The sequence below is a fragment of the Magnolia sinica genome, chromosome 5 (genome assembly GCF_029962835.1).
Source record: "Magnolia sinica isolate HGM2019 chromosome 5, MsV1, whole genome shotgun sequence".
Taxonomy (NCBI): Eukaryota; Viridiplantae; Streptophyta; class Magnoliopsida; order Magnoliales; family Magnoliaceae; genus Magnolia; species Magnolia sinica.
Window position 1 is genome coordinate 4,329,585 of NC_080577.1, and position 72,089 is coordinate 4,401,673.

The following is a 72,089-nucleotide window of genomic DNA, read 5'->3' on the forward strand; positions in this document are numbered from 1 at the left end:
CGTCTGGATACTCTCTCATTACCTTTATTATAACAGGACGCGCATATGATTATGTACCACTCTAAAAATCTTTCAGTCAAGAAGGATGTGATAGACATTTTGCCTTGTATGGGTACTCTCTTATTACCTTTATTATAACACGGACGTGCATATAATTCTCTACCACTCTACTGTTTGCCGCATCATTTTTCTATATGAACTAAGCCAAAAGATATCTGACATAAGTGGCCGGTGTGTGTATGCACCAAAAAGAGTATAAACAGTCCCTTTAGCGTGATTTTATGCTGTTGGACCTTCTGGAATAAGATACACAACTTGGACAGTTCAGATCTGGAAACGATAAGCATGTGGGCCTATCTGGGCAGCGACATACGCTGCATTCTTAGTTGCGACGGAGGATAAACGGAGTCCTTTTCCCGTGCTAGATCGAGAAAAGAACCCGTCGCGTACAAAAAGCAAGCCAGAAGACGTGGCCTTAGGTCGGTCGACTTTATACAGATCTTATCCTGCACGTGGATTTCCTGCGAAAGCCAGGTGGGGCCACCGTGATGGTTGTGAGAAATCCAAACCTAGTAAGGAACCAAAATTGAGTAGTATCCCGGACTCAAGAGGGCCATATTAAAGATATGGTTATGGAAATTCCTACCGCTGAAACTTCCTACTAGCATCATTCAAAACGTCCGTGCACCTATCTGATTTGGACTAATCGACGGTGACATTGGCTATCTGGACCGTCTATTAAGTCTATCTCACCCACTCTCGGTCTACTGTCCAAAAATCACAGCAATCGAATGGTCTAGAACACCCATTACCAAACCTACCTTGTAAGAACGATCCCAATCTTTTATACCATTCCAATTAGTTTTACTTTCTCCAAAGGACCCTTTGAACAGTGTGTCATCCAAATGGACGTTTGAGATTTGATTATATGGATTGTCGGCATATCAAAACGAAAAGGTGCAGTAGCATGTTTCTATACACCTCGCTAGTATAATCTTTCAGCTTCCTTTGATATTTTGCGAGCAGGTGATGCTCCATGCACGTGCAAATAGGGATTACACGCACATGAACGTGCAGCGTGCGGTTCAAAATCTGTTGATCATACGGTCCTGGCTTCATAGACTTTCAGCCGTTGAGGAATTTTGGTTAAAACGGCAAGGTGAGAGTCAACCAATTCAATTACTATCTTCGTTTGAGGCACATATACAGTGGGGACACGTGATTTTGACGGTTCTCGATGACGGTGTATGCCACGCGTTCATTTATTTCTGCATGCACAGGGAACATCATGCTCTCACAGAGCATCAGTGTATTTTTTTCTCGAGTCAGCGACTTGGCGATAAAGAAAATTAAAAAAAGGACAGAACAGCGAAACGTTGCAGTCTATCGGCTGCATGGCCGCATGGGTGTCGGAAGTACGGCGTAGATCGCCAAAATGGACTGCGATTCAGTGGACGGTCCCGCATGCGAACTGACAGAATACTTGTTAGTGATCCGCTAGTACGGAAAACGTATGTATGGAACGGGAGCGGATTGGATACTGAACGCTTCAGTAGCCTTTTGGCTACTGAAGTGACGTGGCAAAATGGCAGTGGTGGATATCAATAGGCGGTTTCCTTCCAATAAATGTTCTTCAAAAGGAGATCCGTTAACGGAAGTTTTTCCGTTTAGGCTGTTAACGCACTCGGCCACGCACAGTAATGTTTATCTGGAAACGGATTGGCTACTCCTCTGGCACCGACCAATGGCTGGTGCTCAGTATTATATGGGCTCCACCTTGATATATATTTTTCATCCATTCTGTCCATATGTTTTTACAGATCATTTTACAGTATGAGACCAAAAATGAGGTATATCCCAATCCCGATTGGAACACATTACAGGAAACAGTTTTGAATGAGCGTCGACCATTAAAAACATTTTGGGGGCGATAAAAGTTTTGGATCAAGCTGATTTTTGTTTTTTTCCCTTCATCTGGGACTTTATGACCTAATCAACAGATTAGATGTCAAATAAACAGTACAGTGGGCCTTAGGATGATGTTAATCGTGGATATCCAATCACTATTGTTTTCATGTGGTGTAGTCAACCTGAGATTTATGTACTCTAGTTTTTTGGATCAAGCCTAAAATGATCTTTAAAGTTGTATGAACGGAATGGATGAAACACATACATCATGGTGGGGCCCACAAAGCACTGACCACAGAAGAAATGTACGTGGAGTTTACCAATACGTGGCAAGGGAAGCCGATTGCGTACTTAGTAAACTATGTGGGGTCCACCGTAATTTATGTATTTTATCCAGTCTATCCATCCATTTTATAAGATAATTTCAGGGCCTTAGATCAAAACCTAAGCATATAGAAGGCTAAAATCGACCACACCAACGGAAACAGTTTGAATTGAATTTATACCGTTGAAAAATTCTTGAGGGCCACAGAAGTTTTGGATCAAGATTATATTTTTTTATTGTACCTTCATCCATGTTTTTTGATCCTTTGAACAGTTTGGATGAAAAATAAACGTCACTGTGGGGCTTGGAAAGGTTTCAATGGTGGAAATCATTATTTCCACTGTTTCCTGTGGTATGGTCCACTTGAGATTTTTATAAGCTTCAATTTTGAGTTCAACGCCTAAAAGTAGATGAAAAAACAGATGGAAGGTGTGGATAGATCACATAAATTCACAGTGGGCCCAACTGAATTTTCTGAGTATGACCGTCCGATGTCATGGCCGAGTGGGTGCACGGCGGAAACGGAGAAAGATCCGTTAAGGGAACTAACGGAGTAGCATTTATAACCAGGGAACATGCCATTGGTATCTAACCAATGGGGTTTTGCCGCATCACTTCAGTAGCGTTTTTGGCTACTGAAGCGTTCAGTATCCAATCGGCTCCCGTATGGAACCGGTATATAGCTGCTATATTGGTGTCAGCAAGTTCGGTGGGTCTGATCATAAGATCTGTGTTATATCCGAACCATCTATCCATTTGGAGAGCTCGTTTTAAGGCTTGAGATGAAAAATAAGACAGATCTAAAAGTAGATCAGACTGCGAAAACCAGTGGGAGATTGAACGGCTACCATTGAAACCCTTTTTGGGGTCATAGAAGTTTTGGATCTCATGAACTAGATGTAAAATAATATGATGTTCACAGAAGCTTTTGGATCTTATGAACTGGATGTGTTTTGGATCTCATGAACTAGATGTAAAATAAACATTATGATATTCACAAAAGTTTTTGGATCTTATGAACTAGATGTGAAATAAACGTCACGGTGGGTCCTACAAATTGTAGGGTGAAAATCATTATCTCCCTTCGTATGATTTTCACCGTTCGTATGTAACCAAGACCTTCGCTAGCTATTGTCACCAAGACCTCAGTGTCGAAACGAAGTATCTTTCACAAAGTCTGCCACTAGAGCTATGGATGAGGGTGTACTAAGCAACTAGCAAAAAAAAACAAAAAAAAACTTCATTAGTGCACACCTAAGAATAGGAATTTCAAGAGAGCTACTTAGATACTTCAAGAGAGCTATTTTGAAGCTTTATAATTTAATTTCGTACTAAAAATTATGTAAATAGTTGAAGTAGATAGTATCTCATTAAATATAAATTAAATATAAATATGTACAGGGGACTTTAAAGCCTATATATACATATAGGGATCTTTATTGTAATAAAACAAGTGGAGAATAACCTCTTGTTCCTCTTCTAATTTGTTTAGAAATTTAAAAGTGTTAAAGGCCTTTCTAGCGCTGCCTCATTTTTGTTGATTGGCATTACGATGAATGGCCAGGATGAATGACATGTGTGCCCTACACACGGATTCACCTCACATGAGGGGCCACAATCACCGCCTGCGAAATAGGACACACACCGTCTATGTGCTAGTCAAGCTAGAGTAGAGTAGTGATTGCAGGGACGCAGATTGAGTACAACCGCCGTCCGTCCCTAACTTCTAACGGTCAGGGCTCTATAGGGCTATCATGATGTATGGGTTCTATCCAATCCATCCATCCAAATTTACCTATTATTTTAGGCTAGAACCCAAAATTGGCGCAGATCGAAGGCTCAAGTTGTTGGGCTTAAACATTTACCGTTGAAAAAAATTTGGAGGCTACAGAAGTTTTGGATCAATCTGGTATTTGTTTTTTTCCTTCATCCAAATTCATGGACCTTACTCTTGCTCCGGTGGTAGACTCCTGGGGGTGTTTGGAGCATGGGATTAAATGGGTTTACGAATGTTTTAACCTTGATGATTATTATCCTCACTGCCATATGTGGTGTAGGCCACTTGAACTTTGTATATGAGTCATTTTTGAGTTCATGTTCCGAAATGATCGTGCCAAATGTATAAACGTTGTGAATATAATAAATATATTATGGTAGGGCCCATGAAACTTTGATAACCTCTTAGGAAGCGGATTTGTTGGTGTGCCTCACACCAACTATATATAGCTGCTGTATTGATATCAGCAAGTTCTGTGAGTGTAATCATGATGTATATATCATATCCAAACAGTTTATTCATTTAGCGAGCTTGTCCTAAAGCTTGATAAGAAAAATAAGACAGATGTAGCTATCAAGTGGACCACACTGCAAAAAGCAGTGGGGGATTAGGAACCATGGGCTCAATCGGTCAGATATCAAAACCCATTGCAAAAATGTGAGGCCACCCATTATAAGATTATTATTTAAGTACATGCCAACACGCTTGGATATTGCAAGAAGGAAGGCATGAAAGTCAATATAAACATACAAATATTTAATTTTTAAAGTTATTTTAAAGAAATGATGATACATGCGCGGAGACATTTGAAAGTGATGGAAAAGGAAGACAGATGGTATCTTTCTTGGAATGCGGATTGGAAAATGTGTCATTTATACCAGACATGCCATGTTTGTCTTTGCAAAACCTACACAAATTTTAATTTCGAAGAAGTTAGGCCCATGGTTTAAGTAATCCAAACCACCGTTGCACTGATATTTTCAGTCATCCGTAGGCCATGGCCCTAGTGAGTACTGTTACCGGCAAAATCTGACTGAACTAGACAAGTAGTTCAGGAACAAAGATCTAGTAAAGATCTGACACCCAGATCCATAGCTCAACTAGCGGACTGAGTGGAGAGATACCTTGTTTCAACACTCGAGGTCTTAGTATGGATCTCTAGCGGAGGTGGCTAACATTGAGTGTGTGTACTAGCATAGGTGCGTACTAACAAGCTAACCCAAAAATTAAAAAAAAAAGAGTAAAGATTTGGATATAGAAAGCCAAGCAAGACATCTACACATCTACCATGATTAAGAACTACAAGCCAGGACTTTGGCTCGGGGCTTACACCTTGTTACCACAACAAACAAATGATTATGAGTACCGACTCAGCTTTGAGGATGGACAACGACTATAACCAATAGTTCGGTTCAATATGTAAGACCTCGGCCAAATTGACTTAGATGTCAACATCAATTGTCGACCACAAACTCTTTGGAGTTGACCGCGAGAGATCTCATTCGTGTACGAAAATGATTAATTTCATGATATCTTCGTCAAGAATCGCTCCAAGGATAATACCGTGTATCCTGAGGATGATTCTCTCTACAATATGCACTTATCAATAAGGAAACTTACCCAAAACACAACTGGTGCCATGCAACTATAAATAAGAACCATCCACATACTAGAATGTGAGGTATGCACAAACTCCCTAACTCAACTAGACCTAAATTTTCTATTGTAACTTAGGCATTAGAGAATCTCCTATGCAAGTATCTGAGAGTCTAAGAGGGGCGATCAGAAAACTACATCAATAAGTGTGAATTGTTAATGCATTCTAGAATAATCCCAACCATTCAATCTTGAATGGAAAATGAATGGTGCATATTGATTATAGTAAAGGTCCTCTCATTGATTTGGAATATATATGATACGGCCTACCTTTGATTGCTATTTTTAAGGTGAAGAAGAGAGAGAGAGAGAGAGAGAGAGAGAGAGAGAGAGAGGTGTTGGAATTAGGGAGAGCTATTGGTACGACAACTTAAGATTATAACTATAAATAGGATCTCCCAATTTAAGAAAATAATGCATTAAGTAAATATAACATGTTAAAACTATAATCAAAACAAGTGTTCCAAAATCCAAGCTCCTTTCATTAGCCTAATGAATTATGCTATAATACATTATTTTATAAATAGGTTTGTAATAAGTTTTTAATTGTGGAAGTTAAATTAGCTTGATCCTAAACTTCTCCAGCTCCCAAAAAGTTTTTAATTGTGGAAGTTAAATTCCTACTTTGTGGTCCACTTAAGCCTTATTCCTACTTCATTTTTTGTATTATACATTTAAATGATATGCAAAAAATTATGAACGCCGTGGATAAAATATTTACATCACTTTGAGCCCCATATAGCCGAGCCTGCGCAAAAACCATTACCCCGGCGCTGATTCCAAGAAAGGGCTTCACAACCCATTCCGCATGTGACTCCCAAAACATGATATTATCTTAAAAACCACTCCCATCTAATCTCATTTAAACTCAGGCGCCAAACGCCCACCTGGTCAAGGGTTCGAGTAGCCATAGGTGGTGAAATTCCATAAGGTCCATGGGCCCTATGAACAGTTTGATGTGAATTAACCTTCACGGTGGGACCAATTTGTGGCACCAAAATAAAGGTTAAACTGAAAACGTCAACGGTGCAGATTAACTAAGCAGATTCCTCCTAATTTTAGGTTTGGTTTGCCCACCCAATAAAATTAAACATAAAAACCTCTAAATTCATGTCTTATGGTCCACCTGAGATTTCGAACACTTATTGGGGGGGTGGCCTACCTGAATTCTGGGTGGTCGCGATTGTATGGTGAACATGATGCAACGTACGAGACGGACGGGTGAAATGCTCTTGCTGCAGCGTAGGCGATGGACGGTGTGAATTTCTCGTGGATCCGTTTGGTTGATCTAAAAAGAAGAGAAAATAAAAATAATAACAATAAAGCAGCCATCATTACTTTTCTTCTCCTTTCATACTCCAAATCAGAAGCGGATTGGCTGGTGTATCATACACACCTACCCGGCTGATTTGCTGACGTCACCAAGTTATTTAGGTCCCATTACGAGGCATGTGTTATATCTAAACCGTCCATCTGGCTATCTCTTCGCAAGGCTTGAGCCAAAAAATAATATAGATTTAATGATCAATTGGACAGCACAGCAAAAAAAAGAAAAAAAGAAAAAAGAGGAATTGATCATCTACCATTGAAACCCTTTCGGGAGTCAATGTAAACATAAAAATATTTAACTTTTTAAGTTATTTTAAAGAAATGATGATACATGCACGGAGACATCTGAAAGTGATGGCAAAGGAAGAGCGGATTGAAAAATGTGTCATATATAGTAGACATGCCATGTTTGTCTTTTCAAAGCCTACACAAGTTTTAATTTGGAAGAATTTAGGCCCATGGTTTAAGTAATCCAAACCACCGTTGCACTGATATTTTCAGTCATCCGTAGGCCATGGCCCTCTTACTGGCAAAATCTGACTGAACTAGACAAGTAGCGCAGGAACAAAGATCCAGTAAAGATTGACACCCAGATCCATAGCTCAACTGGCATACTGAGTGATCCCTAGCAGGGGTGGCTAACATGGAGTGTGTGTACTGACATGGGTGTGTACTAACAAGCTAACCCAATACAAAAAGAGAATAAAGATCCGGATCTAGAAAGCCAAGCAAGACATCTAGACATCTACCATGATTAAGAACTACAAGCCGGGACTTTGGCTCGGGCTTACACCTTGTTATCACAACCAACAAACGATTATGAGTACCGACTCGGCTTTGAGGATGGACCACGACTATAACCAATAGTTCGGTTCAATATGTTGGATCTCGGCCAAACTGACTTAGATGTCAACATCAATTGTCGACCACGAATTCTTTGGAGCTGACCATGAGAGATCTCATTTGCGTACCAAGAGGATTAATTCTATGATATCTTCGTCGAGAATCGCTCCAAGGATAACGCTGTGTATCCCGAGGACGATTCTCTCTACAATACGCACTTATCAATAAGGAAACTTACCCTAAACACAACTGGTGCCATGCAACTATAAATAAGAACTCTCCACATATTAGAATGTAAGGTATGCACAAACTCCCTAGCTCGACTAGACCTAAATTCTCTGTTCTAACTTAGGCATTAGAGAATCTCTCATGGTCTCCATTGTCATTGTTCTTTCCATAGCCATGGTCTCCATTGTCATTGTTCTCTTGCAAGTATCTGGGAGTCTAAGAGGGGCGATTAGAAAACTGCATCAATGAGTGTGAATTGTTGATGCATTTCTAGAATAATCCCAACCATTCAATCTTGAACGGAAAATGAATGGTGCATATTGATTATAGTAAAGGTCCTCTCATTGATTTGGAATATATATGACACGGGCCTACCTTTGATTGCTATTTTTAAGGTGAAGAAGAGAGAGAGAGAGAGAGAGAGAGAGAGAGAGAGAGAGAGGTTGGAATTAGGGAGAGCTATTGGTATGACAACTTAAGATTATAACTATAAATAGGATGTCCCAATTTAAGAAAATAATGCATTAAGTAAATATAACATGTTAAAACTACAATCAAAACAAGTGTTCCAAAATGCAAGCTCCATTCATTAGCTTAATGAATTATGCTATAATACATTATTTTATAAATAGGTTTGTAATAAGCTATCTCCAATATGGACAAGCACCCTAATGAAAGAACACAAGTATTTGCGGAGACCATGATGTTTATGTGAAATCTACTCCATCCATCAGTTACTTTCAGGCTATGGCCATGTATTAGATAATCAATGGACCGTTTAATCAATTACTTTCAGGCCATAGTCCATCCAAATGGACCACATAATTTCAATGAACATTTTATATCTAGCTCGTCTCAGCCGGGAAAACCAATTAAAAATTTCGAATAGGCCTATCATGAAAAATTCAAAATTGTGCGTGGGCCGTTTACACCAACGATGGAGGATGGCCACTGTATTATTGGGAGTAACTCAACAGGTTCAATGAATGTGCCGAGATGGTCCCCCTGGATTGCAACAATTTGGGGCCCAGTTCTCTGTGACTATCGCCATCCATGTCTATCACTATCCTTTTCCCCAGCTGACTTTGCTGCGAGTGGCCCACCTAGCTGATTTTGACTGATGGGGATCTGCTTTAAATTGATTCGGATCCCGGCCTGAAGACATGTCTTTTTAAAAAGGGCGAATTATTTATAGGTGGGCCCCACAAAGCTTGGAAAGTTATCAAAGATCTATCTTCATTTGTCATGTTACAGTGGTCTGAATTTGGACCGTTGAAGGATGGATATTCAAACAGAGAAGCTTGTATCTAATACGTGGATCGCTTGAGTTATAAGGACGAATGTGTACCCGTCCATCTCGGTGGACAACAACGTTACCATGCATACACGAACATTAAGGGAGGATTTGATTCAGACCATCGCTTGGCCAGTAAATTCAACAATGTAGACTGCCTATTTACTAAATGGTCCCAATGTTCGCACCATGTGAATTTTAAGTTGTGGCCTACATTTTGAACGGCTGTGATGTTATCCTCAAAAGAGGCATGAACTACTTTAGGGCCAACGGTACGAGCTTGATTTCAGGCATGGGCGAAGCGTCTGTAGCTCCTCCCGACATGTCACATGTATACGGCACAGTTCAAGAACCCGACAACTCGACCCGAGCCCATGTTCGGCCGGGTCGGGTCGACCCAAAGACCAGACTCTTAATTAATAATTTCATTACGAAGGTTTTTTTTTTAAAAATAAAAATTAAAATTAAAATTAATAATAGAACTTTGCTAAGCTCACACGCAGGTGCAATAAAAGTGGTGTACATGCCACATGTACTGGCATGGCATGATAGGTCCGAGATCCAATCCATCCATTAGAATGATACTACCGTTGATGCCCTATCCCAAGAATCAGATTGATCCACTCATCAGGTGGGCCACAGTTTGCGAAACAAATGTAGGGATCTGAAAAACTTTGCTGAAGTTTCCTAACCCATCACCAGTTTCCAATATTAGGGTCAACTTGATGCTTGGACCAGATTTAATTACTGAGAAAACATGAAGAAAATCCTACCAACTTGATGGATGGATTAGATCTTTATACCCTGATGCATAGCTCAAGTGGTAGACTGAGTGAAAGATACCTCCTTTTAACACACTGAGGTATTGGTATCGATTCCCTAATGGGGGTGGCTAATAGTGAAGTGTGAACTGACAGTGGGTGCACTAACAAGTAACCAAAAAAAAAAAAGATCAATGGATTAGATCTCGCTCGTATGTGCCATGTTGGCACTTGTGGCGTATATAGGGATCATCGGATCAATGGTTTGTGTTGATGCAAAAATATGGTTCACCCTTGCCGAGCTCCGAACACTTGCTCCAAGCCTTGTAAGTTTGCACAAGAGAAGGACAAAGGGGACCCTGGCTAGTGCTGAGGCTCCCTCCGATGCCAAAGTCAGGCTAGGAATCTGAGTCAAAGTAGTGTAATTGGAGCTTAGGGTGTGAAATATTGCATACCTTCTACTGTATATAAAACTCTTATTTATAGTGAAGATAGGACAGTGTGGACCATAATTCTAGGCATAATTTTAGCCATTACATGAGATGTCAGGGAGTGATGGATGCCGGCAGTTATGCAAGAATCATGTCGTGGGCGGTTGCTCCTGTCATGTGTTACTGGAAGAGAATTTTGTACCTAATTGATCTAGTTGAGCAAATACGTCCAGAGCTGAGCTTATCTCAGCCGAGCTCTATCAAACAATCGAGGACTACTTAGACTGGGTTTACCATAACTGAGTTCTATTACTCGGTCATGGATTGACCCAAGCACAACTAAATCGCTCTGAGCTATGGCATATTGAGGCCGAGCTGACCTACTGAGGCCGAGCTAACCTGCCGAGGGCGGGTAGACCTGTTGAAGCCGAGCTGAGTTGCCGAGGCTGACATCTCTATCTTGGCCATTGAGGAGCTCATTGGTCATGACCGGTGCTGGCTAACCTCATGTCTCGCTGAGATGTCCGAGCCGACCCCTTCTCTTTAGTCAGTCCATTTTTACCCATAACAGTTTGTATAGACCAACCATGAGCCCCGCATCTAAAATCCAAGTGCCCGAACAAATACGGAACTCGGCCTCTTGTAATATCATGTTTGACTATTTTTTATTTTTTTTATAAAAAAAAAAGAAGAAGAAAAAAGAACCATTTACCTCGTCGAAAAACAACAAATGGCAAACTGGTATTGACCCAAGTATCTGACTCATGAGTTAAAATTAGGATGCAGATTAGGCACTGGCCTCACCTGTTCCTAGCTCCCTCGACCCCTGATGTGGTGGGGTTTGTTTGGAACTGGCTGTTACAAAAGCATGTTTAAAAAGTTATTGGTTGAGTATATATTTAACCAAGCTCATCTTTAACAATAGTCTGCCATCCAATTAAATCCAACCACATCAGAGATAGAGGGCACATGGTCCAGATGGGAGCGGTATCCAATCAACATCCATCAATTGTGACCAATTCAGATTGCATGGTGACTCCAACACCACATAGCTACATGTAACTATGAGGTGTTGGGACATGGTGGCATTTGATCAGGCCATGTCCGCTATCAAAGACAAGGCCGGTTAAGTATATATTCGACCTAACAACTTACAAACATGTTTTGCATGAGCTTCACTTCTAACAGCAGCATGTAGCCCAATCAAATATTGCACGGCCCAACACCACCACCACCAAGCCATTTGGTGTTGAGTCACCATGCAATCGCTGTCCAGGTTAGAATAAGAACCGAGCCTTGCTTGACAGCCAGTATTTATGGGATATGGCAGCCTCTGAGATGGGAGGCTGCACTTCCAACTTAAACGGAACACATCCATTCATTTCAAGGGGGACCACAACAATAGAAAACCATGGATAGAATGAATGAAATGGTTGGATGATGGATTTAATCAAATGTAATGTGTGGCCGTCATGATGAAAGTATCCAGTTTTTGCACTCAAGTTCTCAAGGTGGGACCTACATTTTAAGCAACTTGGATGTTGTATACATGTGACACATTGGCCGTACCTGTTCAATGGAAATGCTCCTCAAAAAGGAATTATACCATAGGATTGGGGCTGGGGCGCATCTTGGGTTTCATCAAAAACCACATTTGCAAATCAGATTTGGTATTTGGGTCTAGTTTGGTGGTGTTATAGGCTTAAAGTCGTCAACCTAACCTCAAGTTAGATTAAGGCCTTGAGCTGCTCAAACCTAATATGCATGAGTTATGACTAACATACATGATATAAATATAAAATTTCATCAAATCGCCAAACAGTAGTATCGATTTCATCCGCATTGGACAAATTTCATCAATCACCTGCCAAAAGGCTATGGTCGATTTGATCATGCATCATGCTTAGTAAGTTTAACTCTTATCTTCGTAGGCCCTGGATATTGTTCCAGTTATGTCAAATTCCCCACAACCGTGCATGTTTCACGGATGACTTGCTGGTACAAATGGTGGTGTGGTCACAGTGCCAATGCCTAGTTGTTTAAGCTTCCTACTATGGGCACAGTTGGCCTGCAAATCAGGTTGGTCTCATGTACATTGGATGTGGATGAACTGAGTGGGCTGACTTGAATATTTAAGGGGGGGCAAATGGTAGGACCCAATCTGATGGATGGTGGTTGATGATGGTGGGTGTTCAATGGGTAGTCAGGCCTTATTTGGGGGTAAGTTGAGCTTGGTAGTTTACTGTTGGATTCATTGGTTAAGGCATCTGAGAATCTCATCGTTGGCACATGGGTGGTGGTTGAAGTTTCTAGACCATCGTGATTGCTGTTAGATTCAAGATTTAAAGAGTATTGTAAGAAACCAGTACATATCACCTGATACGTACTGGCATGGCATATCAGCCCCCTATTGGGCTCAAATTGGTAGTGAATGATATGATACCCAAATCAATGATTTAAACCTAGGTTGAATTGCAAAAGTATATTCTACCGTTCTTTGATTCACTGAACAAATGGATAATAAAGTGAGGGAAATGTAGACTGATGGTTTGGATACTAGGAGGTTGCATTAGTTAGTCAGGGGGTCAAGCTGAAGGCTCTAAAAGGGCAAGGCCTAAAAAGACAATGGGGATAATAAGAAAAGACTGTAGAACCCATGGTATAATTGACCATATGGTCCATGATAGAGTGGAGTTGCGGAACAGGATTCATGTAGCTGGCCCAATTAGCTAGGATAAGGCTAAGATGATGATTCTGCATCAGTTTCACTACCGGAGCTCTAATATGCATTGGTATACATTACCAAAACAACTTTCTAGTTACAATATCACATGATTGGGATTTGAATCAGCTTCAAAAGGAAAAGACTTTTGAGGAAGAAATAAAGCAATGAAGCATGGGTGGTAGATATCTTACAGAAGACCTAAGAGCCATGAGCCCTGGAAATACAATGTGCCATGTCCTATTTCATATGGGAAAATCATGAAAGAAAAGGGAAGAGATTATAAAAAAAACTTGTAAGCCACAGAAGAGAGAAGCTACCACTATATGAAACTATTGACAATCTCATCAAGAGATTATAAAAACATGTGTTTTTTTTTTTTTTTTTTTTTTTGAACTTATGAGAGAATAATTGAATATGCATTAAGATGAGAAAGAGGGAAGAAAATTCCCAAATTACAACCATTTCATGGACCCAAGTTCCGCTAATGCCACGGCAGGATCGTTAGAGTCACAATCCCCCAGGATAAACAACATGTTTAACCCTTGGAAGGAGTATAATTTCCTTGACAACATTTACAAGAATCCCCAGGACAATGCCCTCCCCTTCAGCACAACGCAGGACAGCCAGACTGAGCCTTGAACATCAACATCGATCTGGGGGACACATGAGGAGAGAGTTCTTATGGTCTCCCTCCTCAACGCCATCAATGAAGCAAAAGTGGAGCAGATTGCTAGTGTGGACCCTGAAAAAACGCTGCATTAATTGAGCTCAGCTGACCTGTTAAGATCCCCCCTGCATCAATGGAATACACACAAATATAGATTTCTGTATTTCAGACATAAAAATGAAGGATAGTAGACAGATCCCACACCCATGTTGTCTCATATGGCTGACAAGGGTACATGAAGGATTTCAGGGATACAGATATCAAAGTTCAAAATGATGTCTGTCTGAAAACCACAAAATCTAGAGGCCACTGGCTCACAAGTTCTACATTTCAGTTGTCTTTGCACTATAACAAAGGGGAATCATGTCTGCACCATAGAACAGAACAGTGGCAATAAACAAAGGAGAATGATATTTTTAACTTGTGCATGCACCAAATAGTGGAATTGTAAATTGAAGCTTCCTATACAGATGAAGTGGGGTCAAGCAAATGGGTCAATTACTGTTTTTAAACATGGGTATGTTGAAACTGGTGTATGACAAGAAGAGGAATTATCTTTTAAGTACCTGAAGAAGCCATTTAGGCTGCAACTAAGCAACCTTGACAGCAGAAGCAGGCAACCAAGATGCCAAGAAGGGCCCCAGCAATGACCTGAGATGGAGTGTGGCCAAGGAGTTCCTTAAGCTTCCTTTGGCTGATAGGATGCCATTGAAACAAATCTTCAATGATCAAATTAAGGACCTACATAAATCAACATTTCCTAAAAGCATGGTGAGCAGGAATAGTTAATTACAACTAAAGGAGCAAAATCCATCAGAAATCGAGAAACCTTAAACTAGTTCTAAACAGGCACAACATGTGGAGGGAAAATACAACTCCCATTTCTTCTACTCCCCAGCTATCCCAAACGCTCATTTTGCTGGGGTTAATTAAGATTATAAATAGCTAAGGTTGGCCAAGTAATAACCAGAAATCAACCAAAAACATTAGATTTTTATTTGAAAAATAATAAAAGCTTATTTGTAGAAACAAACAATCAAATTTACATCGAAATCACAGGCATCGATGTCAAAGTATGTAAAGAAACTAAAAGGGAGCCTAAAACATTCATAATGACAAACAATTTGATGACTACGGTGAGATGTGCCAATACAATACACATGCATTTTTTGCCATGCCTGCTTATGTTCTATCATTCTTTATTATTACTTTTGTATATGCACGACCATGAAAGTGTGGTTGTCCAGTCCTTGCCTTGGTTTGATGTATGTTGCTCAAGAATCAAGGAATGGATTAAAATTGCAGATTCCAAGAGGTTCTTTTAAAACACACTAGTGCAGCTAATATCAACATAGGGTTCGAGATTTTGATGAGAGGGTTTGTAAAACAGAAATCCCTACAATCTTTACTGTGCACTCCCCAATGATGTCCTCTGAATGATTGAATGATCATGCATCACATGACGCCTGACCTCTCCATATCTATGACCTTCTTCTCATTTTGATCATTCTCCTCTGTAATTGCAACAACTTTTCTTTTTAAACTTCTTTGCGGATCCTTGACGGTTTATTTTTCAGTTTTTATCTTCATATGGTACGTGATAGAGCAGGAATGACATAACGGAATTTGTGAAGCTGACCCCAATTATTTGGGATAAGGCTTTGATGATGATGGTGATGATTTTTTGAGTGGTGGTGATGATTTTTTGAGTGGTAATTATAAATTTATTAAAAGGCCAAGTCAAAATTACCATAAGGGGCCAAGGGTTGTTTGGATTCGTTGAAATATAAAGTGCCCCCACACGGTAGTCACATGTGCCATCGTCCATCATCTACATACCCCATGTGTGCAACTGTCCATCTTTAGGTGCCCTACACGTGCCAATGTGCCATGTGTACAAGCATGTGCCACCATCTAGCTGAAAACACTGCACATGTAACATTGCGCCATATTTGCAACATGTGCCATCACTCATCTTTTAGTGACCCAAGTTCATATCCTAATGTGTCATGTGCAACATGTGCCACCCTCATCTTCAAACTCCCTGCATGTGCCACAGATTATTGAGCTATATGAGCCACCGTCCATCCTAAAGCACCATACACATGCCAAGCTTAGTACATGTGCCATCGATCACCTTCAAGTGCACCACGTGCAAACGTCCATTCAAGTGCCCCATCTGTGCCAATGTGCCACATGTACCATCTTAAAGCACTATATATGTGCCAATGTGCCACATGTATAACCACCATCTTCAAGTGCATCAACATGCGCACACCCCAACATGCCACATGTGTGATGTGGGATAATTAACCACTTGCTCTAAAAGCTCGAACTGTTAGAGTATGGCGAATTAATCCCTTTATCTCATAGCCCAAGCCCCATATCTCATAGGTTAGGACCTCGGCTGAACCCCCTTTGTGGGCCCCAAATCACATGGGTACCGCCTCACACGGGCCGCCCACCCCAAGTGTGTCCCCGCATCCCACAGGCTACCCCACTTGAATATGAGACCTCCCTCGTGGGCCCCGCTCACCCCGAGTGTTCCCACAAGCGACTCCATTTGAGCCCGGTGTGAAAATGCCCCTGCATTAATGTGCAATATGTGTCACCCTCATCTTTAAGCAACCCACATGTGTTATTGTGCCACATATGCCACCATCCATCTTTAAGAGCTGCACATGCGCCACATGTGTTAACATGCAACATATGTCACCATCCATCTTCAAGCATTCCACACGTGCCAATGTCCAACATGTGCCACCATCCATCTTCAAGCATCCCGTGCAATGTCCAACATGTGCCAATGTGTCATGTGTCCCAACATGGCACATGTGCCACAGTCCATCTTCAAGTAATTTTTTATTATTTTTTTTAATTTTAAATCTTTTGTTTTTCCAAACAACAGAATGGAAATGAAGAAATTATATTTGAAGAAAAACATCTTGAAAAACAATCATGGGAAACAACTTTTCGTTTATCACTATTTCCTAGAAATGGCATTTCCCAAGAAACACCATTTTCCTCAAATTTGTTGGCATTAATCCAAACAGGCCCTCAAAGGGAAATATTGTTGCCACTAAAAAAGAATTATCATCAAGGGAAGGAAGCCCATACATGGGAAAGAGAACCAAACACCTTTAGCAAGAACGTCAACCTCAAAATAAGTTTCATTGCCAATGACAGTATTTTATTTTATTTTTTCATATTTATTTATTTGAGAAGATGATGAATTCATTAGAAAAGGCAAAAATAAAAGAAATATACAAGCCTCAGTGCCTCACAAAAGGTCAGCCAACCGACACTCAATGACACGATAGCCGGAGTAAAACAAGCGGATAAAAGAAGCAGACCCCATTCCTACCCAAAAGAAGGCAACACACATACAACCAACTTGATCAACCAGAAATAGCATCCTCCCACCTGTTGCGAAGAATATCGTTACTCTAAAATTCTAAATTCTGGAAGAAAGCCTCGAAAGAGCTCAATGTCCCCTTAAAATTATAGCATTCCTCTCTAGCAAAGGCCCCACAGAATAGCAAATGGCAATAGATTCCTCGTTAAACTTCCCCTAGTCAGAAGGCCCATCAATCCACTCTCATAGCGTTCTCTGACCTTAACATCAAGGTTTCGCAATGGAAAATAAAGAAGGAAAAGATCTAGCCAAAGGAGCCTCCCCAAGCCAAGCATCCTACCAAAACCAAACCCTATTGTCTTGGCCCACAACAACAAAGCACCACGCAAGATTATGCTGCCCACCATGTCACAGATAGCTTTCCTATTCTAATGGGGCCTTCCATGGATGAGATTTATAGCCTTCCAAACTTTAGAGCCCATATTCCGATAAGGGACCCCAAGGAACCAATCCCCACAACTGGAAACTCCATACTTCCGAAGACTATCCTCCCTCCAGAAAGCCTCTAGCATTTCTCCAAATCTCCACCATCACTTACTTTGTAGAGCCCCATTTTTCTTCATCATCCTCCCACACTTAGACCTCCTTCCCCTTTCTTTTGGCCTTTACACAATATCCCACTTGATAAGATGAAACTTATGCCCCTCCTTCCTCACACAAGAAATCTCTCTGAATCTTCTAAACTCTCCTTGCTGCAAGCCTGCAACAACCATCATACAAGGATACGTAGTCCACTTATGAGAATATCCTAACACCTAGGGATGGGTAGGATTTATTAAACCCAGCCAGCCTCCTATCAATTCTTTCAATGATTGGGTCCTAAAAGGAGGCAATGTTCACATTACCCCTGATAAAAAGGCCAACACATTTCATTGGAAGACTCAAAGTCTTACACCCCAAGAGCATCTCTTTGTTTATGACAACAACCACTAATAAGATCTTCCACAGGTTAACCCGAACAACCATTTGAAGCGTTGAAATACACCTTTGACTAGCGTCAAGTGATTCCTCAAAGCCTCACATAAGATAGGGATGTAATCAGCAAACTAAAGGTGAGAGACGATCACCCCTACCAATGCTAAATCCTCTGTAGGAAAATCCCTAATCTCATCCAACACAAAGGCAACCCTCCAAGACCAACAGTATCATTATTAACCCACAGAGCAGTGTTTTTGGAAATTCCTTGCACAAAAGAGCCAGGAACAAGTTCCTCATGAAGGAAAAGTTGAGCATGCCCTTAAAGGACTTTGAGAAGAATACAAATTTTTACACGATTTTTTATTACCCACATAATTCTTCCAACCTTCATAAAACTGAGGTAAAGCCATGTTCCAAAAGGTGCAATTGACTTGGACCAAGAAAACAATATCTGCCAAGGTGTTAACCTCTCAAACTCAGACTAGAATGGCTGCTGTTGTGGTTGAACGTCTTGAGGAAGTACGCATGATAGAATCTCAAATGAGGTTATAATTAGAAGATTCAGAATGGCTAAGGATTAAAAATCGATGAGACCAGTCGCATAGGAACACTCCAGAATTGTCGTGGTTAACAGAATGGTTGTATGAGAGTGGGGGCATCATTACCGCTTCTGGCAGTCAAATCACCAGAGGTGCTAGTCCAATAGCAAACAGAAATTTATATTAGCAAAACTTTCTAGTAGATACAATGGAAAGTCAGAAACAGATCATTTTTCTTACAATTCAAGTAAATTTCTTACCATTATTCCTCGTATAGATGAGGAAATGTGGTAGCAATTTCTAATATATGATTGGTGCTTATTGTGATCATCATCATCATCATCTACGCCTTATCCCAACTAAATGGTCAGCTAGTTGAATACTGTTCCACCATTCCACTCTATCAAGGGCCATTCAAGTAGACCATAGGTCATCAAATCTACTCTTACTACCTCCACCCAGATGCTTTTGGGCCTTCCCCTTGCCATTTTAGAGCCTTCTAATTGTACCAATTCGCTCCTTCTAACCAGCACAGTTCTTGGTCTATATTGCACATGACCCATCATCTAAGTCTACTTTCCTTCATCTTAAACTTATTGGTGCTACTCTTAAGTTCCCTTGAATGCATGCATTTCTAATTCTATCCTTGTCTTGCCACTCATCCATCTCAACATCCTCATTTCAGCTATGCTCATCCTATGAGCATGTTCCTTTGTTAGTACATGAAAAATGTCTTTTTCTAAGATTGCTGAAAAGTGGACAGTGAACGTGGCCTGAGTTTGAGACAGTGAATGGTAGGGCAAACGGTGTCTGATCAGAGTTATTCAAGCTTATTGAAAGAGCTTTCAACCAAAATTTGTTTCACCTCAACCCGACTTGTATCGAAGGAGATCCGCCCCAATTACCGAGCATGTGTGCTACTGATCAGCGGTCTACAGTTGAGGATGCCTCAGCCATCTTGCAGGCCCTGTTTGATGGGCCAAACAGTGTTTGATCAACCTGATTCCAGGCCTGGCTTGTAGATCGTCGAATTATCTTTCCAATGAGTACAAGTTTCGCCCGATTCAACCATTAACGAGAAATTTATGGTCGATCTCTTGAGATTGGTCCGTGCAGAAAATAGAAGACAGTGATTAAGTAAAGCATATGACTTGAACCAATGGCGCTGTGCCACATGGTACTTTTTTTTAGTGGACGATAGCTATCCACTGAGTTCTTGTGGGCCAGTTAGGACATGACACGGGTAGGACCCCACCCCCCCTCGGATCTTCATTTCATCATTTGCTGAATCCTCTTCTCATCAGCTGGATCTGTTCATTATCAACTGCTGCACCTGTTCATCAGATTGCTGGATCTATCTCAGCTCCATTGAAGATCTGCTCCAACTGATCGCAGGACCTTCGTTAGATCAGATCGCAAAGCATCCAGAGATCAATATCTTCTTCTTCTTCATTTCAATTTCCACGTCTTCTTTTACATATCTTCTTCTTCTTCTCCATTTTTATCTTTTTCTTCTGTTTTTTCTCTTAGTCAGATATAATCAGATTTAAACAGTGAAATCTGATTGAACCAGTTACATTACAGTAATATCGCGTCTGATCGAATCAATTCAACTGCAATTAGATGATCTGATTGCTAGATCATATCACCACTGATCTCTAGATCAGATCACAGTCTATCACAGCCTCAGTTCATTCTCAGATTTCTGCTATATTTCTGTTCTGATTGTGGGTTAGTTTATTCCCTGTTTTAATCCCTCATTATAGCTTAATTTCCCCTTTGACTCTCTGTCCGGATCACCCAGAAGTTGCTCAAGATCAACAGCCAACGGAGCCATCCATCAGATGGGCCATGTTCGAAAACCCATCGTCACTGCAGTGTTCTCATGGCAGTCACCATCGCAGCAGCATCACCTCCTTATATTTCTCCATCAATTATCTAAGTAGGAAATTGGTACTTTCTCTTTTTTTTTTTGGGAAAGATATCAGTATTGTATTAAGACACAAAAAAGATTACAGAAATTGGAGAGAGAGTCCGCTGAAAAAGCAAACTCAACTAGGCTCCAATAAAAAGAAGATCAAAACCCTTCAAAAATTCTACATGAATAGCTCATTCTATTATTAACCGCTTTGCCTTTGAAGTAACAACCTCTATGGAATTTGAAACATCCATAAAACATCTCTCATTTCTTTCTTCCCAAACCGACCACCAAACAGCGAGAATGGTAATCCTCCATAACCTAGTCCTTTTCTTACCTATATTGACCCCATGCCAAGCATGAAGGAAATGATCCACTGCTCCAGGAACGCACCAACTGATGTTGAACCAGGAACAAAAATCAGACCAAATTCTAGTGATGAAAGGGCAATGCACTAGGAGATGACCGACTGTTTCTTCATCCCGCATACAGCATAGACAGATGTTAGCAAGAACCATCCCCCTTTTCCTCAAGTTATCTACTGTAAGGATTTTCTTCTTGCCAACTAGCCAACCGAAGACCACAAGAAGGAAATTGGTACTTATTGCAATATGCATGGGAAAGGTTCAATGCTCAATGAGAAATAGTGTGCTTTCTTTGACCAAGTGTGGCCCATGCTTCCATGATCTAAGCTGCTCATCCAGCAAGCCCCATTATCTCCACAATCAAACAATCCTAGCATCTGACTAATAGCTTGCAAATGACACTTATAGCCAACGGTCCATATTTAACAAGGAACTTATCTGATAGTTAGGATCATCCAGCCGGTGAGAATCCTAATGCATCTCCAATCCGCCAAGCCACCCACCCATATGAACAGATTGAATCACCAAAAAGCAGCCCCAGTTGTACAAGTCATCGGACCAAACAAACAGCTCAATACATCACCATGCATTCCTCAACAACACTTCTTGGTCCCAAAATCACGACTTCTCACACACTGCTAATTCCAAACGTGGCTAAAACAGTTAAGGGAACAACAAGAAGAAGACATCGAGGACGACCAAAGAGAGTCCACCACCATCAAGCCTTAGTCCGGACTAAAAAGAACAAATGCTTCGATCGGACCCGCTGGATGTGTATGGTCATGAATGTAAACCACCGACAGCAATCAGATCACTCTTGGCCAGATCTAACAGTTCAAGGTTTGCAAATCTCAAGGTTTTCTTCTCACTTTTTGCATATTTACCTGGTTCACAGAACCAGATTAGATAAACAATGATGGGTTCCTTGCAATGGCCGAGAGATCCACATTCGAACCATTCCTAGTATCAGATCCAGCCAAGGAATTAATGCACTATCCGTTTTGAGCGTTGAGATTCAATCTTAGCCCTCCATTCGGCCCACTATAGTTGAGAGTCTTGCAAACAGAAGTCACCATTAATGGCTTTTTAATACCGTCATCCTAACAGGGAACATCTAATTCAAGGCTGCACCTTTCTGCAACTACCTCTTACATCATAGGCCGCAACAGGACAATTCAAAACAGAACTTGATAATAACAGGCTCGAAACAATCAATGCCAATAGCAACCAAAGTCAAAAGTCCAAAACAATAAAAGCTACGCATTCCAATCCAAGCAAGGCCCAAAAAAAAAAAGAAAAAAGAAGAAGATAAAAAGCAGATCAGAACAATTCGTCTTACTGGAAAAGAATCCCATAAAGGAAGAACAAGCAACCATACCTCCGCTTGCATCCCGGCATGCCGGCGGACCCCGGTGGCGTCATACATCACTATGAGGCTGAACCCCAGGCAGACAGGGAAGAGCGAATCCCCCACCCCGTGGCAGAGCGCGACGGACGTCGTCAACGCCATGCACAGCGCCGAGTGCGACGATGGCATTCCTCCAGAGCTAAACAGGATCCTCAAGTCCCACTTCCTATCCACGAAGAAGTTCAAGAGCACTTTCATCGTCTGTGCGAGGGCCCACGCCAGCAGCCCCGAGACGAACGTCGGGTTCGCCGCTAACGTGGCGAGGAATGGACTGATGTGGACCCTCGCAGCTGCTGTCGTTGTGCTCAGGAGCGTCATGCCGATGCCGCCGCTCTGCAGGAACTCTCCGTCCTTCGGAAACTCCGATTTGACGGAATCCCTCACACGCGAAACCCATTTCCGTGACAGAACGAAATCTCTGATGGTGTGGAGCAGACTCTCTGTGGGTGGATTGTAATCACATCGGGTTTTGAGGGTATTTGGGTTTGGAGTGTTCCTTGGTTTCTTGGAATTGAATTTGAAAAGGGAAGAGGGAAACTGAATTCTAGGGTTTGGAAGGTTGGAAATGGAAGAGATGGAAAGGGGTCTGACGCTAAGGGTTTCCATCAGAGACTCTGACGGTAAGGAGCTAAAGCTACATTTCAGTGAGAGAGATTTTGTAGATAACCGCTGAAAATGCTTGAAGAATCCCAGCAGCGTCTCATACAAAGGATACGATCCGATAACAAAGGCTCTGGTTTGTGGGGAAAATAACGGAAATGCCACTTGAATTTTGCAGGAAAGGGATTCCACGATCGAGAATATCGCACTTCCACTGGAATATGCTAGAGACTGGAGAGAGCTGAGAGGGACCGTATGGAGGAGGAGAACTCGTGAGTCGAATTTCGTACATCATCTGTCGTAGAGAGCCAGTGCAAACAAAAATCTATGTGGGGCCAGCGTGATGTATGTGTGAAATCTGCTCCGTCCATCGTTTTCGTTGGCTCATGTTCAGGTGTTAGCCCATAAATCAGGCCAATCCAAAACTCAAGTGGGCCGGGACACTGTGGATGAAGACGGCCACCATTGAAATCTTCCTGGGTTCCCCGTTATGTTTATACTCCATCCAACCGTTCAATAGGTGATTACCATCAAGATGAAAGTAACAACCAAATATCCGTCTGATCTGAAACTTCGGTGGGCCCGGAGGAGGTTTCAGTGGTAAGCATCCGCATCCCCACTTGTCGCTGTGGCATGGCCCACTTGAGTTTTTTACTGGCCTTATTTTTCTTGTCATTATCCCGACATAAGCTGACACAAATGATGGACGTATCGGATGTTACGTACACATGACGGTGGGCGGCACGCATCTTTTTGTTTCATGGCCTACAGTAGGAAATTTGCGTCCGACGGTGCGAGAGTTCGATTTACAGGGCTGGCTAACAATGGGCCGACGCCGAGCCCAGCAAAATAGATAAAAGCTTTGATGCTCTGGCGGTGTTATGTATGATACGCAGGCACTTATATCATCGAAATTTTTATTATTTTTATTTTATTATATGACTATGGCCCGTAGTCATATAATATTGGACGGTTAAAAATGATAATATCCAACGGTTATGATTGTTCAGCCACCTTGGGATTTGGGATTGGCAACAGTGGGATGCACAATCCAGACCGTTTCATTTGAGTTAATATGTTGCCACGTGTACAACTTCCAAGTACCTGCGTATCAAGTGGCATACCAGTCAATCATAAAACCGCTTATTTTGAACGCCACTTTCCTGAAGGCCCGGCCGGGGCCGTTGCCAGGGCTAGTTCGAAAGGGAGGAGTGTTTCCGTAGGCTGCAACCGCACATCAGCAACGCAAAAACACAACTTGAATGTCGAGATCCGAGACGTTGATCATGTGGGCCCATATCATGTGACCGATTTCAAATGTAGGTAGATCCACTTGATCGGTTTCACGACTGCGCAGAAAGTAGAAGGTCAGAAACTGATAACCATTGGCTCAATCCCACGCATATAGAACTAGTGATCCGTGCGCCAGCGTAATTTCTGGGCTAGTGGCTTAAGACAGTTCACCGTCAACTCCATCTGATGAACGGCCCGGATCTAGTACAGCTATTTCGCTTTTGGTGGACTTAGTACGCTTTCAACTCGAGCCAGTAGGCTTTTTCTTTGGGAGTGGATCCGCTCCTCTTTTCTTGCACTTTCCCGTCAGCACCGTGCTCATGGGTCCCATTGGTGGATGTTTGTTTTGTTTAAAAGGATACGATTGGCCTTCGGACTAATATTGGGCTGTTTGGACGGTAGCGGATTGCGTCCAACCCATTGTCGTACAATAAGCCGTCTGACCAGGGCTCACGTGGGGCCTACTGCGATGCATCTTTTTATCTATACCGTTTGTCAATTTTCTCAGATCATTTTAAGGTATGAGCCCACAAATAAGCCAGATCTAACATTCAAATGAACCATACTAAGTGACTTGATTGTATCAAATGTACAAATGACTAAATGCAATTTGCATGAAATGCAAATGTTCCGATGAATAGGTAACCGTCTTATTGTGATGTGTTTTATTAATATTCAGAATCTTTTATACAACAATGTAGCATCTGCCGATCACATGTGGTAAGAATGACAACCGCTTTTTAAGATTATGGCTGTATGTATGTTTTTGAGTGTCTAACTTTTTTTTTGGGCAGGATACATGCTTCCTTTGAATAGGTATTCGTAATTCTCACAGTTTTTTTTTTCCTTTCTCGAGAGTAGCTTTTGTATAAATGTGCTGACACACGGTGGCATCTTTTCTGTTTGTTCTAGCCATATAAAGTTGGGGGTGATGTCATCTGTTTGTTCTAGCCACATAAAGTTGAGGGTAAGCACTTGTATATCTGTGATTTTTTTAACACCATCCATATTTAAGAAGCTCTATCATATGAATAGTCTTGATTGATCTCTCACCTTACCAAATATTATTGATAGGGATGAATGTACACCTTTCTCAGCCTAGAAGCTTCTACTTTAAGGCATGTTTAGTTTTCCGCACATCATAAATAAGATTTACTACTCATGAACCAGGAGTTAAATATACTCATAAAGAAAATTATAATCATTATATTTATACATTATAAACTATCATATTTTTATAGTGAAATGATAGAAAACTCATCAATGTAATCAAACCTAAGTGATATGGTGAAGAAGTAATCATTATTCATTTTCAGTTACTTTATGTTTGGGAAAAAAACAAACACCTTGACATGAAATTCCTCGAGAATTCTAATTTAACAATCAATGCCTTGCCTTTTTTTAAGGATCTAAAATCAGCTTCTTAAAGAGTTAAAAGATCAAAATACCCTTATTTATTTTCTTCTAAAGTCTAAGTCGGGCATTGTTGGTGTCATGACAATGGGCTTGTTGGGATTTGGTCTGTGGAATTACACAGATATAAATCTAGGATAACAATCTAAGAGTATCAAGCAATCATAAGAGAACATAAAAATTTAACATGAAAAACTCTTGCAGGAAAAAACCACGGCAAAAAGCGACAAATCTTCACTATGAAAATAAAAATTATAAAGTGAGAGGACTTACCCGATTCAAACAACCTCGAATCTTACCCTTGTTACACTCTTTGATAACCCTAAAACCCTTTTAAAAACCCTTGAAATGCCTTTAAGAAGCCTTATAATACCTTAAAATGACCCTAGAAATTCCTATTTATAAATAGGGAACTCCTACTTATGCACATCCCTAGAAACCGTTTCAAATTTACACAGTCCACGCAGAATTTACGCAACATCTGCATAACCCTTGACTAGTCAAAAGAAAGTTTCAACCAGTGGAAGGAACCTTCGACTAGTTGAGCCAGTCCTTCGATTAGTCGAGCGCTTCGGAACTCAAAAATACATCACTGCTGGACGAACGGACTTCGACCAGTCGAAGGGAGCTTCGTTAGTCGAGTAGGCCTCTTGACTGGTCGAGCAGCGTGGGCAGACAGAAGATTTAAGACATCTTCTGACAACTATCTTCACCATGTCTTTAATCTTCAATCGTGTAGCTATTTGACCTCTTCTCTTATCCCTGCATCGCATCATAACTTTAATTAACGCTTCTCGTGTACACTCCGTCTTCTTTTTATGTCATCGCCAAGCCTAGAGAAGTTACACAGAACTTGAATTTTCTTGTAAGAATGACCTTGGTGAGCATGTCTGCCAGATCTAAATTCAATTGCCTAACCACCTTTGCTCCTATCTTCCTAAAAGTAAAGACGTAGTCGTCTTATCATCTCACCGCCATCTAATGTAGCTTGCCGAGGTATTTACTCATAATATCAATTGCCTGTAAAATAACCAGTCTAATACAGACCATGTCATGCACTGCCAACCGCATTTGAATAAGACTCATGAGATATATCTTGTTTTTCCTCATATTTTTTGGGACATGTCTTGAGAAAAACTTGAGGAGGTAACACTCTCTAACTTTGTCTAATCCATCACATTCTTGATCAATACCTACAAAAGGTATCTTACCTGTGATTACCAAAACCTGTTCCGCTTTCAGTCTCAATGTCGATAACCATCTTTGCAGTCCCCCGATCATTCATCCTGAATGTCCTACTTAACCGAGTCTTTAGTACATTGATTTCATACACGTCATAATTGGCGATCTACATGTCATCAACATACTATTCCTGACTCACCGTGAAGGAATCAAACCATTGTCTAGGCGATAAGTCGTACCACGACCTCCTACAAACACTTTTTCTCACCCCCTTTAACTTCGAACCACTCTGGTTGTTTCATGTAGATCTGCTCTTCCAATTTTCCATGCAGAAGTGCAGACTCCATATCCATCTTTTCCAACTCAAGATCGCATTGGCAACCAACGCCAATCATGGATCTAATAGACACCTGATATACCGGCGGGACGAATATCTCTGAGAAGCCGATCCCTTTTCTCTAAGTATAACTTTTTACTACCAACCCCGCTTTGTATGTATATTGTATCCTCCTAAAGATCCACCTGCATCCAACCACTTTTTCGGCCCACTGGAAGCTCCACTAGCTCCCATGCGTAGGTTTATTATAACAAGTCCATCACATCGCCCATAATCACCTTCCACTTCTCAACACCAAGCTCACCTAGAGCCATTTGAATAAAAGACGGATCCCATGCGATATTGGAGTTGTCCATGTACCTTGCCGATATCCTGTAATTATGTTGTGTGATTCTTCTCACAGGTGGCTGTTCTACCTGTTCCGTATTTCTGTTCGCGCGTCTTAGCCTTCATGCTCTACTCGCTCATGTGGTCATGCCCAACATGTCACACATGTGCAGAGGTGAAATCCGCTACGGTTACTGCAACTCCACCTGTTGAAGTGCTCCCGATCAACTTGTAAACATTATCGAGTCATTGTACTTTCATGATTACACGTGCCCCCTTATATACTTTAAGGACACCATCAATACTTGTGAACCTACACCCTATAGCCTCAAGTGCACCGAGAGAAATTAGGTTCCTCTTCATGTTAGAAACGTGCCTCACCCCAGTCAGGGTATGTTCTGTTCCATCAAACATCTTAACACACACCATACCAACAGTCACAACATTATAGGCATTGTCATTGCCCATAAATATTTGTCTACCATCGCACTCTCTGTAACTGGTGAACCAACTCCAATGAGGAGTCATGTGAAAGGATGTCCCTGTATTTAGATTCCACTCGCCCTTACAATCATCGTTTGGCCGTTTAATCGTAGACACAGACAAAACATCACCATCACATCCACTCGTCCATTTGATGTGGCAGCATTGGCCTCCTTGTATGAAGCCTCAGATTCTTCTATCTTAGATTTAGGATTTGTACAATCCTTCTTCACATGTCCTTCCATCCCACAGTTCCAGCACTTTATATTTCTTTTGCCCTTGCCCTTGGATTTGAATCTAGAACCTGAAGAACCTATACCTTGTTTAGAATTCCTACCCCTTATAAGCAGTGTATCAGAAGATATCCCCATGTCGACGTTAAGCCTTCTCATAACCTTCCCTTGAAAGGCTAAGATAATGGTATCAACACTCAGGATTTTATTCATGGTGCACAATGTGTCCTTTAATAACTCACGATGCCGGAAGAGAATTCGGCAACATACATGCTTGTTCCTCGTCTTTCATCACTTTCTTCATGTTCAATAATTTGCAAACAAATTTATTGAAGTTGCTGATGTGAGCCTCCAAATCTCCCCCCTCTGACATCTTAAAGTTATACCACTGTCGTTTTAAGTGTAGGCAATTTTTAAAGGATTTTTTCGCATAGACATCCTCTAACTTTGCCCATAACTTAGCCGCGGTTTTCTCCTTCATGACATTGTAGAGAACCTCATCCGTGAGACATAGACGGATCGATGATAAGGCCTTCTTATCAAGAGTATTCCAATCATTATCAGTCATAGTAGACTTTTGCTCCTCGAGAGCATCATCTTCGCATTTTTTGATTAAAGAATTGATCATTTTGATCTTCCATAACTCAAATTTATTTTTTCCCGAGTATTTCTCAATATCATATCTAGTGCTTACAATTATTAGTTATCCCTCAGATTCAGATCTATGCCCCCACGATTGTTTTGATACCACTTGTTGGGATTTGGTCTGCGGAATCACACATATATGGATCTAGGATAGCAATCCAAGAGCACCAAAGTAATCACAAGAAAGGACTTACCCGATTCGAACAACCTCGAATCTTACCCTTGCTACATTATTTGATAACCCTAAAACCCTTTTAGAAACCCTTTAAATACTTGTAAGCCCTGTTTGGGCACGTGAAATATAGTGGCTTAATTGGTATTAGGAGGGATGGGATTCGCTAATCCTTGATGTGATGGCTCCGGAGCTGTTTGGATGACGGATGTCTCTCCACGTCTTAAGAGGGACTGGCGCGTGCAGTGGAGTCGGTGGGATTGTGAAATCCCACCGAGATACGCCCTGTCGCGAGGTAGAATCCCTCGAGTAAGAAGAAGACGAAGGCCGGCGTTAGCCACAACCTCACCTCTTTTGACAAGGCGCCCCATAGTAGGAAGAGTGGGCCCGATGACACATCGACCACCGAACTGACAGCTAACGGGTTGGCCACGTGTCCAGTCAAATCACTTTCCAGATACAACAAATACACCTCCAAAGCAGGCCCCACATCCGCCTCGCACGAAGATGTGGCTAGATATTTGCAGATCGATGCTCTCTTCTCTCATCTGAACCTGTCGCGCTCGTGAAAGATGCCCAACCTTTGAGCGCTAGGATTCTCTCTCTCTCTCTCCTTAGGTGGGAAAACAAAAGGTAACAACACCATTTGAACTTCTTTTCTTATAAGAGCTCTTCCCATTTTAGGAAAAATGATTCTCGATTTGTAAAGGTAGGGTTTTTTTTCTTTTTCCAAACTCCTTTCCTCCAAGGGCATTTTCATAAAAAAAAAAAAAACGTACAAGGGATGGAGGCGAGTTCCAGAGGCTTAACTGCTCCTTTCAACTTCAGAATTCGGAGATTCTATACTTTCCTTCTCCCTCGCCATAGACTAAACTTCCGGATATGTGGCCGAGATCGACCAGGAAGGTTGAACGGCTTCCGTTGATGTTGTTCTGAGATGGAGTTTCGGAAGCTTGCGCCAGCTAAGATAGGGAAGAATACCGAGAAGAAAGTTAAGGAATGGCCATTCGAGCTGTGTGCAATGATCATCAAGTGGGCCACAGTTATACACGGAATCACAATTTCTGTGAATAGACCATTCATCCTAATGCGGATACCATGTAATCAACGGCTTGGATCTCCACATTGGGTGAAGATGGAGGATGTGATGGCACTATGTGAAATCCACTTTAATCCAATGGGTAATCCAAACAAACCCATATGGGATAACCTAAGGGATGATTGTAGTCCCATGAAACTCAAACAGATCATGTGCTGCGCATGGGATAAATATGTACACGCAATGCAGCTGACCATCCACTGTAACTCATAAATGCTTAGGTGGCCGTAATTCCATCCCTTCTATTCCACCGCATTGCACGTGCCCAAATAGGGCCTTAGGAAGCCTTAGAATACCTTAAAATGGCCCTAGGGACTCTTATTTATAGATGAGGAACTCCCACTTACGCACCTTCTTAGAAACCGTCTCAAATTTACGCAGTCCGTGTATAATCCGCGCAGCATCTGCGTAACCTTCGACTAGTCGAACAAATTCCTTGACTGGTCGAGCACCTCGAAACTCCAAATACATCGCTACTGGACTTCGAGTCGAACGGACTTCGACCGGTTGAAAGGAGCTTCGACTAGTCAAGCGGGCCTCTTGATTAGTCGAGCAACGCGGGTGGACAAAAGATTTAAGACATCTTCTGACAATAGAGCCGAGCTTGGCATTAACCCTATCCCGGGCTTTTGTGGCCTTGGCCATAGCACGGGCGCAAATCAGGCTAGAATGTTCAAGTCTATGTTAGAAAAAGAGGGAAATGATCAAATGTTTGAAATAATTAAAATTTAACAAATGTTTGGGGGCATCACCTCCACTACAACAAGCCCATTCATGATAATGGTTTTGATCATTGAGATATAAGATTACAGCTTGGGTTCAGGTCAACCTAAACCTAACTAACCCAACTTGAGTTAAGGTCAGAGTTCAGCTCAAGTTACAAGAATGCCAAGAAAATCTGAATTTCGATCAAATTGGGTTGGTTTAGGAATAATCACATGTAGGGTCACATCAGGTTGGGTCCGGTCAGGTCTGGTGGGTTGAGTCTAGAGGACTTTGGTTTGGGCGTTTTGGGTTGGAATTTGGGGCGGCTCAGCCTGTGGGCTGAGTCGTCTGGAGGTTAAACTGGGCTCTAAAAGACCCTCAAAACCCAACCCAACCTGCCCGAGTTGCACCCCATTGAAACATTACAGTGGGCTTAAAGAGTGCTCTATGTTGTGTGAAAACAGCTCCTAAGTATTTTAAAGGCCCTTTTTTTTTAATTGATGGCCCATGATGATTAGAATAGACTATTAGTCATTAGGCTTATGTGGGGCCATGTGTGTGACATCCAATCCACATGCTCACCTATCAGAATGATCCGACGAACCAAATAGCAAGCCGATCGAATCAACAGATGGGTCACATGTGAATTTGGTTTTTGTGTGGTGTGCATTAATTCCAATGTCGTGGCCCACCCTCGATGATTGGGTATGCCTGATTTTGTTGATCTGACCACCATGCTGGGGTACATATGTTGGCAGGTTTGATACCATGATATGGGCCCCCATTAATGTCGGCTCCTTAGAAGGTAGGACATTTTGGTCATTTCACGCCAGGGTTTCGCAAAAATCCGCACAAATCCCGACTTGTTCTCCATGTCTACCCTCTACCATCCGGATGCAGATTAGGTGCGGCCTCGCCTAACACAAGATGGTGCCGCCTTTACCGTGGGGCCCATACTGATGTCTTTATCCTATATCCACGCCGTCCATCCGTTTTTCCAGATCATTTTAGGACATAATCACAAACATAAACCGGATCCAAATCTCAGGTGGACCATACGATGAGAAACTGTGGTGATTGAACCCTCCACCATTAAAAACTTACTAGGGCCCATCATAACGTTTACTTAATGTATATTTGCCATCCAACCTGTTGGTAGGGTTACACAAATCTGGACGAGGGAAAAAAAAGGATATAAGTTGATAAAAAAAATTGGCTCACAGGATGTTTTTCATGGTAAAAAGTTTTGTGGCTGGTAAGAAGTTTTTAATGGCCAATAACCTTAAATCCGTATATATTTATCCAATCCGTCCATCCATCCTGGAAGATCATTTTAGAGCATGATCCCAAAAATGAAATAGATTTAAGGCTCAAGTGGACAACACTACGTGAAGCAGTGGAGATTGAATTCCTACCGTTGAAAAGTTAAACTCCGGTGCCCCCAAGAAATTTTTAATGGTAAACTTTTAGTCACTACTGTTTTATGTGGGCTGGTCCACTTTAACCTTAAATCTGGCTTCTTTTTGGGCTCACGATATAAAATAATGATATGTCAAGATAGATGGACGGCGTGGATAAAACATATACATCAAGGTGGCCCAGAGAGTCCGTCTCTAGCTAGGTCCTGGAGGAGTTAGTACCCAATCCGCTCCCCAGACGCTCCCTTCAACCGGAACCAAAACCCTTGCAAAACCCCCCAACTCGCCTCCTGCTCTCTCTCTCTCTCTGTCTCTCTCTCTCCCCAAATGTCTCTTTCAAAGCCCTTCTTCTTCCATCTGAAATCCCATCTAAAACCCTACTACAACTCTCCCGTCTTCCTCTCCCTCCGCCACCTCTCCTTCGCCTCTCCCGAAGAAGCGGCTGCCGAGCGCCGCCGTCGCAAGCGTCGCCTCCGCATCGAACCGCCCCTGAACTCCCTCCGCCACCACAATCCCCCCAAACCCCACCAAAATGCCCCTCCCCCAAACCCCAATTCCCCCAAACTCCCTGACTCCGTCTCTGCCCTCTCCGGTAACCGCCTCAACCTCCACAACCGCATCCTCACCCTCATCCGTCAGAACGACCTCGAAGAGGCCTCGCTCCTCGTCCGCCACTCCATCTACTCCAATTGCCGGCCCACCGTCTTCACCTGCAACGCCGTCCTCGCCGCCCAGCTCCGTCAGTCCCGCTACGCCGATCTCCTCTCTCTCCACCGCTTCATCACCCAGGCCGGCGTCGCCCCCAATGTCGTCACCCACAACCTCCTCCTCAATGCCTACTGCGACTGCCGCCGCACTGACACTGCCCTCGAGCACTACCGCCAGGTCCTCAATGACTCGCCCTTCAGCCCCTCCCCCACCACTTACCGCATCCTCACCCGTGGCCTCGTCTCGTTTGCTGACCCTGCCAAGGTCGACCGCGCCCTCGCCCTCAAGGACGAGATGCTCTCCCGCGGCCTTGCCCCTGACCCCACTGTCTACAGCCACCTGATGCTGGGCCTTGTCAAGATCGATGAGCCCGACAGGGCGCTGGGCCTCTTTGCTGAGTTGAAGGAGAAGATGGGGGGTTTTGTCGATGACGGTGTTGTTTATGGGCCCCTGATGAAAGGGTATTTCAAGAAAGGGATGGAGAAGGAGGCGATGGATGTTTACAATGATATTGTATTGGGCGGCGGAGGCGGTTCTAGGATTAGAATGGGGGCCATTGCTTACAATTCGGTACTTGATGCATTGAGCAAGAACGGGAAGCTTGATGATGCAGTCAAACTGTTCGATCGAATGATGGGGGAGCACGACCCACCGCGGCAGCTCACAATGAACTTGGGGAGCTTCAATGTTATGGTGGACCTGTTTTGCAGCGAGAAGAAGTTCACTGAAGCGACTGAGGTCTTCCAGAAGATGGGCGAGAAACGATGTGTTCCTGACACGCCTTCTTGTAACAACTTGATCGAACAGCTGTGTGGCAATGGTATGGTTGCTGAGGCGGAGGAGATTTATCGTGAGATTTCCGAGCTGGGGGTGAGCATGGATGAGTGTACCTCTGTTCTGCTTGTGGATGCTTGTTTTGCGGAGGGCCGGGTGGATGATGCGGCACAGTATTTCAGGAAGATGGTGGAATCAGGACTGACACCAAATGTGGCGGCGTATAATAAGGTGATTGGTGGGTTGCTGAAGGAGGGGAAGGTTGACGAGGCGAAGGTGTTTTTCGATCAGATGGTGGAGAAGCTGAAACCAGACTCTGGAAGCTACGCTACTATGCTGAGGGGGTTGTGTGAGGGAGGGAAGTTGGATGAGGCACTTAAGATGGTTGGGGATGTTTTGAAAGAAGATAGCGACGGGGCGATCTTGACTTCGGAGTTGCGTGAGTTTGTAGCGGAGGCTTTGAGGAAAGAGGGGCGGGAGGAGGAGTTGACAAGGTTGTTTGAGGAGAGGGAGAGGGAGAAAGCTGAAGCTTTAGCTAAGGAGGCAGAGGCGACCAATGCAAGTGCAGTGGCTGTTGAGGCCGTGGCAGAGAATGGGGATGTACTGGCTGGCAAGCAAGAGCAGAATGAAAAAACCCAAGCTGTTGAGGTTGAGGTTGCTACGGACACTGTTGCAGGCCCGGTAGAAGATGCCAGTAAGGATGCAGTGGAAGAAGCATCAAAGGCCAGGGAAGGTGGTGCAGCTGGACAGGTAGCAGCTTAACTAATGAACTTGGGTTGTCACCCTTTTTCATTTTTCTGAGATTTTGATTAGTAGTAAATGTCATCTCTGTCTTATTCCTAAGTCGAGTTAGTACAGAAATGTGATGGATTGTCTTTCAGTTGTTATGGTGGGAGGTGTGTGACTAGGATATACATGGATTGGTGGAACAGGCTTTTTGTTCTCAGTATTGACGGTATAGGACTTGAAAGTGTTATACATCACCCATTGTAGTAGAAACCTGGACTTCCATAATTATAAAGATGTTGGAGTTTCAATGTTAGATATCATTCTGTTCTATAGCTTGTATCATCATGCATTGTTCCTGTGCTTGTGATTGATTATGATGCTTGCCTCAAACATCTCTCCCCAGAAATTTAGGGTGCATTTTGGTGCTATCGGATTGTACTGCAACCATTGATCTAATAAAGCAAGTATGGCTGAATTGTAATGTCCTTTTTTTTTTTTACATGCACACACACCCCACACACTCACGCCGTAGTGGAATTTCACCACCTATTGGTACTCAAACCCTTGACCGGGTGTTGAAACTCCTAAGAGTCTACCACCAGAGCAAGAGCAAGAGTCCTTCTTTAGCACTCACATTGAGGATATGAACTCCAAATTGTAAGCATGTTACTTTCATATTGGAATTGAAATAATCATGCTGCCATCTGATTTGAGGCCTCCTTCACCGAAAGTTCACCTTTATTTTTTTGGCAGGTGGTGGGAGCACATCACCTGATGAATTTCATTGATTGAGAAAAATGAGTAAATCCATATAGAGGACCAAGAGCCTTTCCCCACCAAAACAACCCATATATAGAGTTCTATACAATCCTAAAAACACAATAACCTCTATACACAATACATGCCACAATTCACAGCCCACTCAGATATAATGATGGATATGAACGAGATTCTTTCATCTGACGCCACCCTCCCTTTAAGACCTGCCTAGTCTAACACCACCCTCCCTTTAATATGTCTTGGGAGCTTCAATATGGCTATGTTTCAGTTCACCTATGCATCTGAATGCAGTCTTGAAGATTTATATTGGATCTTGTATTGCGCATTTTCCATTATGTCACGTCACATTGGAAGCTGGATTTTGATGAGCAAATGGGTGCTGCTGGAATTTCATTTAGCAGTCCACTTTGAAAAAAAAAAAAAAAGAAAGAAAGAAAGAAAAGAAAAGAAGAAAAACAAACATACGACAGAAATTGTAGTGATTGGTTCAAGGAGCTACAACAGATTCTGAGAGATTCAAACCCTAGTAACAACTGTTGCAGTCTAATTCAGTCCCAAATGAATGCCTCCACTCGAATTTCAGTGATCTGTTGAATTGTTCACCGGGAAGTGGTAAATCAAGAGACCTAAACTTGGAAGTGGATTGTGGGCTGTTGACCATGGCAATCATAAATCTTTCATTTCCATTTCAAAACAAAGAAAATTATGTTTGCCCCAAAGCAATGGGTCATGTTTATCTAGTCAAGTACCTTACAGGGTTTGGCTTCTTTATATAGTAGGGTTGCATCATGTGTGTGGCTCCAGATTAGAGGGGGTCCCCTGATCTAGCAGCGGTAGTAGCGAGTTCACAAATGATGGGCTTCTTCAGGGGAAAAGAAGAAGAAGAAGAAGTTTGGTTCCCACTTTTTTGTGGTTTTTTAACCAAACAAAATCTTATCATCTTTGGGGAAATCCTTGGGAAACATTTATGAACAATCAAGCAGACCTTGCGTAGAGATTAAATGAAAGTAAAAGTAATGCAAGGGGCATTTTCACACTGGGCTCGAGTGGGGTGGCCTGTGGGATGTCGGGGCACACTCAGGGTGGACGGCCCGTGTGAGGCGAGACTCATGTGATGTGGGGCCCACGAAGGGGTTTGGCCGATGACCTAACCCATGGGAAGTGGGGCATGGGCTATGAGATTAAGGGATTGATTCGCGATGCTCTATTAGTTCGAGCTTTAAGAGCAAGTGGTTAGTTGTCCTGTAGCTCGAGTGGGGTGGCTTGCGGGATGCCGGGGCATACTCGGGGTGAGCGGCCTGTGTGAGGTGAGACCCATGTGATGTGGAGCCCATGAGGAGGGTTCGGCCAAGGACCTAACCTATGGAAAGTGGGGCCTGGGCTATGAGATAAATGGATTGATTCGCCATGCTTTATCAGTTCGAGCTTTTAGAGCAAGTGGTTAGTTGTCCTACAGTGTGTCAAAAAGTCTGCATCCACATTCCAAATGCTTTTGGAATTGAAAGTTCAGGCTCACACCCATGTGGAATGAGACTCGTCAGACACTGTTTTGCAGGCCATGAAAATGGATCAATATCTGTTCTGGCTAGCTTTTGTGGTTAATGAAGTTCATGATATTATCAACAAGTTCAGTGTGTTAATTGTGCCCTAAACCTGAGGGAAGCTAATGAAAGTTTTTAAACAAATTTATTCAAAGAGCAAAAATGCAAAAATGCATTATGCAGGGGGCTGAGAATGTCAGGTCCACTGAGGCTCTTAGGAGTGTTTGATTGTGGTTTTTTCTTTTTCTTTTTTCATTTCTCCACCAATCAATTCCACAAAGAACTAGTTTGGTTCACAAATGTTTGTTAATTTTACATTTCCTGGCTTTTCTTCAAAAACCTTGCCCCAGCTTTCAGCTAAAGAAAGGAAAACCTAAAAAATTAAAACAGAACTTTAGACTTTTCCCAAGTTTCCGTATCAACCAAACAAGGTTTAATCATTCCCCAAGAAATACCAGGCGGATTCTAACCTTACCCAGTAAACATATAAAGTAGGGAAAGAATTCCCGTAACAACCAAATTAAACATGCCCTAAAATTCCAAATAAGCTACTGACCAATCAACATAGCTGGGGTTGTAGTTGAACACCTTAATGATTATTCTTAACAGTAATGGAGTGGGTGAATTATGTACCTTCCATTTTTATGAGATATGATGATAACCAAAAAGAAGAAGAAGATTGTAATGAGTTCCAAGATTAGAAGTCTTGATTCGTTGGTCATAGTATATGCACGAACAATGATGAAGCAACATGGGCAGATAAATATTAGTTGGTTCTTTTGAAATGGGTCAATTTCAAAAATGCACCTTGTAAATAATTAAAAAGAACAAAAAAAAAAAAAAAACTATTAGACTGTTAATATTATCAGAACCCTGCTGTACTGTCAACGATGCTTCCATTCAGATGAATTTCGATGGTCTTGCCCTTGGTTTTGTCATTTGTGTTGATACTAGTTCTACCTTGTATTGGTACTAATAGGAACAGTTTTGGGGTGTTATTTACCAGTAATGACAACCCAGTTATAGCAATTATGTCCATGTTAGCAATTATAGGAATTTCTGTGCATTAAGCCCATCATCACCCATGTATCTCTGGTTAGTCGCTCAATGTGTTGCACGACTGCATTTTTGAATACCCGGACTCAGATTTGATTGGGTTCGGTATCTGTCAGGTACCCATGGGTCTTTGGATCTAGATTTCGAGTAAATAAAAGCTTTTAAATGGCAGGGCCCACCCAATGTTGCACACAATTTTGTGTGTGTGTGTGTGTGTGTGTGTGTGTGCACTCTCTTACATGTGTAATACTAATATTAAATATCATTCCTTTACTAGAGTAATGAATATAGTTAATATATGTAATATTAATATTAAAAACCAACTAGAACTGATCTGACCTGATTTTAACTGGGTCCAAGTTGATAGACTCAACCTGGACCCAGCTAGACTCGAATTTTAACTGGGTCCAAAAAGGTGAGACCTGAACCTGATCCAGTTTCTGGGCCGGGTCCAGGTACCACTACAGCCCTAGATCTAAGAACTCTGCCCCCTCTCCTGTTGGGTAAGTCAGTGCCAATTTCAATGGTCGCTTGTTGGGAAATCTGGGGCTGTCCGGAATTGCAGGTGTTCTTCAGGACTGGAACAGAAAGATTATTACGGAATTCTCATGGTCTATTGGCATAAGAGACTCTAACCATGCCAAAGCACCAACCCTGCTTCAAGCTTGCAAGATAGCAATGAATTTTGCATGGGGCCCAAACACTTTCAAGGGTGATTCTGGAAATGCTATCTTATGGGTCAGTATTGTGGCATTCTGTACCCTTAGAGAGTAGCTGATCTGATTGAGGAAGCGTTTGACCTGTGCCATGTTCAAGCAGAGATCATCTTAATGTAGTTTATTTCAGATATTTTAATTTTCAATTTTTTTTGTTGCTTTAGTAGTACAACGCTGTTAAGTTTTTTTCAGCCATCCATTTGTTTCATGAGCCATGGTCCACACTTACAAGTGGAGATCCTTTACGAAGATGGACCATCAAAACTGCAGAGCTATGATCCAGCTTGAGGCCTTGCATGCCAACAGCCACGAGCTCACTAATGCACAGACCATAGGCCTCAGGTGGCCATCTCATTAACGTCTGGTCAAAACCATGGCCCAAACAACAAGAAGGCCAAAGTTGGTTAAACAAAGCGCCAACTCTCATGGCAATGACAGTTTCAAATTGTCTCAATCGATATTAGTTGGCATGTGTGCACCACACGATGATGATCAGGTGGGACACACCACACCAAAACAGTTGATGCAACAAATACATATGGCTCACCTGATGGGTGGATCAGCTGGTGATCTTTGTTGGGCCCATGTTTTTTGCTGGCTCTATTCTGAAACCTATGCAACAGCAATTTGCAGTCCATGGTGTATGTGAATATATGGATCCTCGAAGAGGAAGAAATCCATCAAAGGTTGTGTATGTTTGCAAGTTACTCCCATTATTATCACTATTGCTGGACACTACGGGCCTGTTTGGATACCATCAAATAAGTTACTTATGTTAAGTCATTGATTTACCTTTTCCACTAAGTTAGTTTGGTAGGTAAACATGATTGCATAACTTACATGATTAAAACTACTTATTCCCATAAGTTTTTTTTTTTTTAAATAGCATTTTAACTCTTCACTTTTCTCTCTCTCCATATCAAAGGAGGCCCACATGAGGGACTGTCCACATCAAGGTGGGCTTCACATGATGGATCATGTGTATTAACGTCATCCACGTAATGGATGGCATATATCAAAGGTCAGCCCCTAACCCTTAATGATAAATAGCCGACATCCAAAATAGGCAGATATGATGGACGACCCACTTCAACGGTGGGAGCCACACGGTGGATGGTTGACACCAAAGGTGAGCTCCACATGATGGGCAATGGACATTGAAGCTGGCCCCTAATGATGAATGGTCCACATCCCAAGGCAAGCCCTGCATGGTGGGTGATCCACATCAAAGGTGGGCTCCACATGATGGGCGGTGGATATTAAAGGTCGGCAGCTAATGATAAATGGCCCACATCCAAAGTGGGCCCCCACATGATGGCCATCCCACATCAAAGGTGGGGCCCACACAATGAACAGCACATCAAAGGTTGGCCCCACATGATGGATGGTGGACGTGAGGGGGGCCAAATAGAGGTAGGTGGATGTGACAGTGGAAACCAAACATGTCTACATTTTGGCTGTAAGTAACATACTTTATCCGTTCAATAAGTTGAAACCAAGATAAGCTACTTGTGTCATAAGTAGCTTATCTAAAGTAACTTGGGATCCAAACGCCCCCCTATGTATCATGGATGACCACCCATCAATACCATAAATATAATAATCTATTATTGGTTTTATTTTGATGGAATGTGTTTGGTTGCACCAAATTTCATGATTAACCACTCTAATTTGGTGTAAATTTTCATAATCTTTCATGATATCCGGTGCAACCAAACACACCCTAATTGAATTTATAAACCCAAGTATATGAATGTTTCTGTGAGATGGTTCATATTCTATCTATCAGACGTATGGATACCATCAAGGACATGCATTTAAGTTTACATACATACATCCATGCTATGATGGCCATGCAACAACATGCACATGTAGCCACATTTCTGTGGTTTTCACCTGAGGAACTAGAAAAACACATATACCAGTTGAGGCTGCAGTTTTGGAGCAAAGAAATGCAACTTCTTTTGTCATGTGTAGAAAGGGAAACTCATAGGAAACATAGCCGGACTAAGGACAATCTACAGTCTATATTCAACTCACAGCATATTTCATCCTACATACATACACATATGGCCCACCTGTTGGGTGCATAAGGGGCACATGATGGAGATGAACTACCATAGAGAGAAAATTCACGCCAATGGGTCCTCGCACTGCTTTGAAATAGCATTGTTCAGCTCTTGGGAGGTCTAGCGAGCATCCGTCCGGGCCTTCTGTACATGGGAAGTCCCCAACAAGAAGAGTTACATGTCAATGAAGAACATCAGGGCATATAAGACTAGGAAGGACCAAATGGGTTCCTCAGCACTTATCAAAGCAGTTGAGGGTTCGTTTATGGAACATAAATTCACTCATTTCACTACGGAGCATGGTTTTAAGACTCTTCCAAGTTGGGTGCCACTTGGACGAGTTGACTCAGAATCAGCACTACCTGACCAGGTGGGTCCAGCTAATACACCCCCTGACTAAGGCAAGTCATGACTCAATTGAGACCAAATGAACCAATGTGAGTCTTCGAGTCTAAGAGCCATGCTACAGAGAAAACGACCAAATGGGGTAGGCACCACTATAATCACCATTGCAATACATAATGACGACAAGGCCTTCTGCACATTCCATGTTGGACTTGAAATGGTAGAAATTGCAGTTTGATGGCTACCCCACTCTCATCATTGGATCATTGAAATCCATTTCAATTGAAGATCCAAACACAGCTTCATTATGATAGATAAACTAAAACATATCATATCCAAAGCTCAAGCAATAGGGGGGAAAACCAAGGAGAAATAGAATTACTTCATTGAAGTTAGTTGCAAGTGAAAAAAGCTACCTCTTGGTGGTTTTACCAGCGCTGAATACACCCTTCATTAAGGCGCCCATATCCACGGAGCGTTCCTGCATGATCTTATCATGGTACATTTTGCTTCCAATTTCAGTTATTTCAGCTTCCACCTCTTCCAGTGTTTGATCCACATTGAGTTGGAGCTCCCCCTTTCTGATCACCGTTACATTGAATCCGTTGGCTTTGGCTTCCCGAAAAGCATCCTACAAGACACATGATTAGATGACCAGTCCCAATTTCACGGTACCCATCAAATTTCAACTTAAAACAAGCACAAAGCACTTCTATCAACGAACACACCGTTTCTTTATACATCTTTAATAACAAAAAGCATGGCATTTATCCCAACATAGAAAATGTGCAAATTGCAATGAATTTCCAAAACCGCATTTAGAAAAAAAAAAAAGAAGGGGGCCAATGGTGCATACCTTGGGAGGTTGTGCAACCACGAAAGCACGGCCATTTCCGAGCATATCCATATGAGCCTGTATGATATAGCAAAGATTTTTACAATCTCCAGGGTCCTCGAAAGCAATGACATGGTGCTGCTTCGGTTCCAACTCGAGATCCACAGCCATCTCCAACGAATAAAATCCTACCCTTTGGACATTGTCTTCATTTGTGTATAGTTCAATGCACTGCAAACATCAGAAGGAAAATGCAGTGAAAATTAGTCAGGAGAAGTAACTCGTAGAAAAATCTCCTCATGTGGTCAGACAACTGCCTCCTACATTCTTGTTTTCAGATTTTATAAGTGGGGCCCATGTTTCAGTGATCCAAACCGGTGATATAATGCCCGATTGTGGATGGCTCATGCACCAAGAATCTACCAAATGGAAAAGATTAAGCCCTTCAATAGATGACCAACAACTAGACGCTCATGAAAGAAAGACAGCAACAGTTCGGATTCAACCAGAAAATGGAAAAAGAGGCAAATATTTAGAATAAAAAAGGACATGGGTTATCTTCAAATCTGAGAGTCTTTGGCTCATTGGGTCCATATCAACAGTTTGGATCAATGAACCATCGGTCCGGCTTGTATGAACTGAAAACATGAAAGGTACAATAAAATCTTGCGGCCAAGCATTACATCATATCTCACAAAAGCATGGATATTTACCAGTACAAAGGGAAGATCTAACCACCACAGATAATCTTCTTCTTTTTCTTCTGAATATTCCCGGTATTTACTGACTACCGCTTGTGGTCCGAACATTTCCATCTCTCTTTTAAGCTTGTCCAATTTCTTCTCTATATACCTTCGCCTCCTTTTGGGAATACGGGTCATCAAATCGGCTGCTTCCTGTATTTCTTTGTCGGTAATCCATCTGTCCAAATCCTTTCCCATATCCTTCATTACGGATTTTATCTCTGGGTCTGTCTCTGCATTGTAAACTTCCTGGAACTCGCGGGACCATTTCTTTGTGTGCTGCCAATGCTCTTTCCCTGATTTTTTGCCAGCTCTGGTAGACCCATCACTGCCCTCTATAACTGTCTTGGGATTCGTAGAAGCACCACTCTCAGATATCTTCCGTAGATTACCAACTCCTGAGGAAGGGGAAGTGGCATCTGAAGATGGTTCTTTGGATTCCTGAAGGCCGTCCTGTATATCCCTGTTTGCAGGGTGGGACATTCCCAGGTTTTCAGCAAAGGACACCTTCTGTTGTCCCACGAAGTTATTGAGAAATTCTGGGTCTTTATCTGGCGGTGGGCCTTTCCAACGGGGTATTATTTTCTCTGGTGGATCATCCAAGCTAATGCCATCTACAAAGAACAAGCAACCATATTAGTTTGGGCATGGGTGGAAATGGTGGCAGGACTTCCGATCGAACACGGTGCAATTTGAGTCATGGGCATGGGTGGTGCTGGAAATGGAACCCGCCTTAGTCAGTCTTCAGTTACCCGCTTTTTCCACCCAAAACGACAAGTCAGATATATACAAAGACCTGAACATATCTCGCTCGTGTTTTGACACTGGTGAATCAGACCTTGCCAGCCAGGAACACAGCTTATTATGTGAAATCATACTCAGCTTGATTGGTTGTTGATTAATTAGAATGACATGATGCAACCATGGTATTCAAAAACGGTAACGTAACGGTAACAGTGGGTCCCATTACATGATACAGAGTTGTAAGGTCTGTTCTTAAAAAAATGGCCCATAATGAGCTGTGACAGTTTGATATGAGGCAGATACATTTTCTTCCTACAAGAAATTTTTTTACCATTACAGGGCCGTAAAGGCCCTTATGGCCCGTATCATAACAGCCATAAGGCTGGCTGTTACGACCACCATTACTGTTATTGAATACCTTGGATGCAAAACTACCGAATTAGTGGGATGCAAAGTTCCATGAATTAAGGAGAAGATTCAAGGAGCTCAATACCTGCTCCATAGTCTAGATTTTCAACCCTTGAATGGACCAATTCATGCAAACCCAATAGCTTCTCGTTCTCTATCTCAACTTTCCTCTCGAGACCTTTGAAGAATGCACTTTGATCTTCAGCATCCATCAAGTGAAAGGGGTCCCGCCCTGCCAACTCGTTTTCACGTACTTGAAACACAATTTCCCTAAGATCATCATCCTTCATCCATCCAAGTTCATCATCGTCTTCTTTAAACCCCAATTGAGTTATATCGGCACTCGAATTTGACAGATCTTGCACATTCTCTTTTGCCGCCATAAAGTTCTCTTGAAAACCAACTCCAATCTTCTTAGCAATAGGCTCGAATTCCTGGAAATTTTTTTCTATCCAACTCTGCTCAACTTTAAGCGATTTTGCATCTGCAAGGTTATCCACAGCAGTCGAATCCTGAGAACTTGTTCTGGATGTAGAAAGATAGTTCACTTCATGCCTTTTATCTGTACCATCTTTGCGCAAAGATGCAGCATTCAATGTTGCAGATGGTTTTAAACTTTCAGAAAAAGCAGTTGAGTTGGGCAAGGAATGCAGGGTGTCACTCTCCAACCCCTCTTTATCCAAAGTGAAATCTTCAGAAGCATTCTTGACAAATGTAGGATCTGACATCTCATCCAAGTTTGCATATTCAGAAATCTGGTTTTTTCCATTGATTGCACAGCTTCCCTTGGTGCTAGGTTCTTCGTCATTTGAAGATTCAGAAATTTGGGTTTTCTCGATGGCCTGAATTGCTTTGCCATTGAGTTCTTCCTCATTTGAAGGACTACAGACATGAGGACCAATAGGCAGGCTTTTGATTCGAGATTCATGTAGAGGCTTCCCTTCATCTGTAAGACTACCACGCGTCTGAGAGAGGTAGTTCCTAGCTTCTTCAACGGATCGTATGATCCTGGGCTTCATCTGGACAGAAATTTTGCTTGAAGAAGATGATTTATGGTTGGGGGCTTTTCGGGACTCTGTCTCTTCTCCGGTGTCCAATGTATGAAGGGTACCAATCTCCCTCTCATTTGGATCCCGTATGACTTTCAGCTCATCTTTCGTAACCTCCTCACTTGAAGTCCTAGTATTACTTAAAGAATCACTATACTCTGCATCAGCCAAAATTTCATTGAAGCATTCTGTACCATCTGTCTTACGATAGTCTGCAGATAAAGGTTTTGAAAGGATCTTTAGAAAGTCGGCACCCTTCTCTCCATCCATCTTACCGTCTTCTATCTCCACCACCAAATCCTCATTACCCCTCACATCAAGATGTGATTGACTTTCAGAGACACCATCTGAGTTCAACCCTTCTACTGCTGCATCAGCTTTTTCATCAGCATTGGACTCGTCTACGCTGGTTTTGACCTTAACAGCCTGCAATATGTCGGATACACTGCCATCATCTCTGTCACTATCATGTTGTGAAGGATCTTGCCGCTCAAGTTCCCGGGCCCGCCTTGCCATTTCTTGAATTTCTAGGATTTTATCATCAAAACCCCAGTCATTAGCAGTGATACTACCAGAGGAATCTGGAATCGCCAAATTCTCACTCGATGCCTTTGCTCCCAGAATGCTCTTCATAAGTTCATGCTTATCCAACTGAGGCCTTTCAATGGGTCCCACTTGTGACTTGAACACCAAATCACTTGGAAGAACTTCCACATTACTGCCCTCCATCTTCCCTTTCTCCATCCTCGATCTCATCTTCCTCCTCAGCATTTCCTTCTCCAAACTTGTCAATTCCACCCCATCATTTCTGGCCATGAACATCTTCTTCAATGTCCAAAAAACAAAGCAACCACACACCATCGCGAACCCAATCCGTGACAGCCTTGGAAACAAATCACCCCGAAGAGTAGCAGACCAGTCCCGATTGATGGTAAAAGATCGATCACCCTCGACAACAAACTTAGCAATCGAGCTGTTCTTTGGGAATTCATATTCCCTGATCTCAACCTCTCTAGCGATGAGCTTTGCCCGTGCAATCTTTGAATTCACATCTACTGCATCTCCACCGAGTTCATGCCTCCTGATGATTTCATCCTCGTTAACAGAAACCCGACTGACATTACCGTCTGAATCTTCAAAAACCGTGAAAACCGGGCCTGACCCAGTTCCCCAATACTCATTATCCTTCTTATACTGATCGACCCAATTCTCCAATCTACTCCACAGAACAGATTCCCCAAAAATATTCGATTTTTCTACAGTCACACTCTCGATATCATCTCCTTCGCTGCCTATATAAACACTGTCTTCTTCATTAACGTAAGGTGAAGCCAATTGGGGTTTTTTGTTTTCGGCAGGAACGTAGTTCGGGTTATTCGAATTGGGGTCCAGGATATAGGAATTCGGATTGCTACGCACCTTCCCTTCTTCAACGAGCTTTCTCCTCAACGAGTTCCGCCGCTTGGAAACCCGACTGAAATGTGCCGAAATGCAGAGCTCTTTTCTGCCACTGGGGATAGCGGGAGGGGTCCAAGATGGGATTTTTAGAATGAAATTCAACCGATTTGTGTTATCCCATGATGGTTTCTTTACGAATCGATTTGAAGAGTGGGGACTGGGTCTGAAAGCTGAAAATCCACAGAAAGAATGGGTTTTTCCGAGTGTTGGTGGATTGAAAGGATGCATTGAAGAAACCCAGTTAAGAGGAGGGATTTGAGAAGGTAAAGGAAGGAATTTTAGAGATTTGAATAGAGGGTTTAGAAATGTCGGTTGCTATGGAAGGGGTTAGAAGACGAGAGGTTTCTCTCTTTTGCTTTTGTTGCGAGAGAGAGGGAGAGAGAGGCAGGGCTAAAACCCCCGAATAATCCAAAGGAAGGCTCCTCAGGAAATAGCCCTGTTTTTCTAGTGAATATCAGATATACCAGCCAGAACTTTCCTGTGCAAAAACTTGCCTGTAACGTGCGGTAATCCCGAGCTCTGTGGGGCCCACCGTGATTTTTGGGTTATATCCACCCGTAAATCCGTTTTTAAAGAAAATTTTATGACTCGATTCCAAACATGATGGAGATACAAAATCAGTTGGGGCACACCAGAAGAAACAGTGGATATGGAAATGTCTACCGTTGAAAACTCCTTGGGGCCACAGAACTTCTAGATCAGGTTGATATTTGTGTTTTCCCTTCATCCAGCTTGGAATCACCTTATAAACGCGTTGAATGGCGTATGCGGCCCAGGAAGTTTTCAACGGCGGGCATTTCCATCTCCCATCTCCACTGTTTCTTGTGGTGTGCCCCACTTTGTTTTTTGGATGATGTTTTGGGATCCTGTCCCACAACGAGTTGGAGAAACAGATGGACGGAGTGGATATAACACAAACATCACGGTGGGCCAGAGCCTGCGATTACAGGTTAGTCGCAATTTGGGCGGGCTGGATCCCGGCCCATTTACGCCCAGGATTTTGGACAGTCAGGATTGAAGTCTTATGCCACGTGTACAGGGGACACGATAACACCCTTCATAAACAGAAGAAAGATGCACACTGTAGTCTGCATGCATCCCATGACAAAAGAGAGACACGTGGTACATGGTACGTGTGAACATTGTGATATCTCCCTCGTGGGTGGGCCATGGTAAAATGACTGCATGGAAGCCACGTACTCATCGCATCCTAACAATCCACTGAACGGGAACTTCGTGTTTAGCATGTAAGCCATTGACCATCCAGTCCGTTCAGAAGATGAGATCCACAGGGATGAATGGACACACCAAAATATCAGGCCATTCCGAAATTCAAGTGGGCCGTAGCTTGTTTGCATATGCCATCCAGTCCGTTCAGAAGATGAGATCCACAGGAATGAATGGACACACCAAAAAATCAGCCATTCGGAAATTCAAGTGGGCCACACAGATCCTGTATACTATATTGATTGCTGATGTACAGGATCCGGTACATTTACAACCATGCCATGGCAATCCCAGCCGTGAAGCTGATGGGCAGGCCCCACCTGTGATAGGGGATGCCACACAATTTCCAGTGAAAGGAAAGATCCTAATTCCTAACCACTTTGACCGCCGGATTGTTCAGGATCTTCTGATCTCCCAGATTTTTTTTAGGATCCCACCATCCACTGCAGTGCCCATCAGATAAAAAGGGTTCAGATCGCCGAACTAATGGCCCTAGACATACAGAATCATCGTGCACTGCCAGCCAGAGAAAATAAAATAATCTGATTAGCCCTCAGACCATGGTTTAAAGAATAAGCAGCGACTCAACCTGACCATTGGCCCTGAGACGAGTCACGACTCACCCAAACCAGGTGACTCGTGATACCGAACAGGGTCGGGTCCGAACGAGTCCGAGTCTTAAGACCATGGCTCTAATCTCTACAACCATGAGTAGTTTCAAGAACTCCCAACACCACTCCGCCCATAATTAAAACAAAAGGAGTGTCAGCTGAATTCTCAAAAAACAACCCAAAAACAGACACAAGGCCACGGAAAAATACAGGAAACACCAACACAACAAAGAATGCACACGTGTGGAAGGGCGTCCCGCCCACCTGCCTGCCTGCTTTCAGCTACATAGGTTTGGTATGCACGCCCCGCCATCCGGGTTCTGCTGCTCCTTCCATATCCGGCCAGTGACACGCAACTTCAGCTCCTTCTTATCGCCGCCGGAGAAGAAAAGGGCCATGCTCCTCTGGATTATGAGTCCATCGTGGCTGTCGCGGACCTTCCGGTGGCTGTCGCGGATGCTCCGTGGGGTGCCCTCCCACACAAGCTTCCTCCCATTGCCCCCCACCTCAAGGCTGTAAGTGTAGTTCCGGGCCTCAGACTCATCGCCCATGAAGCGAAGAAACGCCATGTACACAGGCGCCATCCCGAGCTGGAAGGCCTCAAAGTGCAAGCAGAAGTATTGCCCGAAACAATGGAAAACCTGAAAATAACAAAATGCTACCCATGTAATACCGAACCACTATAGGAAATTTGGATATTGGCACCATCTGGTTAAAATGCAGTGTCATGAAATGAGATCAGCACAAAAGTTTGCACTGTGCACTTGGGGTTTCGGTTTCGTAAGCGGGGCCCATGATTCACTTATCCAAGCCGCTGATTAATTGGCTGCATTGATGATGGGCCACGCACCCAAAAAAATCCCAGTGAGGATCATAGTTTAAAAAACTAGAAAACTTCACTCGACTCAATGCTCATCTGGGCCAAGTCGACTGGAAGACTCGATTCAATAGTTAATAACTACAAATTTAAAACAGCAGGGATAGTAGGAAGTATTCAAATTAGTTAACTATGTACAAGTAATTATAGAATAAGACAATAAGCAAGCAATTGATGCATAGGTTGGTTGAGTGCTCTACCTCTTTATAAGAGGTGATGGGTTTGAATCCTGCCCATGTTTCTTTTCACTTTTGAGTTAGAGTGAGTCGTCTCGAGTCGACTTAATGAGTTGACTTGTCCGAGTTGGACATGTTTTGAGTCAGCGAGTTTTGGAACTATGGTGGGGACATCCTAAACCTTCAATTGGTGGCCAGTGAATAGAAGGTTAAATGGTTAAGAAAGATAATACAGCAACTGTCCACCTTTAAATCCAAAAAAGGCCTAAGAAGATTCGATGGCTGGGATCTTTCCAATCATATGAATGGCATACAAATGATCTTCCAAGACAAAAATCAGCAATGCCTCCCATGAAGTGAGGAAAGGCCCAATTATGAGATGATTAAGTTAGTCCAACAAGAATCCCAATTCAACGGCTGACTGGATCCCTGGTTCAGATCATCATACACATTTCCATGTATGGGGTACACCGTACATGGTCTGGAGGCATGAAACACTACAGAGGCAGGTAATTGGATGTAAATATAAATGGAGGAATTACTGGTGCTAATTCAACATGACACAGTTTCCTGATGGGCATGTTCCGTATGGTTCACAATGGATGACGGATGCTTGAAAGGTCTGCCATATTGGAAGATCCCAGCCATCGAATATTTTGCCTTACTTCCTGAACTGTTGCTGTATTAACTTGTCAACCTTCCACCATGGATTCCTGTTTGAAGGGTTGGGATCTTCCAACCGATAAGTTTTTTTTGGGGCATCCTCCATCATCCATAATGGACTCAATCAGATTGATATACAGAGCAGCGTACCATGGGGCCCACTACTTGATGGTAATGCGTGCATGTGAACAAACATACTTACTGTGAGCATCCAGGTTGCGTTTTCGACCTCGCGAGGATTGGACTTGACGTAGCGATGGTTGAACGTGCACCCAGTGTGCATATCTACTTTGTGGTCGTCCTTCAGATGCGTGACGAGTGAAGGAATATCACCAACAATGGAGCATTCAGATCCTGCATACGGGCAGTTGTATGGTCTGAAACTACACTGGCCTTCGTGCTTGAGCTTGCTGTAGTACGGGAAGATCTCCGGGCAGCCTAGTGAGAAGTACTTGCAGGGGAGCTCGAGCGACTCAGCCACCTTCTCCAGCGCCAAACACCTGATATCGCCGAGCTCTTGCCTGCAAGTGGGGCACCGGTTATGGACCCTAGACTTACAGGTGGAGCATAGCGTATGCCCATTGTGGCACTGCCAGAACAACACTCAGAATCTTAATAATTCATGCCCAGTAAAATCATATACAAAAACCAAGTGGATAATAAGTATTAGAGAAAAACGATGACAGTTAATCAATAAATACGAGGAAATTGTCCCCGTGATGTGATGCTACTGGCTAACAGCCAGAAAGAGGATTTACATGTCCTCAGCCCATACGGCTGCAACTTGGGTTCTAGTCAGATCGAACCTGATTGTCCCAACCTGAGTTTGAGTCGGGTTGGGTCGTTAAGGTCTTTGGGTTGGGTTTAAGTTGGAATATATCAACCTGGTTTGAATTCTGGTTGGGAAAATTCAGGTCAGGTCAGGTTGGGATGGGAATAATCACATGTATTTGGGTTGGGTCAAGTATAAAGGACTTCGGTTGGGTTCTGGTTTAGCACCTCAGGTTGGGTCAGGATGTGGGTTGGGCCCTCTTGCTCTCGGGTTGGACTTGGGTTAACCCTCAACCAGACCCGACCCAACCTAGTTGCTCCCCCATCGACCCATGCATTGTATCCATATGTTCTTAGTTTTTACAAGTGATGCTAGTGGTTAATGATCAGGAGTGTCGATCTAATGGGCCCTGCTAATCTTACTCCGACACTTTGAGATGGGCAGCTTACTCGTCTGAAACAGTAAAAAAAATTGAAGGTAAATGACAAACTGGATTCTGTTCCCAGGGGACATAAGGCCCTACAGTGGATGGGCCATGGCCCCAAGTTTTCCTCAATGTGACAATTCCAACCCTTTCTTCCACTTTTGGCCTACAAATAGACTGTTAAGAAAAGAAATACAGCAACAATCAACATTCAACTGATAAAAGGACAGATGGGCAGTTTGGATCTTCCAATCTGGGAATTTTGAGCACATGGTCCATCAGCATGGGGCCCATCAGATCAACAAGCTGGGTTGATGAATCATGGTCAAACTTACACAAACTGAGAACCATGGAGCACAAATTATGTAATTCCTCACCAGCAAACATTATCAAGTGTACAAGCAGAATATAAAAGAGAAGTTCCTGAATCCATCTACATAAAATTCAACTAATGGCAGTTTCCATGTTGAACCAGAATCTTGGAACACATTCTAGAACACTACCACTACTAGTACATTTTGGAATGGTATGCATAACCATGCATTATCATGTCCGTAAATGATGAATTTGGCAGATATAACCCTTAGGACAAAGTATCAGAAAAAGAAATGCTTAAAATGCTCTTGACTTGCATGATTTATGTTATTTCAAGTGCAGATCTGATACTTTCCTGGGGCTGTTACAACCATTTCCAATCAAAGATCTTTACGTCTCTGCAAAGCAATGGCTGCACATACACTGTCAATGAATTCAATGAAGTCAATCCATCAAATCATAGATCATGGAGATTGGTATTTGTTGAAATTTACTTGGGCAATTCTGGATCAAGGTTGAGTCTCACATGGAGAAGATGCCCAACCAATGAAGAAGGCTGCCAACTTTTCTAATTCATTGCTCTGATGTGACCATATAATCATATGTCGGGATCATTCATCTACATGTTAGAAAACGCCACAGATTCTACAATCTAGATAATTATCTTATTTTACACTTGCCACATCAACCTCTGTTCTAGGAAAATAATATAGACAGACAGGAAACTTTCCCGAATATAAGCAGAGGTCTAAAAACTCTCAATGGTTAGAAAACCACACTTTGCATTGGCGTCGCTACAGATGTGGAAAAATGAGACCACATAAGAATAGCAAATTTCCATCAAAATTCATGAAATTAGCCAATTATTGGCACAAATCTCCATCAAAATTCAAGCCACTTTTTGTTTGGATAGGCAAGTATGGGCTTGAACCCCCAATCTCAGTGTTAAAATGCACAGTCTACCACTGAGGGATGGGCTCGAGCTCCAAAATCAAGCCTTTTGTTGTGGAAAAAGCTTAGCAGTGTGTGAGATGTGTTCTTTTTCTATATAATTGTGAGGGAAAAAAAAAGAGCACCTGCTTCACGTTTGTCATACTTTCCTCCATCACAAGCTTGGGAACAGTTACTGACAGAATCAACTGAGAAAGAAAAAAGCATTTAACTGCTCCTTAATGTAGACGAAGAGTGTCCACATGAGAAATTGAGAACAGTCCACATTAAAAGTGGAAGAAACTCTGCCAGCTTCCAAAAATGCAACATGAAACATAGATGCATTTCATAGCTATTAACAAACAGGACCAACTAAGGAATCATTCATATCTGTTTTCAATTTCCTTCCACCAGTTCATATCCTAGTTTAGTGTGTTCCTGGGAGAAATTCAATTGGTTCAAGCCCTCATGAGGGCTTGCATAAGAATGATGAATCTCATGGAAATACAATGGAACAAAGGTTTGATCCTATTCATTTGTAGTACGTAAGTATACCATTCGAGAAAATTATAACATTCTAAAAGTTGCAAGTTCAAAACAATTGGGAATTTTTCAGAGATTGGATGCAATTAGTAATTTGTTATCTGAATTTACATAATGAAATCTCATTCTCGATTATATGAGAATGTTTATGAAAGTGTTTCATTTGCTTCTTCTCTTACATGGGAATCTTATTTTCCTTGAATGAATCCTTATTTTTTGCCTCATTTTTCTTTGATGATTGATTCAACCTCTAATCAGAAAGATATAACCTTGGTTATATTTCATCTCTTCAATAAGTTCTGTTGAAGATGTATCATTCTAAAATTTTCAAGTTCGAAACAATTGGGAATTTTTCAGAGATTGGATGCAATTACTAGCCCGTGACCTGGATTTATATAATGAAACCTCATTCTCGATTCTACAAGAATGTTAATGGAAGTGTTTCATTTGTTCTCTTACATGGAAGTTTCATTTTCCTTGAATGCATCCTGATTTTTGGCCTCATTTTAATTTGATGATTGATCCAACCTTTGATCAGAAAGATATACCTTGGTTATATTTCTTCTTCAACAAGTTCTGTAAAAAGCATAAAGGCTCTATTATTCCCATGGAGAGGAGTACCTATGATTAGGTTCACAGGAAATTTCCAAATGAATACTTTAAACAAGATATTTCAATTTTTTGTTTGACAATGTTCAACTCTATGTATGCCTCTACCAGTAGTGTAGATTGAATGTATAGAATTGTGTAGGAACTGAAACCATACATCCCATCATTGGGACTCAAACCACAGCCACATAACATAAACAAGCTCATCATTACAATGAACCTGTTGCAAGCACCAATCACATTTTATAATGTCACCTCATCATGTCATTTCTAGAAAAGAAAATTTGGGGCATCTACATCCTACATAGATGTTCTTTCTTTCCCTTTCCGTTTTTTTTTTTTGGTGAAGGATATACATAACAAAAGACGCTAAACAAAAGACAAAGCATCGGATCTCTTCTAGTCTATGAGAAAAGGTGGCATATTTCAGTCAAGTGCATTTCCAATAAAACTTTAAAGCTGTGGCTTCCATCCAATATCATTTCCTTATAAGATCTAGCCCTAGACCAACAAATTCCTAAATGACACCTCCCTTTCCTGAAATTTCGTTTCATGAATACAACAGCAAAAGCGTCCCTGACATTTGCTTAGGCTGCAATTCTGCTTCAAGACCCATGCTGTCAATGTTTCTCTGCAGCATTCAATTAATAACTCGTTGTACTCTAAATCTCATCGGCAAGGAACAAGAAAGACTTAGATTGTTGAGCATTCTTTATTCTCAAATTATTTGAAGTGACAAATAACATTTTTCATAGAAGAATTCCCCCGTTCTTTAAATTCAAAACACAAGCATAACTCTCATTTAAAGGTGGACGTTCAGAAGGTCCTCAAGTGTAAGTCTGCACTGGGTAGGTAGAGTATATCCCAATTTGATAAGAATCCAAAGACCAGAAGCCAGTACATTAGCCCCCTTTTCTTCGTGCATGGAAAATGTCCTTGCATCTAGTCTTCCAAGTCTTACAGAAAGGGGATTTACCCTCCCATTATCCATATCTGGAATTGAAATAGTACATTTTTAAAAAACTTTTTTGAGAGGTAATCAGTTATTGAGTAATTTTATAACAAGAAATGAGAATACAAAAGGGGAAAGAGGAAGACAGATAGTAAGAGATTATCCCATATACTCCTATACAATGGGAGGGATAGAACTCCTCAAAAGGCCTAAAATATCTTGCATATTACAGACCCTTAAGTATACATTTTGTAAAGCCCAAAAGATTGGCCACCCTCTAGCTTTCAGGGAAAAAAAAAAACTCCCATAGTACGACGTGGATGTTGAAGGTCCTATTGTTGCATTCCTTGCAAATGGACCAAAATACTGCTCATGTTGCCAATTTCCAGAATATCCTTTTGCTTTGAAACTCCATTTTCTAGATTGAATAAGATCTCTATAACCTGGCATGACACGCTATGTCATTAGCAGGACTAAAAACCTCCACCAGATCCCCGATGCAAATTCACAATGCAAGAGTAAGTGCTTTACTAATCCCACATCATTCATTCATAGAAAACCACACCAATTTATAAGCCCCATGTTTCTAGATAGGAGACAGTCAATTGTCAAATTTTATCATTCACAACTAGCCATCCAAAAGTGACTAGGGGCCCAAAAATCGCCATAGATGTACCAAAGGAGCACTCTGATCATAATTCCCACTGCCAAGTAACCCCTTTTTTTTTTCCTTGAAAGATGAAGCACTTTATTAAGCAAAGCCAAAACAACACAGCCAAAACGGAAATAGAGAAACAACAACAACAAAAGAAAACTAAAATACAACAACCAGCCCCCTGAACTGGAGAAAAACCCACGAAGGAACCCTAAAGGGAACTCAAGGTGCCCAATCTCTAAAATACAACAAAACCCTACTGAACACTCTAGTACAAGAAACCCTCAACTTGTAGAAGCAACAATTATTCCTTTCAGTCCAAATAGCCCAAAGAACAGCAAGGAAAATAATCCTTCACTTTTTTCTTCCAAGGAGCCCCCCTACTTCTGCATGCCACGATCAAAAGAGACATTCTATGAAGTAGGGCATCATCCACGAGATCTTGGCCAGGGCTAGAACTAGCGTCCATATCTCCACAGCAAAAGGACAATAAAGGAAGAGGTGTTCAATTGATTCAAACATCAAAAGGACAATGAAGGAAGAGGTGGTCAATCAATCCAGCATCTTGAAAACACATCAGGCATGCATTAGTCAAAGGCATGCCTCTTTTCCTCAAGTTCCGCAAGAACCCAACTCCTCCTAACCATCCACTCGAAAGCAACGATTTTATGAGCAGCCCCATAAAACCAAACAACTCCCATATGGCAGCAACTCGCCAAAGAGACCAAAGAAGTGAGGGACCCGTAGAAGGAATGCACCGAAAAGGAACCCGAGTAGCCCATAAAATGATCTTGTAAAAAGTTTGGAAGATTTTTCAAATTTCCACCTCCAAATTCAACAGATTGAGGCCAAAATAAGAAACTTTGAATGCAATCTTGAAAATGAGCAAAATCATTAATTTCCTCATCAGAAAATGGAAGTAATGAGACCATATAGTGGTATTCCCTACCATATTGACACACTGAGAAATAATGGTTCCCTTGTTAGCTGCAATTCTGTAAAGCCAACGGAAGGAAGCAACCGATCTTCCGAAACACCCCAGGTCTTCCGAGAATTGAATATGTGATCGATCACCAACTACATATGATAGGCCATACAAGAAACTACCAACACCCACCGATTTTCTGACACACCATGGGTCTTCCCAAAATTGAATATGTGATCGATCACCAACTACATATGATAGGCCATACGAGAAACCACCAACACCTACCACAGCTTTCCCAATGCACGAAGATCTATAATCAGAAGAGTGTAAGGTAAACCATCTGCCCTCTTGAGCACCATATTTGCTAATAATAATTTGCTTACATAATTGATCTTCCTAAGAGACGAACCTCTATAGCCATTTCCAGGATAATGCATGATTCACAAGATGAAGATATTTCTGACCCATTCCCCCATTCACCCACAGGTTGATACTTCTTTCCATCCAAGCATATGAAATTTCTTTTTCTCACTCATCTCATTCCACAAAAGTCTCTTTGGAGCTTCTCAATGCACCGGATAATAATCACAAAGAGTTGGAATAGGTTCATAAAATGAACCAAAAGATTAGCAAGAGCAGCTTTATTTAGGGTGCTGCCACCCCCAAAAGAGAGAGATTTGCTTTTCCACATCGAAATTTTCCTTCTAACTCGGTATATGACCGTGTCCCAAAGATGGGGTTACAGCTTTAGATAATCTTAAACTTTTGAAAGAAATTTTGAATAAAAAGATGAAACCATGATTTTATGGACCGGTTCCCACGCAAAACACCATTTGGTAGAAAGCAATATGAAATACAGCAGGCAATGCTGATTGAACAATTATGCTGGAAGCAGGACTAATCACCATTAGAACTGACAGCAATGGGACCTTCCATCAAAAGGAAGTTTAATACAACATGCACAAGCAGACACATCTGATATCATCTATTACCTGCCATATGAAGCAGGAGAAAAGCAAAACACCTGAAAAGGAGAGAGAGAGAGAGAGAGAGAGAGAGAGAGAGAGAGAGAGAACGACAGATATAACCACCAACTTCTAGCAAAAGGCACAATCTTCCTAAAAATAATGAAGAAAGAAAGAAAATAACCAAATTCTTCATAACCCCATTTGGCATTTCCGTTCCTCTCAAATCTATACGCCACAAGCATTAATCCAGAAATTCTCTACCAGATTGAATTCAGCGAAGAACAACCCAATCATAGAAAGAAAAAGGATTGATCCACATTAACAATTCCCCAAAACCGTGCCGCATTCTATCAAAATTCCATTCCTTGGGGATTGTACAGAGAAATCAATCCCTCTACCAAAAAAAAAAAACAATCATAATTTTTTTTTAAAATCCCAAAAAAAAAAAAAGAAGCTCAGATCACCAAATCATCCAGAACCCATCTCGCATTCCCCCTCGAATTCCAATCCCAAGAAACCGAACGACGTAAAACCCAGAAAATTCAATCCCTGACAAACAAACAACCGCACCCAAAATAAAAAACGGACCTGATGGATTGGTGGGTACATGGAATTGGTGCAGACAGGGCATTCGAGCAGCTCGTGGACGCTACTCGTCGGAGGAATCACCGAAGAGACATTGGAGGAATTGTTGCTGTGGTGGGTCTTGGAGAATGTATGGTGGTGATGCTGGACCGTTGTCGTAATGGTAGAATCATCATCGTCGATCCCATCAGACGATGAAATGCATTCAATGGCATCCAAATCCATTCATGCAAATGAGAGAGAGAGAGAGAAAGAGAGAGAGAGGGAAGAGAAAAAAACCTCTGGCTTTTTGGGTTTCTCTCTCTTTCTTCGTTTGAATTCTCCCTCCCTCTCCCTTCCTTCTTCGAATCCAAAAACCAGAAGAAAGATTAAACAGGAGAGAGAGAGAGAGAGAGAGAGAGAGAGAGAGAGAGAGGTTCTTCGGTTCTTTTCTTGCTTTCCGGGTCTTTCCGTGTAATGAGGGATGGAAGCCACACCGTCGAATAATTAAAGAGAAAAAGGCTTTGATACTCTGGCAGACAGTGGTGGATGATACGCAGGCACTTCGAAATTGCTCAGAAATCGCATACGCCGCATACATGCAATTTAAAACAAAACCGTTCCAGTTATGGGTCCCAGTTTACATGTTTGACGAACCCATAGATTACGCATATTTGATTATCTGACCACTGAGTTGATGGACATCTATTGAACGGTTAAAATGAAAAATATCCAATGGTCAGTTTTTTAATTTTCAACAAGTGTCCGTGAATCATAGGTAGGGGTCGCTCATCCAATCTAGAATTGGGACTATGACTTAGAAACGGTGAGCTTTACAGTTTATTGAATTTAATTGTATGCCTCGTTTACAATTTATATATGGCTGAGTATCTTGTGTTATAATCCACCAGAGTATCAAAATGCTGCTTTCTGAGTCGCACACGTGTGCATCCGGCCAGGCCACACATGTGGTGGGCCTGTAAGTATACGTGCCTTGGGGCGCAGAGTATATTCTCGGATCCACCGAGGTTGGAGCCACCTTCATGTACGTGCCTTACATCTACGCTGTCGATCCGCTTTGACAGCTTATTCCATGCATGGTATAAAAAACGTGAAGCCAAACCAAATCTCAGATGGACCACAATAGAAAACAGTGGTGATCGAATACCCGTAAATAAAAACTTCTCAGGGCTATCAGAATGTTTATTTTCTCATATAAGGTTAAAAGACCTGTATGAAAAGACCATACAAATATCATTTTGATTCAAAACTTTGATAGTTTACAAGAAACTTTTAACGGTCAATCAACACTGTTCCTATGATGTGGTCCACTTGAGATTTATATCTTCTATCTATTTTTACCATACTCTAAAATAAGCTCTCAAAACGGATGGAATATGTGGATGTAAGGCACGTATATCAAGTTGGGTCCTACGGTCAATGATCGACCCGCGCCCGTGTCGTTGGTCTTCTTGTCTCTGACCATCTGTTTTTCAAATTAGTGCGTGGACCGAATTTTGGGCTGGGGCACTTTCAAGGTGGGCCCACCTGTTAGTGCCCGTATATCGTACCGTGTGCCGCGGAACGCCCCTTTCAGTTTCTTCTCCCGAGGATCGCCTGTGGACTTTTCTGTCCAGCAGGTCCTGCCAATCTGGTTTCTTTTCCATGTAGTGTTAGGTGGAGCTGTAGGCCAACACCGCCCACCCATCAGATCATGTCTTTGTCTGGCACTTAACTGACAATAACTTTAAACGAACGGTATCAGGCATGAGAAGAGTGACCTTGATATGGACGGTGGATTTGAAAATGGTTGTGTTCACAAAAAGCAGGCCGTTTCTTTCTTGAGATTTGTATACAGACAGGATGTACAAGATGGACGGATCGGATTAGCATTAATACTTACAGAATTAAGCAGTTGGGGGACACTGACTGATTCTTGATCCACCGCGTTGGATGAGAGTCTCTTAACCAAGTTTAACAGGTGTTTAACACTATTAACGGACAACGTATCAGTAGGGGAATGGGAGTTATTTGATACTCCGGCTGCGTGTGACGCTTGATACACGTGCACCAAACATTAACTCAAATAAACCGATTGAATTGTAGAGCAGATTGTCGCTACGTCACTCCCATGATTATGTTGATCGTAAATTTCTAAATTTTGATTCATGGACGCTGTTTTTTTTTTTTTTTTTTGAAATAAGACTGTTGGATATTTTCATTTTCAACCGTCCAATAAATACCCACCAACGGGATAGAAAGAAGAATTTTTCTTTATTGATTATGATATATCTAAACTGGGACCAACGAATTGGACAGTTTAATTTGAGCTGTTTTTCTTTATTATTATTATTACGTATGCAGTTTTTTAGTAATTATACGTGCATGTGTATCATCCATCAAGTTTTGCCAGAGAATCAAAGTTTTTCTGGAAGGTAAATTACACGAGCCTCGACCCAAGCCTTTGCACATTATACATGAGTTTTCACTTCCCACAAGCGAGCCGTAGTTCATCGATCGAGACCATTGATATTTTGGGACACTCTTAGATGGACCATATCCAACAATTTTATCAATAGGATAATCTTACGTTTCACTTCGTGGCCAAAAAATAGACTGCTGCAAAAGAATCACAACAATATTCATGTTTAAGTCATAAATTTCCGAAATTGTTGACCAGGATCTTCTTATGTGAAAGAGTTCCGATGCATGGTTAATTTTAGATCTACAGTAGGACGCAACAGATCGATGGTCCAGATTATTGGAACATGGGCCCTACTTTATGAGCAGCGAAATTGCGAATACGGTGGAAAATCCCTCTGGCTGATACAAATGGAATGATTGTATCCTGCCTAGAGAGATAATCCGCGGGGCCATCTTGATGTCTGGGTAAAATGAGCTAGATCAAGTCTCAAGTGGACCACTGAGTGGGAATTGAACGCTGACCATAAATGATTATTATTATTATTTGAGAACTGCAGCAGTTTTGGATCAAGCTGATTGTTTTTTTATTTTTCTTTCTCAAGATCCATATTTATATTACCTTGTTAGAAGTTGGATGACAAAAAACATCATGGTTTTCCCTAAGAAGGTTTCGAGTATGGGTATCATTATCATTGTTGCTTTTAGTGGTGTGGTCCATTTGGGTATTGCATTTGCTTTTTTTTTTTTTACTATAATAAAATGATATGTAAAGATGGAATAATGGTGTGATTAAAACTAATAAATCACTATGAACCCATAGAGCCCTATCTGAATGAATTTTCGAGGGTAGGATGCAGTCTTGGATATAAATATTTTAAATTATTAATTAAAATAATCATCAATTATAACACCATAAATATAATGATCTCAACATCTGAAGCTATTATTAATTTAAATATTTGGCTTTTTTTCAAGATGAAAATACACACCTGCTAGTTGTCCCCTCATACAGTGATAAATTTTCAAAGAAGTTGAGAGGGCCTTTAGGGAATGGCAACCCCTCGACCAATCTGATCTATTCAATATCAGACAACTAGCGACCCACATTATGGTCATTTTTAAAAAAAAGAGTTATACATGGCCCGCAACTATATTAACACTGTGTTAATTCCAAACTATTTCCTCTAATGTTGTACATTTGTGAAAACTTTTGCATATAAAATAAAATTAAAACCTCTTTTATGTGGACGACTTAAATCTACTTGACAAATGAACCATGCTAAATGAAATAGTTTATAATTAATGCAATTGCGGCTACAAACAACTCTAATTTTTTTTTGAAATGATTTTCTTATGTGTTAAAGATTATTCGATAAAAGTAAATGGATCAAATCAAATGATGGATGACTCCGGTTATCTCCAAGTATTAGTTTAATAAAGCCCATAACTCATTCTTAAAAAGACCTCTTGGACGTACCAGTATTTTTGTACTAAAAACAGCTAAATAGTAACTGGTTGCAATCTAATTGGACTGTATCATACAAACCATAATTGCTGACTGGCACGGACCAATGGCAATACAGGAAAGCAGAAAAGTCATGGTTCATGCACAATGGCACATGTAACTTCAAACACGTGTCCCGGTAGAAAATATTTTTTTTTGAATTTGAACCAGGGGATGATTTTACATTTGGCTACCAATAAGACAGTTGACATCACCCGTTCAATTCTTGATGGGCCCACGCGTGCACAGTTTAGATGGTGAAGGAGCACGTGCGTAGATCTTCATACTCTGCCCATGTATCAAATGACCCGTCAAACCGATATATCCCAGTTGCTTCAGTTCAGTATGGACGCGGATTAGCTACTCACAGGTTGCGTAGCGAATCTCGCTACCGAAGTGACGTCACCAAATTTTGTGGACCCCACCATTATGTATGTATTGTATCCACACCGTCCATAATTTTGGAGAGATCATTTTATTTCATAATACAAATAACGAAGCAGATCCAAAGATCCAGTAGACCACACCACAGAAAAAAGTGAGCACGGTGATGCGCACCGTTGAAACCTTCCTAGGTCCATAGTAACGTTTATTTCAGATCCAACCTGTTAATAAGTTAACACATATATGGAAAAAAGGAAAAAAACAAATATCACTTTAGATATGGTTACTAAGAAGTTTTTAATGGTAGGCGTTCAATCCCCACTATTTTCTATGGTGGGTCCATTTGGGCTTTCGAACTACCTCATTCTTTAGTTCACGTCTGAAAATGATATCTCCACAATGATAGACAGTGTGGATACAATACACACATAATGGAGGGGCTCACCAAAGTGGTTGACGCTATATAATGGAGGGGTCAATTCAATGCATTTCATGGTCAATTCCCTTCACTTCACGGTTATTTCCACACATTTCACGTCAATTCACTTCACTTCATGGTCATTTTCATGCATTTCACGGTCATTCTAGGCTATTCCGTGTTGATTCACGGTCATTTCTATACATTTCACGGTCAATTCGCTTTACTTCACGGTCATTTCTATGTATTTCACGGTCATTTCGCATCACGTCACAGTCATTTTCATGCATTTCATGGTCAATTCACTTCACTTCATGGTCATTTCTATGCATTTCACGATCATCCTTACTGATTACATGTTGATTCACGGTCATTTCCATGCATTTCGCGATCAATTCCCTTTACTTTATGGTCATTTCCACGCATTTCATGGTCAATTTGCTTCACTTCACGGTTATTTCTATGCATTTCACAGTCATTCTCAGCAATTCTGTGTTGATTCACGGTCATTTGCGTGAATCAACACGGAATCGCCGGAATGACCGTGCATTAACACGGAATCGCTAGGAATGACCGTGAAATGCATGGAAATGACCGTGAAATGCATGAAAATGACAGTGAAGTGAAGCGAATTGATCGTGAAATGCGTGGAAATGACCATGAAATGAAAGGAATTGACTGTGAAATGCATTGAATTGACCGTGAATCAACACAGAATTGCCGGGAATGACCGTGAAATGCATGGAAATGACCGTGAAGTGAAGCGAATTGACCGTGAAATGCATGAAAATGACGGTGACGTGAAGCGAATTGACCATGAAATGCGTGGAAATGACCGTGAAGTGCAGGAGATTGACCTTGAAATGCGTGAAAATTACCGTGAATTAACACGAAATCGTCGGGAATAACCGCGAAATGTATGGAAATGACTATGAAGTGAAGCGAATTGACCGTGAAATGCGTGAAAATGACCATGAAGTGAAGGGAATTAACCGTGAAATGTGTGGAAATGACCGTGCATCAACATGGAATCACCAGGAATGACCATGAAATGCATGGAAAGGATCGTGAAGTGAAGCGAATTGACCGTGAAATGCGTGGGAATGATTGTGAAGTGAAGGGAATTGACCGTGAAATATATGGAAAGGACCGTGAATCAACACGGAATCACCAAGAATGACCGTGAAATGCATGGAAATGATTGTGAAGTGAAGCGAATTGACCGTGAAATGCATGGAAATGACCGTGAAGTGAAGGTAATTGACCGTGAAATGTGTGGAAATGACCGTGAATCAACATGGAATCACCGGGAATGACTGTGAAATGCATAGAAATGATTGTGAAGTGAAGCGAATTGACCATGAAATGCATGAAAATGACTGTGACGTGAAGCGAATTGACCGTGAAATGCTTGGAAGTGACTGTGAAGTGAAGGGAATTGATCGTGAAATGCGTAGAAATGACCGTAAATCAACACGGAATCGCTGAGAATGACCATGAAATGCATGGAAATGATCGTGAATTGAAGCGAATTGACCATGAAATGTGTGGAAGTGATCGTGAAGTGAAGGGAATTGATCGTGAAATGCGTGGAAATGACCGTGAATCAACACGGAATCACCGGGATGACCATGAAATGCATGGGAATGACCGTGAAGTGAAGCGAATTGACCGTGAAATGCATGGAAATGACCGTAAGTGAAGGGAATTGATCGTGAAATGGGTGGAAATGACCATGAATCAACACGGAATCGCCGGGAATGACCGTGAAATGCATGGAAATGACCGTGAAGTGAAGCGAATTGACTGTGAAATGCGTGGAAATGATTATGAATCAACACGGAATCGCCAGGAATGACCGTGAAATGCATGGAAATGACCGTGAAGTGAAGCGAATTGACTATGAAATGCGTGGAAATGATTATGAATCAACACGGAATCGCCAGGAATGACCGTGAAATGCATGGAAATGACCGTGAAGTGAAGTGAATTGACCGTGAAATGCACAAAAATGACCATGACGTGAAGCGAATTGACCATGAAATGCGTGGAAATGACCATGAAGTGAAGGGAATTGACCGTGAAATGCGTGGTAATGACCGTGAATCAACATGGAATCGCTAGGAATGACCGTGAAATGTATGGAAATGACCGTGAAGTGAAGCGAATTGACCGTGAAATGCGTGGAAATGACCGTGAAGTGAAGGGAATTGACTGTGAAATGCGTGGAAATGATCATGATTCAACACGGAATCGCTGGGAATGACCGTGAAGTGAAGCGAATTGACTGTGAAATACATTGAATTGATCGTGAAGTAAAGGAAATTGACCGTGAAATGTATGGAATTGACCATGAAGTGAAGGGGAATTACCAAAATTGACCATGAAGTAAAGTGAATTGACCATGAATGTGAAAGGAATTGACTGTGAAATGCATGGTATTGACCGTGAAATGAAATGAATAAAATTCACCGCGAACTGATTGAAATTGATCGCGAAGTGAATGAAGTAAATGAAATTGATCGCGAATTGATTGAAATTGACTACGAAGTGAATGAAATGGATTTTCAACCATTGGCATGATGAAATATTGAAAAATAAGTTGGTTAGCTAAAGTGTCATCTGCTACCCAAAATCCTTTATGTTACATGAAGTAACTCATTCTGGCTTAAGAGATATGTTTATTAACGAATAAAGAGAAATGAATAAAAAAAGAGATTTTTTTTTAATTTTTATTTTTATATGCTTATATATATATAACTATGTGTTAGAAATAAATGTAGGGGAGAAAAAGTTCTCCTCGTAAATTATTATTATTATTATCTAAGTAGACAGGTGGGACAGCGAGTCAGGTTGGCCAGGCAGGATTTTTTCGTTTTTTTCCTTTTTTTTTCCATTGTAATCCTACTACTTTCTATGGTCCCATTATGATGTATGTGTTATATCCAAACCTTCCATCTATTTGGCAAACTCATATTAAGGCTTGAGACGAAAAATAAGACAGATCTAGCTATCAAGTGGACCACACCGTAAAAGGCAGTGGAGGATTGAACGTCTACCATTGAAATCCTTTCAGGGGTCACAGAAGTTTTAAACCAATAGGTTCATCCAGGTCTTTGTGACCTTATGAATAGATTGGATGGAAAATATATGTTATGGTGGGCCCTATGAAATTTTTATCAGTGAAAATCAAGTTTCCGGCTGCTATTTGTGGTGTGGTACAGTTGATCTTTGGATATGATTTTTTATTTTTTATTCCGATAATGCTTTGAAAAGATCTCGAAATATGGATGAACGGTGTGGATATAATAAATACATCATTGTGGGGCCATATCGAGGACCCTCAGCGCTCGTCTTCGCACACCAGCCAATCGGGTTGGAATGAATGACGGGGGTGTTTTGGTCCCTTGAAAAGTCGGCCGTACACAGGAGAGTATTCTTGGAAGCAAAAAAGAAGGGAAGGGGATTGCGTACTGAGTAAGCGTACTGAGTAACTCAGTACGCAATCCGATTTCAAAAAGAAGTGGGCTAAAAATGGCTGGTAGGCCATAAATGGGCCGTACAGTAGGAAATATCTCATCCGTGCCCGACCAGACAAGGACATCGAGAGCAGAAACGAGGAGAGCGGAGGATCTTCGCAGATGGAGAGTTTCCAAAGACTCAAATTGCCAATTCCTTGTCTGTGGGACTCATGTTTCCATAATCAAGACCGTTGATCTAAGATTCCACCGTGGATAGGTCTGTCCCAAAATCTCAAATATTATAAAATACTAATCATTCTATCAGAAAATGTACGGTCTAGATAGCCGAACCGGCGGGCCTCACACGTGCAGAATTCCGTGAAAGTGCGAGTTTGTTAAAGCTTTGGATCCTGTATATATCAGTCCACGTAATTGAAGTGGTCCCTGGGTTCCAGCTTAGGTGGAAAAGGACGGAATCGGATTGCGTACTGAGTTACTCAGTACGCTCTTATCGTACTGAGTAAACTCAGTTGGGCCCACCGCGAATGCGTGTGGTTTATCCACGCCGTCCATTCGTTTTTCCAGATCATTTTATGGGTTCAACCCAAAATTGATACATATATAAAGTTCAAGTGGACCGTACCACTGGAAAAAGTGGAAATATTGATTTCAACCGTTGAAAACTTTCTAAGGCCCCCAGTGATGTTTATTTGTCATCCAACCTGTTCATAAGATAGGAAAGACATGGATGAAGGGAAAACACAAATATCAGCTTGATCTAAAACTTCTGTTGTCCCCATGAAATTTTCAACGGTAGATGTTCAATTCACACTGTTTCCGGTGGTGTGGTCCATTTGAGGTTTGTATATACTCCATTTTTTCAGTAAAGCCCTAAAATTATGTGTTAAAAGAGATGAACGGAGTGGATATAATGTATGAATGACACTAGGGCCCACAGAGTTTACTCAGTACGCTTACTGTACTGAGTTACTCAGTACACAATCCGCTTCCGAAAAGGACCGCCGGATAGGTAGGGCCCAACAACGGCTTTGTACCGGAACCCTTCATATCTAATATTCTGGGGTGGCCCCCTTCATATCTAATAGTGCCAGAATGTCATGTGCGGGTGGTAATTGCATACGTTCGGACGTACGTGACTTCCGTTCAGTTGAGCTTCTGGGTGTCCGATGTGACGTGCGTGTAGGATCCAAACTGTCCATCAGGTGCGTTGCCTCGTGTTCACCGTACATCTCGATAATCGTTCTGATTCATAGCTCATGTGGGTCACTCCACAGAAAAATGTAAAATTACGCCTATAACTCCACACACATGTGGTATGGCCCACACGAATTATGGAATGGTTTGTCGTATCCCTTCATCCTAGTGGGGCCATTTTGATGACTGGATTGGATGGGATATAAACAGCATGCTGGGCCTCACACACGATCTGAAAATTTCTTTGGTGGGTGCCTCCCTCTCCTTCCTCAGTGTGGTCTGGCCCACCTGAGTTTTAGATTAGGCTGACTTTTGGGCTTTAAGCTTAAGATGGAGGGTAAATGGGTGGCCCTCTGATGGACGGGTTGGATGTCCCAGCCACGTCACGTGACTTCCACACAGCTCAACCATACGGGAACTCACATGGCATTCGAACGTATGTAATTATTCCCCAATCGTGTGTCATAGATAGACTCGTTAGAGTGGACCCCACAGAGGACACTCAGATACATTCGAACGTATGTGATCATTCTCCGTTCATGTGATAGACGTGTATATTGAACCATTTGAGATGAACGGTGTCGATTGATACGTGGCCCCACCGCATGGACTCTATAGCTCTACCTCTCTTGCAAAGATTAACCAAATGGGAAGAAAGACCTCACGGGAATGGCCCAAAGGCTAAGACGGATGGCTGAAGGCCCATGATCGGATGGTTGGGAATGTCCGGGTGGTGATGACTGGTTTAGGATTACGGTGGGACCTACTGCAATCGAGTGCAGGACCTTCAGGTATGTCCACCACACCAACCATAGTTTTGGGCCGAACGTCTCATATGCAGAACTGGGCCTTAATGAAGAAGGCCCATAAGCTACCTTAGAACCGATTTTCAATCCCAGTGAGCAAGCGGACCGGGTCTGGACCTGCTTTTGGCAACTTCTTCCATGTTGCAGCTAGGGCTGTCAATTTTCCGGGCTCGGGTCTGGAAAAATCAAAATTTTGAATAGGCCCGGTCCAAATAGTTCAAAATCCGGCCATAGCCAACCCAGGCCAGGTCTATTGATAGCCGGGCGTGGATTAGGTTGTTACGACGGAACACCTTAGTGGGGTTACCCTTTACCGTGGGACTCACCTTGATGATATTTTGTATATCCATGCCGTCCATCAGTTTTTCCAGACCATTTTAGGATGTGGTCCCTAAAATTAAGAATATCTAAATCTCAGGTGGACCACACCACAGGAAAAAGTGATGATTGAAGAGCCACCATTAAAAACTTCCCAGGGCCCACCCTAAGATGATTTGTAATGTTTATTTTCCATCCAACCCATTGATAAGGTCAAAAAGACCTGCATGAAGGGCAATAATAAAGATAAGCTTGATCCAAAACTTTCATGGCCTATAAAAAATTTTTAATAGTCATTCTCCATTTTTTCCAGTGGTGTGTAATCTGCTTAAATTTTTTAAAAAACCATTAAATGATCTTAAAAAACAGATGGACGGCATGGATATACAAAAAATCTCATAAAGATAGGCCCCACACGGTAAGGTTAACACCCACTAAGGTATTTCTGGGTAATTAACACCTAATCCACTCCCTAATTGCTGGGGCTGCAATGGGAAGGTGGGCCCCGAAGGTACCTGAACACGCCCGACATGGTTGGGTATAGGTGTGTCTAAGTGGGTGTGGGTCCAGGTTAATGTACTGTTTCTCACCTGATTAATAATTTGGGTGAGGGTGGGACCCGGAGCCGAACCTACTCATATTATACATAATGCCTATATGTCGAATGATCCAATTTAGATATGCTTGTTCGACAACACTTTTATATGTGAGGTTCACCACTGCATTTGCAGTATACATACTTTCAACTCATCCAACTAGATTAAGCGGTAGTCCTGGAGGTCGGTCCAATCCAACCATAAAATAAGATGAATTCAGAGGTTTTTGGATGATTATTCATTATTATCTAATACGCCGTCCACTTTATAATTGGATTGGGCTGATTTTAGAGGCATCCCAAAATTATGGAATTGCTTATTTAAGAACTTATCGCCCATGACATGGGTCTAAGATCCGAACCATCCACATGATACAACAGTATCCCATGAAACTCCGAGGGCCCAACTTTTACCACGGTCAAAACTTTAGTGGGTCATGTTAAAGGAGAGGAAAATCAAGGGAGGAAACTGTTACTTTTTACCATGGCCCACCAAAGTTTTGGATCGGGATAAAAGTTACGCTTTAGGAGTTTCAAAGGATGATGCCTCACATGAATGGCACAGGTCTTACACTTATAGATGAGTTCTTGTAAAGTTTTCATGAATTCCTGTGATAATGGTGAGCATTCCTATGTATATAATGCCATTATGGGTCCCATATGTGTGGATATCAGTAATCCATCCTTTTCTTTTAAAAATTTTAAATCAAAGAATGAATATTTGAGGAGAGGACATGCCTAGAGGTACAAATATGAGTTAAGATGGAATGGTGTGGCTCATAATCAAAGAACATGGTTGTAAGATTCTTATCAAGTTGGCCACACATGATCATTGGTTTAGGTCTAACTGGTGGATTATTCAGATTGAGTGATTCGGTGAGACTTACTTTAGTCGTGATCTTTGTAAATAGATTTGGGGCGGGACGCCTGAACTGTTATCCTTATACTCAGTTATTAAGCTAGATATGAAAACTTACTATGTGAAGACCCTAGAGGAAGAAGTGCAATGGATAAACTTCTAGTCATCTTTCGTATGTACAGATGTCTTAGTCCCTCATTAACACAAGCGAGAAAACCTTAGTTCTATTGAAGGTTCTCCTAAAGGCGTGAGGTGCGGAAGATCAAAATTCTTATCGGCGAAATGTTTTCCTAATCAATATACTTTAAGATTATGATTTTAAATCTCCATTGTTAATGATAGATAATCCGTCAATTCTACAATATATGTATAACAATGGATTCATCCAATGCCTCTAGGGGGCATGAGACTACTCATTTGGTAATGCAATCATTTGGCTGGGTCGATTAAATAGAATTTCAAATAAGTGGATTTTAAATCCTCACTTTTTGTGAATTTTGCATTTCCTTTATTATTGTTTTTTTAATTTGAAGGCCAAAAAGTCACACTTGTAACATATGTTCCTAGGTTACTAATCTTTTGTATACAAGTTAATTTGTTGATGATATCTCAAACTAATTAGATTATTAATTGCATTTATAGAATGATTTGATTAGACCAAACATTGACCATGTAAATCAATGGTTAAAAACAGTTACTTAGTCCATCGGCTGTGATCCTATGCTTGTAGGCTTGAAATTTTATCATTTTTTGCTAAAGTATATATTTTAATAAATTTATTAAAATTATTGTATCAATTATCATATATATATACACTAATTAATTAAAGATATTAAAGTTAATTTAGTAATTAAATTCAAACTCATATAAAAATAATACCCAATTATTTTTGAATTACTGGGTTTTTGAATCTAGGGTGCCAAACACAATTGAAAAATTCATAATCCAAGGGATTTTCAATAGGGTTGTTCCCGAGTTCAACTAGCTCGAAAAACTTGCTCGACTTGGCTCGAGTCAGCTTGGATTAACTGAGCTTGAATGGCTGATTCAGGCCGAGTCATACTAATTACTTGAAACTTGAGTTGAGTTTGAGACGAGTTCGACCAAGGGGCATTTTAACTCGACTCGAAGCTCGAACTCGAGCTCGACTCGGCTCGATTAATAAATATATTAAATATTATATATTATATTAATATAAGTTTTAACTTTTAACTTAAAAAAAAAAAACAAACAAACCCTAGAGTCTCTACCCTACTGCATGCACCCCCTTTCCCTTTCTCTTTCTCTACGCGCTGTCAGCTACACGCTCACCTAGACCACTACCACTAGTTTTCATTTTAGCTCCACTATAGTATGATTTTAATCTCTTGAGATTTATTTCTTGGGTGAGAAACCTAAGAAATTCAAGATGGGTTCTTCTCAGATTTGTTAGAGCTTCAAGGAAATCCAATCATCTAATTGGTTAGAGCTCTTTACTGGGATTTCTGATTTGTATTTTGCTCTGTTTCTTTTTTAGTACTTGAATTTTTGCTGGTGGAAGAAGATCAAGAATAGATCGATTCTTATAAGTTTTCTCATTTGATTCAAAGTTTTGCTTGGTTGGTTTTTTCATTGGATTTTGCTTTGATTCTTCTAAGATATTTGAATTTTTCATCAATGGAGGAGGATCAAGAACAAAATTCATTACTCTCTCACCCTTTGACTCGAGGTAAATTTGACTCGACTCAAACCACTAGCTTGACTCGACAGCTTTGGCAAACAAGCCAAGCTTCAATATTGAGCTCGAGGCTGAGCTCGAAATCAAGTAAACCAGGGATAAGCTGAGCCGAGCTTGGCCCACCTCGATTCGACTCGACTCAACTCGATGCCCACCTCTAATTTTCAATGAACCTTTATGTAATTGCATATATGTACTATATGGTGGATGGGCCATGTTCCAAAACGCGCATATTTGGGCAATCCTAGCCATTCAATCAATAAAGGCCAACTTACACGCTCACATTTGATGAGAAAAGGTCCACTAACGAGATGATTGGATTAGTACAATAAAAAAAGATTTTGAATTAGTGGCCACTAAACCACGGATCCCACAGGATGACTGGTTTGTACTATAACACAGGTGACACGTGCATGGCACACGTTATGATGAAAATGTCGTGCGTCCAAATGTGGTGGACCAGCTCCCGCTGCGAAATCATCTAAATACCTGTTTTATTGTTAAGACTCGCACGTTACACAATTTAAAGAGGGTGGTGGCCCATCCCTCTTACATATCCAGACCTTGCAAATTGTGGGCCCCATCTCACGGAGCCAATCTACAAAATTACAATGATCAATCAATCCTAACCATCAATTAATGGCTTTCAAATGAATGACCAAAACTAAAATATATATAGGGAGTGGAAAAATGAAATTTATAATATCATCTTCCGTTGAAAATTTTCGGTTATGCTCAATCAACAGTTGAGTCAGCAATTTGGGCCCTACGTAATAATCTGCTCGCGCATGTCCGTGTATGAGGT

At 41.7% G+C, this 72,089-nt stretch overlaps 4 protein-coding genes across 5 annotated transcripts; 1 reads left to right on the forward strand and 3 right to left on the reverse strand.

The window, feature by feature from the left end:
• Positions 1-13,671: 13,671 nt before the first annotated feature.
• LOC131245187 (uncharacterized) lies at positions 13,672-23,651 on the reverse strand. Of its 2 annotated transcripts, XM_058244465.1 has the most exons (3): positions 22,478-23,645; positions 14,511-14,685; positions 13,672-14,069 (listed from the first exon to the last, which is right to left on the reverse strand). In XM_058244465.1, exons 1-2 carry the CDS (start codon positions 23,111-23,113, stop codon positions 14,524-14,526), a joined length of 798 nt encoding a protein of 265 aa, XP_058100448.1. In that variant the 5' UTR covers positions 23,114-23,645; the 3' UTR covers positions 13,672-14,069; positions 14,511-14,523. The 2 variants fall into 2 exon arrangements, with proteins under 2 accessions (XP_058100448.1, XP_058100449.1); XM_058244466.1 differs by lacking the exon at positions 13,672-14,069 and having other exon boundaries at positions 14,510-14,638; positions 22,478-23,651.
• An 8,999-nt stretch (positions 23,652-32,650) lies between these two features.
• On the forward strand, positions 32,651-34,940 carry LOC131245188 (pentatricopeptide repeat-containing protein At3g49240, mitochondrial). Its single transcript, XM_058244467.1, has one exon. It carries the CDS (start codon positions 32,742-32,744, stop codon positions 34,656-34,658), a length of 1,917 nt encoding a protein of 638 aa, XP_058100450.1. The 5' UTR covers positions 32,651-32,741; the 3' UTR covers positions 34,659-34,940.
• A 5,548-nt stretch (positions 34,941-40,488) lies between these two features.
• LOC131245189 (uncharacterized) lies at positions 40,489-46,780 on the reverse strand. The gene is made up of 5 exons (XM_058244468.1): positions 43,948-46,780; positions 42,681-43,324; positions 41,989-42,198; positions 41,549-41,763; positions 40,489-40,931 (listed from the first exon to the last, which is right to left on the reverse strand). The coding sequence occupies exons 1-5, from the start codon at positions 46,595-46,597 to the stop codon at positions 40,892-40,894; spliced, it is 3,759 nt and encodes a 1,252-aa protein (XP_058100451.1). The 5' UTR covers positions 46,598-46,780; the 3' UTR covers positions 40,489-40,891.
• Positions 46,781-48,122: 1,342 nt separating this feature from the next.
• LOC131245190 (E3 ubiquitin-protein ligase SINAT5-like) lies at positions 48,123-58,022 on the reverse strand. Its single transcript, XM_058244469.1, has 3 exons — positions 57,608-58,022; positions 50,126-50,512; positions 48,123-48,848 (listed from the first exon to the last, which is right to left on the reverse strand). Exons 1-3 carry the CDS (start codon positions 57,827-57,829, stop codon positions 48,486-48,488), a joined length of 972 nt encoding a protein of 323 aa, XP_058100452.1. The 5' UTR covers positions 57,830-58,022; the 3' UTR covers positions 48,123-48,485.
• Positions 58,023-72,089: the final 14,067 nt, after the last annotated feature.

Coding starts and splice junctions, on each gene's coding strand:
- LOC131245188 (XM_058244467.1), top strand. CDS start 32,742: ATGTCTCTTTCAAAGCCCTTCTTCTTCCATCTGAAATCCCATCTAAAA.
- LOC131245190 (XM_058244469.1), bottom strand. CDS start 57,829: ATGGATTTGGATGCCATTGAATGCATTTCATCGTCTGATGGGATCGAC. Junction 50,513..57,607: donor TGTACCCACCAATCCATCAG/GTCCGTTTTTTA, acceptor TTGTTCTGGCAG/TGCCACAATGGGCATACGCT. Junction 48,849..50,125: donor ACGCAACCTGGATGCTCACA/GTAAGTATGTTT, acceptor TGTTATTTTCAG/GTTTTCCATTGTTTCGGGCA.
- LOC131245187 (XM_058244465.1), bottom strand. CDS start 23,113: ATGGAAACCCTTAGCGTCAGACCCCTTTCCATCTCTTCCATTTCCAAC. Junction 14,686..22,477: donor ATGCCGGGATGCAAGCGGAG/GTATGGTTGCTT, acceptor TGATTTATGTAG/GTCCTTAATTTGATCATTGA.
- LOC131245189 (XM_058244468.1), bottom strand. CDS start 46,597: ATGCATCCTTTCAATCCACCAACACTCGGAAAAACCCATTCTTTCTGT. Junction 43,325..43,947: donor AAATCTAGACTATGGAGCAG/GTATTGAGCTCC, acceptor TGTTCTTTGTAG/ATGGCATTAGCTTGGATGAT. Junction 40,932..41,548: donor GCTGGTAAAACCACCAAGAG/GTAGCTTTTTTC, acceptor TCCCATGTACAG/AAGGCCCGGACGGATGCTCG.